Below are 51,540 nucleotides of genomic sequence, written 5' to 3'. Positions count from 1 at the left end.
TTTAACATGCCACAGTGAAATAAATATGGTAGCTGTTATATAGTCACCCCACTTTCCTAGATTCCTGAGAGGCAAATCTGCTTAGCCATGCAGTGATACTCCGCTCACTCCCATAACCATGCCTGCTCCCATACACAGGAAAGCTGGGTCACAGTTATAATGGCAGCCATATTGTTTTCCATTCACCTCTCCCATGAATGAATGGGGCTATCCAGAGATAGAGAAACAGGGCTGCTTCCTTTTTCCAAACACAGCGCCATCCTTGTCCGTGGATTGTTTCTGGCATTGCAGCTTAGCTTCTATTCACTGCATTACCACACACAACCCTATGTACAAAGATGGCGCTGTGTTTCAAGGAAAGCAGCCATGTTTTTCTAACCAAGGACAACCCCTTTAATACAGAATAGGACAATTTAAGGACCGTTGAAGACTTTAGGATTTTACGGTAAAGTGTTCTTGACTTATCTCAGTACGGCTGCTTTCCCATCGGCGTCGGGGCTCCGTTTTTCTGGGGAACCCCCGGCCGAACCGATCAGTTATATTTAGAGATGAGCGAATATACTCGTTTCGAGTCATTACTCGATCGAGCGCCGCGATTTTTCAGTACTTCCGTACTCGGGTGAAAAGATTCGGGGGACGCCGGGGGGGGGGGGGGGCGTGGCGGAGCAGGGGGTAGCAGCAGGGAACAGGGGAGAGCCCTCTCTCCCCCCCACTCCCCGCTGCAACCCCCCACTCACCCACGGCGCCCCCCGAATCTTTTCACCTGAGTACGGAGGTACTCGAAAATCGCGGCGCTCGGGTGAAAAAGGGGCGTGGCCGAGTAGGTTCGCTCATCTCTAGTTATATTACAGCGCTGAACGGACCTCATTGACTATAAAAGGGTCCAATCAATTTCTGCTCTACCAGACAAAAGAGCCCTGCACGCAGGATTTTGTCTTACGGTATTCTGCGTCGGATCTGCGCCGAAGGCTCCGCAGCGCAAATGTGAAAGCAGCAAACAGCCTCAGTGTCTTCAGTCATTCACACCCCTGTAAGACGTACGCACGCCCTGCAGCTTAGTAGCAGAGGGGTGTGAATACTTATGCATAGAGAGGCCGCAGCGATATAATTGACATGCCGCAGCTTTAAATTCTGCGCAGCATGTTTGTTTCATTGCGGCTTTTTGCAAATCGCATCCACTTTACTGCTTTAGCCCGGGATAAAAATTGCCATCGGAATTTCCGCGGTACTTCCACCCCGTGTGAACCGAGCCTTAGGGTACGTGCAGGCGGCAAAAATGACGGTGGAATTTCACACGTAAATTCCACCTCTAAAAACTGCGTTAAAATCTCTCGATTTCTGCCGCAGATCCGCATGCAGATTTAGCCGTGTCAGTGGGCGAAATCCACGGGCGGAATTCTGATGAGGAAATGAGCGTTTCCGTGTTAAGAAGCGACGTTACTTCTTGACGCAGAAACTCGCGGAAAACGCAATTTTCCACATCAGAATTCTGCCCACACGGATTTTGCCCACTGACACGGCTTAATCCATCGTGCCAAGTACCAAGCCAGAGAGACGCAAATTTTTTAATGTTTTTTTTTTTGGAAGCAGAATTAATGCGGAAAACGCCGCCATCTGAACGCACAACTAAGCGTCGGTTCACACCGAAGTGGATTTTTCCGCCCGGATTCTGGCTTTAAAAGTGGCAACTGAAATCAGCAGCTATGACGATCTATAGTCGCGGATCCGCCCGCAGACATGGCGCTTGTGAATGGGCAAATCTGCATCCGGAATTCCAAACGCAGATTCTGCGTCACAAGGTGCCGCGTCGCTTCTCTCACACGTAGATATGAAATCCACGCTGCACACACTACGGCACGCATTCCCATAGAAAGTGGCGGGATGTGGAGTTACTGCGGAATTGGCGCCGATTCCATGGCAAATTCACTCCACCCTGTGAACAATCCCTAAGGGGGGGGGGGAATACGTTTTATCTACAGAGGAGCTTGTATCCGACATCTTGCTCTCCCACCGGCAGCCATTTTGTGCATCGCGGGGAGCTGAGGGGATTCGCCAATAAGCAGCTACTTGCGCCGCACGGAGATGAGGGGATTCGTGTTGTGCATCCATTTTGGGAGTACAACTTTGTCACGGCCTACATTATCAACAAGATGCTAACTAATTAATGCTCATTAAGTAAATGACCCCTACATTTGAGCACTTACTGAGTGGCCAGTTGACCGTTCAGGTGCCATCTTACTCTTAAAGGGTTTTTTCCCTCCAAATCACTTCACCTGGGGAATCCATCTAATGGGACCCTCAGTGATCCTGAGAATGGCGCCCCCAAATGCCCCATGTGAATGGAGTGGCGGTTCACATGCTCAACTGACACGCCATTCACTTCTATGGGATGGCAGGAGATTGCCAAGCACATTGATCTTCACATGACCCATAGAAGTGAATGGAGTGGTCGTCGAACATGCGCACCATCACTCTAGTCACAGGGGCATTGGGGGGCACCAGTCATGGGATTGCTGGGGATCCCAGTGGTCGGACCACCAGAGATCAGACTTTTATCCCCTATTTTGTGGAAAGGGAGCTAAAAATCTGGTGGTAAAAGCCCTTTAAGGGAACCCCGTCACGTGACGAAATTTGTCCAGGGACTGGAGGTGGGGAGTTACATTACCAGGTACCGTCCACTTCCCAATTTGGATGCCAATCCACCTGTTCCCGGGACCCTTTTTAATCTGTTCAAGATGTCTGCTGCCATTCTTAGACTACTAAATACACTCTACATAGTATAAGACATCATACGCTGCTCTGATTGGCCAGTGCTGTTCACATAAGCAGCATTGGCCAATCAGGAAGCAGAATGCATTGTGTGACTACCAAGGAACAGTGCGCATGGAGTACTAACAGGAGAGTCACGGCCATGTTGGAAAAATAAAGAGTGGCCCCAAGTACCCAGGAGAAGGACTGTACCAGATAATATAAATCCCCCACTCCGATCTCTGGAGAAATTGTGTCCCGGTCTCTTTAAATGAGCTAACAAAATGGCCGCTTCCATGGTGACAACTACAATTTAAAGGGGAACTCCACCATAAAATGATCATCAACAATATTACAGATGCATGTGAAGACGTTATTGCCGGGATCGGTGAACTTGGATCACTGCTCAACTCCTTATTTTCTGACACACCTCTCATGATACCACCACACTGAAATTTAAAGCTACAGTAACACAAGAATTGTCCATGGAATCGGTGGATGTCCAACACCAATACCCCCAACTGTAAAAATGGAGAAGCCTTATATGAAGAAAAGTTCTGCGACTTTCTAATATACTTTGTGTTTCGATTTCTCACCACTTTGTCAAAATCCCTGCTTGCTGTCAGTGAATGAAAACCAAAGCCACTTGCTAAAATCCTTAAACCGTGTAAGTCACGCGTGCGTTTTTAGGTTCAGGGTGTAATAAATAATATTCCAATTCACTGACAGCAAGCGGAGGTCTTGAAAGCGATGCCAAATTAAAACCGCAGGTAACCCCTTTAAGCATAGGAGTCGGAGGCGCTGTTGTAGTTAGTGTGATGGCTGCTCATGTCGCTTATGCTCTCGTAGAGGTTTTCTTCAGAGCGACCGACCGACAGCTCAGGGTTAACAGCGTCATTACACGTTTGCATTAACCCCTCGGTGCTCTCCGCTCCTGCTGGCTTCTTTTTCTTCTGTACTTTGGAATACATGTCTTCAAGCTGAAAGGGAAAGAAAAAAGTTACAAGAGTTGGCAGAAACTTTTCTCAGTCAATTTTCTAGAGAGTAATCGTGAGATTGCCACCTGCTGGACACATGTGGTACTGCACGTGGCTAACAAAATACAGTCAGGATCCTTTAAGTGGTCAGTGGCGGAGCAGCAGAAGCTGATTCAGCAGAGTCTCTCTTTCACACGGGCGAGAAAATCGTGTGATTTTCGCCTGCTGCGAGAGTCCGTAAAAAAGCAGATTATGAAACCAACGATTTACAAGGTTTCCTTCCCTTCTGCGATGTTTTCACTCAAGTGGTGTTGAGAGAACAAAAAATCGCGGCATGCCATATCTTTCTGCAATGTGCGATTTTTTTCTTTTATCGCGGGCGGCAGCGATGAGATGCAATATTATTCTAAAAAAAAACCGCATCGCTGACGCTCAGAAATCACAGGGACAAAGATGCAAATTTTCTCGCGGCAAAATCGTGATTTCACATTAATTGAACTGAGCTGCAATGCCAGGCCCAATCCATTCACAGCGGTGGCGCTGTTTCTGGAAGGCAGTGCTGTGTTTTTCTACCCCTGGGCCTCCCCCTTAGGCTGCGTTCACACGTTGCGGTTCCACTGCTGAACTTTCACAGCAAAAGCGTAAGTCACAGTACAGTTACTGCAGAGAATCCGCAGCGCTGTCTTTCCTCTACATGTGAGCAGGATTTGCTTTAATCCCATTCACTCTAATAGTAAACATTTGCGCCGCGGTTTTTCCGCTACGCGTTAACGCACCTTAAAGGGTTTTCCAAAAAACGTACAGCGTCCTGGAGAGAGATTACAATAACAAACTAACGGTTTACTCACACGGAGGTTTGCGGATTTGGACCGTATTAATCAGTGCAACTTACAAACGATTTTCGTGCGCACTTGTGGTTTTTTAGCGCAATTTTTTCTATCTCGCATGCGTTTTTCACACAGATATGAAAAAAAAATTACATCTCTTTCTATTTATGGTTTTCACGGTCACCTATGTTAAAATCGTAATCGTATCGCGCGAGCGCAATCCGTTTTTTGTTTTTTTTAAAGATTTGAATGAACGATTTTCATCCAAAAATCGCACCAAAGTCGTACAGTTGGCGATTTTTATTCGGAACATTTGTGTGTTAACAAAGTTGCGCGCGCGAATATCAGCGTCTAAAATAATGTGCTGTAACCTTTTTGGTCCACGACTCTTTCCTTAGTCGTACCCGTCGCTCCGCCCCGGCACCGACGCAGCGCCTCCGCTCCTATCCTCACCACCCTCCCATGTTTTCATACACACACATGACCAGCAGCAGTCACGTGCGCATACAGTATGTCACCGCTGCGGCCAATGTAAACACAGAGCAGACGGGAGCGGCTCAACAGGTGCTGGATGGGAGCATAGGACGGTTGTTATTTTTAACCCTTTCTTGCCATCTCCCTATTTTTATAGAACCTGGAAAACCCCTTTAACCCTTTAGTGACTAAGCGCCCTAAATGTACGGTGCTTGGTCCTGCGCTGTCGTAAATTTACAGCGCGGGTTTAAAGCTCCTGCAATCTAGCAAGAGCAGGTTGGGCGTCAGCTGTCTACTGACAGTCGAGAGCGGAGAAACTACCATGCCCGACTGTTTAACCCCTTCCATGCCATAATCAATAGGGATCGCAGCATGTAAGTTGTTGATAGGGAGGGAAGCCTATAGGCAAACCCGTGGTGCCAATGGATTTGGTCATAAGGGCTGCCAATTCCTCCATGTCTGACAGGTATCTCAGCCTCCCACAGAGTCTGATTGGTTGATGACACGTGTAGTATACTGCATTGCAGAAGTAATTCAGTGTACTATGCTAGCGATCAAATGATCTCATCTTCAGGTTCACTTGACGGATTAAAAAAAAGGTGATGAAAAAGTTAAAAAACTAAGTCCTTATAAAGCTGTCAATGAAAAAAATAAAATATTCTGGGGCTGTAATGCGGCGACAGAGAAAGGAGTTTATTTTTTAAGTGTTTTTAGTGAGCAAAACGAGTAACTTAAAAACTTCATAAACTTGGCATCGCTGATCCAGATAATAACGTCGTCACAGTGAAGGCCGATAAAACTAAATAAAAACTATCACGGCATTTCTGACTTTTTGTGTTTTTGGTTTTTTTTTACATTAGCCCAAAGTGGTGCAATTAAAAAATTCAGCCTGTTCCGCAAAAAAAAACAACAAGCGCTCACATTGCTATATCGACAAAAATAATTAATTCTGCCATTTTACAATGAGATTATGAAAAACTTGGAAAACAGGATGGTCTTTATGGTGCAAAATAGGCCGAGTCACTAAAGGGTTAAGTCCCTGGATAGGGATGATCAAATCTGCCGGATTACCGGACACTCATAGAAGAGAAGGTGACATCATTTGTCCTTCACAGTTGTGATGTTGCGGTTCTGTGCCAAATCATCAACATTTCTGGACTATCAGATGCCGGATTAAAGGTGTTACACTTCTACAGAAGCTGTATTGGTAGCGCGGCTGAGACATGAGGTAGCCGTGAGGAGAGAGGAAAGTACAAGCCGGGAGACCTGCTTCTTCTCAGGCTAAGGGCGGCTTCAGACGACCGTATATCGGCTGGGTTTTCACGCCCGACCGATATACAGCGTCCCTCTCTGCAGGGGGAGGAGGCTGGAAAAGGCGGGAGCAGTGCTCTGAGCTCCCGCCCACTGTTTGCCCCTCGCTACTATTTGCAATGGGAGGGGCAGGGACGGAGCTAAGTTTCAAAACCCGACCGATAAACGGTCGTCTACATGAGCCCTAAGGGTGGTTTCAAACGGGTGAGAGAATTGTGCGATTTTCGCCTGCTGCGATAGTCAGTAAAGGAGCAGATTATGAACCCAATGATTTACAAGGTTTCCTTCTAGAGATGAGCGAACGTACTCGGTAAGGCCGATTTCGCAATCGAGCACCGCGATTTTCGAGTACTTCACTACTCGGGTGAAAAGTACTCGGGTGCGCTGTGGGGCGGGGGGTTGCAGAGGGGAGTGGGGGGTAGCAGCGGGGAACAGGGGGGGGCCCTCTCTCTCTCCCTCTCCCCCCCCCCCCCCGGCTCACCCACAGCGCACCCGAGTACTTTTCACCCGAGTACTTTTCACCCGAGTACGTTGGCTCATCTCTATTTCCTTCCCATCTGCCATGTTTTCACTGATGCGATGTCGGCTGCTCTATCTTTCCGCGATGTGCGATTTTTTATCTTCCATGTTTCCCTATGGAGCCTCCTTTTTATCGCAACGCCTGTAATTTTAACATTAGGAGGCCCTATTGACTTTTGCTATTAAAAAATTGTGCGTTTTTATTGCGGATAGCAGCAACACGATGCAAGATTATTAAAAACCATTGGTTAGGCCCAAAAATTGTGTGAACAAAGACGCATTTTCTCACGGCGATATCACAATTTTATGTCGTTACAGAGTCATGCGTGGCAAGACTTTGCAGCGCTCTTTTACTGGGATTTTCGGGGGTGGGGTGGCTTAAGATAAAAGCCCTACCCCCAAAATAAGGCCTATCTGCCTTTAAAAAAAAAAAAAAAAAGAATGCATCACGTAAGAGGCGCTGTCCGGCTCCACCACATGTCCCCACTGCTACTGTGATTGGCTTTCGAGCGCCGCGGCTCAGCCAATCTCTGCAGTGCTCGATGAACCACTCACAGCCATTCAATGCGATGCAGCCCAGCCAATCACAGACAGCATTTGCTGGAGATAGAGATTTTAAACCTCCAAACCAGGAAGCGCTTGCTGAAAACTGTAAGCAAGTCTGCCGGAGATGTAGAGGAGACATTCGGCGGAGCTGACAGCGCCTCTTAGGCGATGCATTCTTGTTTTTTGAAAGCAGCCAGGGCTTATTTTAGGGACAAACAGTAGGACTTTCTATTGTAAAAGTTTCATCGCAACGCACAAAAACCGCATTTTCGTGCGACACAGAGCATTCCGTGGTTTTGTATTCTTGCAATGTAGAATCCTACAAAACATCGCTAATGCGAAGGAACTCATTGGAAAGCACGGGCTTCACATACATGTGATTTGTAGCGCTGCCGCATTGCGAGAAAATTGTGCGATTTTGTCGCCTGCGTGAAACCGGCTTTAACGTTTAAATGATACAAAATGTACACCTTGCAAGAACCCCGGGCTGAGGGTCAATCCATTCTTGAGGGTATCAAACATGGCCATAAATTTGTACTCCCAAATTCTTCAGTGACGCTGCGACTTGAAGTTGCCCTTCAGTATGATAACTCTCATCTGCTCTGTGCTGTCCCTGACCACAAAAGTGTTTTGCCACAGGTAGTTCAGTCTTTCCGACTCTAATTGAGTGGCGATGAGATCTCATCCTGGCTCTATTTTTGTCCACTTTCCCCTATATAAAGCCCCCCAACAGGACATTTACTATACAGGATCAGGTACACAACATTGGACATGGAACATGTGAATGTCTCAGGGATCTTATAGTCCTGCTGCGTGTTGGGGATTTGTATCCGGTCCACGGAGGAATGAAGGATTTATAGACAATCCAAAAGCTTGCTGTAACATCATGTATTTTTGTTGGCCATTAAAAGGTATCATATCTACAAGATTACTTGGTTTCTCTCACTGAGAACAATCACACTTGGCTCCACTGGCCAACACGGTACCAAACCTTTTTTTTGTTTTAATCACTATGAGAGGTACAGTGGGCGCATTAATACTTTGTGGAGCCACAAAGGGGCATGTAGTATTATGGTGGCTTAATAAGAGGTTCTTTGGGGGTAATAGCAGGATGGGAATAGTGTGCAAAGACAAATAATGACTAATAGAAGTCGTCATGGTGGTCTGGGCCACATAGAAAAGAAAAGGGAAAGGGGACGATTACACTCAGACAAGAGGTCACCTGGGATCACTGGAGGTAACTGCACTGTAGTCACTATTGATGTGTAGAACTGGTATCTGTTATGCGGTGATTGCATTATTTAGATGTATATAGCTGAGCCACTGTATCTAAGCCCACTGTGTTATAAAATTTGCCCTGCAGACAATTGCATTCAGCTCTCTGGAAAAGCTGGGTGACAACCCTTGTGGGAGCTGCGATAGTGGCTTCCTTGCTTACAGCCCGGCTCTACTAAAATTGCAATAACAGGGTACACTGACAACACCTACGGTCAGGTCGGCCAGTCGACTTGGAAGACAGGGTTCTTGAGAAGATGCCGGTGATGGGCTTGTATCCTCCTCTGTGGTGTCTTGGGTCCTCTGGTTTACAGCCTTCTTCATCTTCCGCACACAGGCGTACTCAGCAGTCACGATGTTGACTTTAGATTCACTTAGTGAAGGCTCCTCGTCTGCCCGAGACCCCACACACTCATACAGGGAGTTCTTAGGGTTGTAGTTTAGGTTGGAGTAGGTGGCATCCTCAGTGGAGGGTGTATTTGGCAGCGGCCAATGTGGGGGGTGGTAGAGCGGATCCATACTAGCAGGTCGAAGTTCTGGAGGGAAGAAAAACATGTAGAAAAAGTCTCTGCTTGTTCAGTGTCTGCAGAGAGATTGCTCTGGTGATTTTCACTGTGGGAAGTGTCAGATTCTATACAGGCATCTGCATACAGGATAAGTAATGTATGTATACAGTGACTCCACCAGCAGAATAGTGAGTGCAGCTCTGGGGTATAATACAGCATGTAACTCAGGATCAGTACAGGATAAGTAATGTATGTACACAGTGACTCCACCATCAGAATAGTGAGTGCAGCTCTAAGGTATAATACAGGATGTAACTCAGGATCAGCACAGGATAAGTAATGTAAGTACAAAGTATCTCCATCAGCAGAACAGTGAGTGCAGCTCTGGAGTATAATACAGGATGTAACTCAGGAGCAGTACAGGATAAGTAATGTATGTACAGTGACTCCACCAACAGAATAGTGAGTACAGCTCTGGAGTATAATACAGGATGTAACTCAGGATCAATACAGGATAAGTAATGTATGTACACAGTGACTCCACCAGCAGAATAGTGAGTGCAGCTCTGGGGTATAATACAGGATGGAACTCAGGATCAGTACAGGATAAGTAATGTATGTACACAGTGACTCCAGCAGCAGAATAGTGAGTGCAGCTCTGGGGTATAATACAGGATGTAACTCAGGATCAGTACAGGATAAGTAATGGATGTATACAGTGACTCCACCAGCAGAATAGTGAGTGCAGCTCTGGGGTATAATACAGCATGTAACTCAGGATCAGCACAGGATAAGTAATGTAAGTACAAAGTATCTCCATCAGCAGGACAGTGAGTGCAGCTCTGGAGTATAATACAGGATGTAACCCGGGATCAGTACAGGATAAGTAATGTATGTACACAGAGACTCCACCAGAGGAATAGTGAGTGCAGCTCTGGAGTATAATACAGGATGTAACTCAGGATCAGTACAGGATAAGTAATGTATGTACACAGTGACTCTACAAGCAGAATAGTGAGTGCAGCTCTGGAGTATAATACAGGATGTAACTCAGGGTCAGTACAGGATAAGTAATGTATGTACACAATGACTCCACCAGCAGAATAGTGAGTACAGCTCTGGAGTATAATACAGGATGTAACTCCGGATCAGTACAGGATAAGTAATGTATGTACACAGTGACTCCACCAGCAGAATAGTGAGCGCAGCTCTGGAGTATAATACAGGATGTAACTCAGGATCAGTACAGGATAAGTAATGTATGTACACAGTGACTCCACCAGCAGAATAGTGAGTGCAGCTCTGGAGTATAATACAGGATGTAACTCAGGATCAGTACAGGATAAGTAATGTATGTACACAGTGACTCCACCAGCAGAATAGTGAGTACAGCTCTGGAGTATAATACAGGATGTAACTCAGGATCAGTACAGGATAAGTAATGTATGTACACAGTGACTCCACCAGCAGAATAGTGAGTACAGCTCTGGAGTATAATACAGGATGTAACTCAGGATCAATACAGGATAAGTAATGTATGTACACAGTGACTCCACCAGCAGAATAGTGAGTGCAGCTCTGGGGTATAATACAGGATGGAACTCAGGATCAGTACAGGATAAGTAATGTATGTACACAGTGACTCCAGCAGCAGAATAGTGAGTGCAGCTCTGGGGTATAATACAGGATGTAACTCAGGATCAGTACAGGATAAGTAATGTATGTACACAGTTACTCCACCAGCAGAATAGTGAGTACAGCTCTGGAGTATAATACAGGATGTAACTCAGGAGCAGTACAGGATAAGTAATGTATGTACACAGTTACTCCACCAGCAGAATAGTGAGTACAGCTCTGGAGTATAATACAGGATGTGTGCTCGAGTGAAGACAGACTATGGAAAGTTAAACTGGAAAATGCTAACACATAAATAGTGCGTATTGAAGTCCGCTGCGAACGTAAAATAAAAAGACTGCCACTCACGGGAGTTCCTTGGTCGCGGCCTCTTGATTTCATGCAGTTTGGTGTCAGACTTGCTGAGTGATCGTAGCTGAGTCTGACGGAGCAATGTCTGTAAAATAGAATGAATCCAATATGCACTTTTTATAACCATTTCAGTTCTGCCCATGGACTACAGACATCCAGACATTATCCATCTCTGCAGGGACATTTCAAAACATCCTTGCAGAGAATCCCCCCCCCCCCCCCCCCCTCCCGATGCAGGAGCTCCGCGATCTGTGACTCCATTGACAGCTCAGATCATAGAGCTTTGCGAGGAGAGCAATCAGCACGGTCTGAAGACTGTGACATCCAGGTGATGACAATATTTGAAAAATGCTAATTTTTGAAAATTTTCTCTAAGTTTTGGATTAAAAAAAATAAAAAACAAACAAAAAAACAAACAAAACAAAACATATGTAATAACATCCCAAAGTTATAACCACGTAAAGTGCAACATGGCAGATCTTAAAAATTGGCCCTGGTCACACAGACCAAAACTGGCTGGGGGGCAGGAGGGTTAAAAAAAGATATCACTATAGATGACTGTAGACAGCAGGGCTCCAATAAACTCTATTAACCCCTTATGGACCGCCCTTTTATATAATTTTCTTCTCCCCACTTTCAAAAAATGTTAACTCTTATTTATCCAGCAGCGCAGCTGCCTGAGGGCTTGTCATTGTTTTGCAACATGAGTTGTATCTTTCAATGGTTCTATTTCATGTACGGAAAATCTTTCTAAAAGTGCTAAATAGAGTAAAAAAAAATAAAAAATTTTTTTAAAAAGGACAATTCCACCATCTTCTTTCTACGGCGTACACACTGCAGCAAGAATGATAACTTTATTCTGTGGGTCAGTACGAGTACCACAATACCACATTTATATGGTTGTTTGGGGGTTTTTTGCTTCACTATCTTTAAAATATTAAATATCTTGGGAAAAAAATTAATATGTTTTTTCTGCCGCCATCTTCTGGCAGCCATAACTTATTTTTCTGTCGACATAGTTGTGTGAGGAGTTCTTGTTGGACGCCCTGTAGTTTCTGTAACTTTTTGATCGCTTGTTATTACATTTTCTTGGAGACAGGGGGACCAAAAAAGGGCAATTCAGGGATTGTTTATTTTTTCCGACAACATTCACCATGCGGGACGAATAATGCGTTACTTTGATAGATCGGACTTTTATTGGTGCAGCAATACCAAATCTGTTTGGTTTTTTAATATTATTTTATTATAAATATGGCAAATGGTTTTTTTTTAAAACTTTTATTACTTTTAATTTTTTTTTAATAAGACTCTTTGAAACAGATTTTTACATATTTTTAGTTCCCATAGGAGACATGAACTTGCAATTGTTTGATCGCTCCTGTAGTATGATGTAATACCATAGTATTACATTATACCTCGATCTGACAGGCAATCTATCAAGCCACGCCATAGGCATGGCTTGATTGGCAATCTGCAATGGCAGCCCTGGAAGCTTTCAGGACTCCGGCTAGCATGGCATCCGAATGGCACCATGCAATGAGATCCGTACGGGACCCCCGAACATCAATCGGTGCATTTAAATGCCGCTGTGAGAATTGAATTAAAGGGTTAACAGCTCCGAGCAGCAGCGCTGCTGATCAGAGCTGTTGCAGGCGGGTAAAGCTGTAAGAAACAGCCGGCACTCATATTGTATCCATATTGAAACCCAGTCCCCCCTCCATACAAACCCGGAACATACAGGACTTAACTGTACATCGTGTGTCGTTAAAGGGTTAAAGAATTCTGAATAAACCAAGCAGGGTACCTTGTCTATTAGCCAGAGCAGAGAGGGGGTACAAGAGGCGCATGTTGCTCTGGAGGACCCAGCGCATCCATGCATTACACAGAGAGCCCATTGATTTAAAAAGAAGCTGTGTAATTCTTCATTTGCCCTGCAGAGGCACTGACGTGAGATCTAACACTTGTTGCCAGACTTATTCAAAGATCATAGCTAATCGTTACAGTTCCCAGCAGGGCATACTGTGACACTGCTGTATGTATTACCCCTGTACTGTGCCATCACTGTATTATCCCTGTACTGTGCCATCACTGTATTACCCCTGTACTGTGCCATCACTGTATGTATTACCCCTGTACTGTGCCATCACTGTGTGTATTATCCCTGTACTGTGCCATCACTGTATTATCCCTGTACTGTGCCATCACTGTATTATCCCTGTACTGTGCCATCACTGTATTATCCCTGTACTGTGCCATCACTGTATTATCCCTGTACTGTGCCATCACTGTATTATCCCTGTACTGTGCCATCACTGTGTGTATTATCCCTGCACTGCGACATCACTGTGACATCACTGTGTATTATCCCTGCACTTTGACATCACTGTGTGTATTATCCCTGTACTGTGACATCACTGTGTGAATTATCCCTGTACTGTGACATCACTGTGTGAATTATCCCTGTACTGTGACATCACTGTGTGTATTACCCCTGCACTGTGACATCACTGTGTATTACCCCTGTACTGTGACATTACTATATTACCCCTGTACTGTGACATCACTGTGTGTATTACCCCTGCACTGTGACATCACTGTGTGTATTACCCCTGCACTGTGACATCACTGTGTGTATTACCCCTGCACTGTGACATCACTGTGTATTAACCCTGTACTGTGACATCACTGTGTGTATTATCCCTATACTGTGACATCACTGTGAGTATTATCCCTATGCTGTGACATCACTGTGAGTATTATCCCTGTGCTGTGACATCACTGTGAGTATTATCCCTGTGCTGTGACATCACTGTGTGTATTACTCCTGTACAGTTACATCACTGTATTACCCCTGTACTGTGACATTACTGTGTGTATTACCCCTGTACTGTGACATCACTGTATTACCCCTGTACTGGGACATTACTATATTACCCCTGTACTGGGACATTACTATATTACCCCTGTACTGTGACATTACTATATTACCCCTGTACTGTGACATCACTGTGTGTATTACCCCTGCACTGTGACATCACTGTGTGTATTACCCCTGCACTGTGACATCACTGTGTATTACCCCTGTACTGTGACATCACTGTGTGTATTATCCCTATACTGTGACATCACTGTGAGTATTATCCCTGTGCTGTGACATCACTGTGAGTATTATCCCTGTGCTGTGACATCTCTGTGAGTATTATCCCTGTGCTGTGACATCACTGTGAGTATTATCCCTGTGCTGTGACATCACTGTGAGTATTATCCCTGTGCTGTGACATCACTGTGAGTATTATCCCTGTGCTGTGACATCACTGTGAGTATTATCCCTGTGCTGTGACATCACTGTGAGTATTATCCCTGTGCTGTGACATCACTGTGAGTATTATCCCTGTGCTGTGACATCACTGTGAGTATTATCCCTGTGCTGTGACATCACTGTGAGTATTATCCCTGTGCTGTGACATCACTGTGAGTATTATCCCTGTGCTGTGACATCACTGTGAGTATTATCCCTGTGCTGCGACATCACTGTGTATTATCCCTGTCCTGTGACATCACTGTGCGTATTACTCCTGTACTGGGACATCACTGTATTACCCATGTACTGTGACATCACTGTGTGTATTACCCCTGTACTGTGACATTACTGTGTGTATTACCCCTGTACTGTGACATCACTGTATTACCCCTGTACTGGGACATTACTATATTACCCCTGTACTGTGACATTACTATATTACCCCTGTACTGTGACATCACTGTGTGTATTACCCCTGCACTGTGACATCACTGTGTGTATTACCCCTGCACTGTGACATCACTGTGTATTACCCCTGTACTGTGACATTACTATATTACCCCTGTACTGTGACATCACTGTGTGTATTACCCCTGCACTGTGACATCACTGTGTGTATTACCCCTGCACTGTGACATCACTGTGTATTACCCCTGTACTGTGACATCACTGTGTGTATTATCCCTATACTGTGACATCACTGTGAGTATTATCCCTGTGCTGTGACATCACTGTGAGTATTATCCCTGTGCTGTGACATCACTGTGAGTATTATCCCTGTGCTGTGACATCACTGTGAGTATTATCCCTGTGCTGTGACATCACTGTGAGTATTATCCCTGTGCTGTGACATCACTGTGAGTATTATCCCTGTGCTGTGACATCACTGTGAGTATTATCCCTGTGCTGTGACATCACTGTGAGTATTATCCCTGCGCTGTGACATCACTGTGAGTATTATCCCTGTGCTGCGACATCACTGTGTATTATCCCTGTCCTGTGACATCACTGTGCGTATTACTCCTGTACTGGGACATCACTGTATTACCCATGTACTGTGACATCACTGTGTGTATTACCCCTGTACTGTGACATCACTGTATGTATTACCCCTGTACTGTGACATTACTGTATTACCCCTGTACTGTGACATTACTGTATTACCCCTGTACTGTGACATTACTGTATTACCCCTGTACTGTCACATCACTGTATTACCCCTGTACTGTCACATCACTGTATTACCCCTGTACTGTGACATCACTGTGTGTATTACCCCTGTACTGTGACATCACTGTGTGTATTATCCCTATAGTGTAACATCACTGTGTGTATTACCCCTGTACTGTGACATCACTGTGTATTACCCCTGTACTGTGACATCACTGTGTGTATTATCCCTATATTGTAACATACCTGTGTGTATTATCCCTATACTGTGACATCACTGTGAGTATTACCGCTGTACTGTGACATCACTGTGTATTACCCCTGTACTGTGACATACCTGTGTATTATCCCTATACTGTGACATCACTGTGAGTATTATCCCTGTGCTGTGACATCACTGTGAGTATTATCCCTGTGCTGTGACATCACTGTGAGTATTAGCCCTGTGCTGTGACATCACCGTGTGTATTAAAAATTAATGACATCCGTCAAGAAATAACTTCCCAATCCCAGACTAGCCCTGACCCTAGTCTTGTCAGCACTGCATCTAGCTCCTGCTCACTGTCTGTACTCAGACCAACGACAGAGGAAAAAGTCTCCAAATTACTCTTCTCTGCTCACCCCACCACCTGCGCTAGCGACCCTCTCCCCTCACACCTCCTCCGATCCCTCTCCCCAGGTGTCATCTCCCATCTCACCACTATATTCAACCCTCTCTGACCTCTGGCATCTTTCCCTCTTCTTTCAAACACGCCATCATATCCCCACTGCTAAGGAAGCCGACTCTTGATGCGACTGATGTTGCCAACTACCGACCGATCTCAAACCTCCTCCATCTCCAAACTACTAGAATGGCTGGTTTACTCCGCCTTGTAAGCTATCTATCAGAGAACTCTCTCCTCGACCCCCTACAGTCTGGCTTCCGACCCCAACACTCGACAGAAACTGCCCTTACAAGGGTATCAAATGACCTACTGACAGCCAAATTGAGGGGCGATTACTCCCTACTGATCCTCCTCGACCTTTCCGCAGCATTTGACACTGTCGACCACAAACTCCTCCTCAGTATGCTTCTCTCCATTGGCCTAAAGGACACTGCCCTCTCCTGGTTCTCCTCCTACCTATCTGACTGCTCTTTCAGCGTCTCCTTTGCTGGCTCGACCTCCCCTCCTCCTCCCCTTGCTGTTGGGGTCCCCCAGGACTCGTCCTCGGCCCGCTCCTTTTCTCTATCTACACAGCCCCTATTGGACAAACCATCAGGAGATTTGGCCTCCAATACCACCTGTACGCCGATGACACCCAGCTATACACCTCTTCCCGTGACATCTCTGCACCTTTACTCCAAAACATCACTAACTGTCTGTCCGCTGTCTCTAACACCATGTCCTCTCTCTACCTAAAACTAAACCTCTCTAAAACGGACTTACTGGTGTTACCTCCTTCCACTAACCGACCTCCTCCTGACATCTCCATCTCAGTGTGTGGCACCATAATTCCTAAACAACATGCCTGCTGCCTTGGGGTCATATTCGACTCCGATCTCTCATTTACCCCCTACATCCATTGTTGCCCTCATCCACTCACGGCTCGATTATTGCAACTCGTTGCTGATCGGCCTCCCCAGCACCAGACTCTACCCCCTCCAATCCATCCTGAATGCGGCAGCCAGGCTCATATTCCTGTCCAGTCGCTACTCGGACGCCTCTGCCCTGTGCCGGTCACTGCACTGGCTACCCGTTAAATACAGAATTCAATTTAAACTTACTACCTTCATCCACAAAGCGCTCCACAGCGCAGCGCCCCGCTATATTGTATTCCTCATCCACAGCGCAGCGCCCCGCTATATTGCCTCCCTCATCTCAATCCACCACCCAGCCCGGGCTCTCCGCTCGGCTAACAAAACTAGACTGTGCACCCCTCTAATTCGAACTTCTCATTCCCGCCTCCAAGACTTCTCCAGAGCAGCACCGGTCCTCTGGAACGCACTACCAAAGGCTACCCGAGCAATCCAGGACTCGCAGAACTTCAGGTGCGCTCTAATAACGCACCTCTTAAGGGAGGCATACCACATTCCCTAAACAAACCCCTCTGTACTCTGCCTGATAACATGCTCCCTGACCTACTGACTGCAATCCCTGCTAGCAATCCTAAACCGCTCCTGCAGTTATACTGATCCTGCCGTCACATGGCTAAATATCTGACCATTGTCTGTATATAGCATCCCTCACTCTCCACCTCACCATACCTGCACATCTCCAGCCCTTTACCTTCTGTATCACCCCATTACTTGTAGTATGTAAGCTCGTTGGAGCAGGACCCGCACCCCTATTGTTTCCATCAACTGATTACTATGTAACCGTGGTTCTGTAATGTTTGTACTTTTGTCTTTCTGTATCCCCCCTGTCTATGTAAGCGCTGCGGAATATGTTGGCGCTATACAAATAAAGATTATTATTATTATTATCCCTATACTGTGACATCACTGTGTATTACCCCTGTGCTGTGACATCACTGTGTGTATTACCCCTGTGCTGTGACATCACTGTCTTTATTACCGTTATCATCTACCCTGAGATTATGAACATTTTGGGGATATCAATAGAAACACCCTTTTAGTAGTCATTATCTTACCACATCAACAACAGCGACTCCACCGGGACAGACATTCCTCATCCTCCTCTTCTTCCTAATCAATCGCACAAAAAAAAGGAAATTAATGAAATCTCCCTTAAAAGGGAAGTCCCATCACCTGCTGAATTACAGGGAGCCCATTGAGGGAATGTGTCATCAGAAAAAGACCTACTATAGAAAATGTATTTTTTGAAGAATTCTTGCTGATTCTTTTTTTAATTTCGGTCATGATGTGTATTTTTATTTAAATCCTGTATTTTTCACAGTGATCGCAGGGCCTAATAATAGGCTAAAAGCCCCTGATCTGTAGAGAAAGGTTTGCAACAGTCATCTCACTAAGAACACAGGCAGGATTACACTGAGAGGTACCACCTAGATGACACAGGATCTACCATTCATGATAGATGATGTCACAGCTCACCTCCTCCCCCTTCCCGCACACTGACCACAGAGCCCCATACTAGTCTGTCACTTCCTGATCTGTAGAGAAAACTGGGCAGCAGTCATCTCACTGACATCACATGCGGGATTACACTGAGAGGTGACACCTATATGTAGACAACATAGGATTCACCATTAACAATAGGTGATGTCACAGCACCCCTCCTCCCCCGCCCTGCAGGTCACAGAGCATGCCTAGACCAGTCTCACATGCAAGTCAATGGGACAATGGGTGTGAATGGCCCATGAAGCTGCTGTAAAGCGTATCTCTAAATGCTGTTTAATGCAGCTCAGGAAGTATAGTCGCCCCCATAATCATCTACATACAAGATGGCCGCCCCCATAGTAATCTGCATAAAAGATGGCTGCCCCATAGTTAGGTACAGACAATATGGCCGCCCTTATAGTTAGGTACAGACAATATGGCCGCCCCCACACATGTACAGACAACAGAAAAAAAATTCTACCATCAAAAAATTAAAACAGAACAACCCAATGCAAATCAATACTATCCATATTACATGCGTAAAAATAATGTGTGCAGTACGGAACGAAAATATGCCCATGTGAATGAGGCCTTATAGCACATTTGATGGGCCAAGGCCACTCGCTTTCTGCAAAAGTGGCGAGGGTGGCATAAAAAGCTGAAAAGTTGCAAATTTTTGGACAAGTGCAACTTGCACAATATTTGGGAAGATTTTGGGCGACATCGACTGTCTCTATAGCTCTCAGACTGAAAACTGTTTCAGGAAGTTTTTTTTAGAGGTGTGGCCAGTGTTAAGGGGTGTGGCCACCGTAATAAGCATGTGGCCAGCATAAGGGCGCTATTACAGGAGTGCTATTGCCATCTGCTAACGCTTGTATTTCTGGGCGGCACCTGCAGGCGCAAGTGCAACCCGGCAATTAGTGCTACTGACAAGCTGTAACGTCACTAATTGCCTAGCGGCACCTGCGCTTGTGGGTGTTGCTCAGCAACTGTTGAGAAAATATGATCGCTAGCGCTCGTGTAATAGCGCCTATGAGTTGTGAGGAGTATGGGAGGCCTGGTTGGTACAGAGGCGTGGCCAGTAAAATATTTTTGTGCCATCTTCTATCAAGTTGTGCAAAAACTCTATTCAGCCCTTTCTCCGGGGTCACTTTCAGTAAAACCTGGGTGACACATGACTCTTATCAGAGCTGCTCGCTGATTTTCTCATCAAGCGGCGCTGATAATATTCTTTCAGCTGGTATCCCTGGGACTTCTCAGCGGGACACCAGCTGAAAGCTCTGAGAATAAAGCAGCTGTTTGCATATACAAAGCCGCTGCTGTTCTCAGAGCTATCACGGTGGTATCCCGCTCTGCCTGCATTAACTCTTTAAGTAGCTAATTAGCTACTTAACTGTTTAGCAAAGATGATCGCTCAAAACGGTCAAACGGTCGTTTGAGCGATCGTCTTTAAGTGTAAACGCACCCTAATACACCTCTCATAAATGTTATTATCCAGCTTTCCCAGGCTCCTGAATGGCAGATCTAAGGCTATGTTCACACTGTGGGATTCTGCCGCGTATCCACACGCGGATTTAACCCCGTCAACAGGCAAAATGTGTGCGTGGAATTCTGCTGCGTTTCCGTGTGACAGGACACTTCTTTCCACGTTTTACCCATTGACAGAATGTGCTTGCTGATTTGCGGCAGAATAGCCACAGATTGCTGACGCCGATTCCGCCGTATGAACATGACCTAACAGCGCTTCTGTCCTGTGCCGTAATTAGGTAGATGCACCATTTGGCCAGGCTGGGTAATAACACTATAGGAGCTGGAATGGCCATATTGGTCATCACCCAGCTTTCCCAAAACCCTCATCGTCACCCTATATGCGGCCAGCGGTGGACGTACCTCTTCTTGCAGAGCGTGCAGAGGCTGCAGAGCAGCAGAAGTAGCCCCATTGCAGAGCAGAGAGGAGTAAGGACCTGTCCTCGAGACGCTGAGGTGACAAGACTTGGAGCCATAGGGGTGACTCAATAACTGTACGGGAAGAAGAAGAACATTTAAAGGGACAGAATCGCCGTTTTACGAGAAGCAGATATTGGTGACGAGGACCAAGAGGCAGATGAATCTGTAGAAATCATTTCCAGTTTGTGTGCCATCAGCTGTAGGCGCGGATGTAGCAGAGTCAGCGGCGCTGTGCTGTTATACCACTTCCTGTGCAGATGCAGGTGCGCCGGGGTTTGCTGCACATGTGGTTTGGTAGAGCAGATTTTACCAAATGAAGGAGAGGGCTATATTAGTGCAGGCACAATTAACTGGTAACGAGGCGCTGCCACTGTGGGGTCAAATGTACACTAGGGGGCTAGATTACAGTATATTTGGCTACACCCCCCCCCCCCCCCCTTTAAAGGAATCAGTCATCAAGTTCTTAGAATACAATCCCACCTCTGATGAGCTGCTAATGGGATTTCATTATCACTAATTACTTTTGCCCTTTACAATCTGCTTTTATTGAGAACTGTGCTGCAATTACCAGCGCCGGCCACTACAGAGGGCTCGGAGCATCAGCTTGCACTCCAGCTTCGGTGTATCCCGGCACTGACAGCCGCCGCTGCCTGGAAAGCCCCTTTAAGGACAGCAATTTTTTTTTTAGAATTTTTCATCTCCACATGTCAAAAGCCGTAACATCTTAATATTTCCGTTGACACAGCCATAACAAGGCTTGTTTGTTGCCTTTTTATTTGTACCACTTTGGGGGACACAAACGGGGAGATTTATGTAACAAGTTTAAAATAAAAACTTTTTCTTTGTTGTCTCTAGCAACCAATCACAGCGCAGCTTTCATTCCTCACATTGCTGCGATTGGTTGCTATTGGTTTTCATAAATTTGCTTCACAATGTATTATACATCTTCTGAAAATTTTTTTTGCGGGTAACAGTGAAAAAAAAAAAGCCCAAAACCGCAATTCTTTCGTTGTGTTATTTTTTTATTCTTTACGGCGCTCCCCACACATAAGTGTGCGCAAAAAAAGTTTGCCTTAAACTGATTTCTTCTTTTACTTTATTTTTTACGTTTTTTCTATGCCCCTGTAGGGATCTGAACCTGCGATCCTGTGATCGCTGATATAATACCCTGCAATACTTCTGTACTGCATTGTACTCTCTCTAATCTTTTACACCGACAGCCCTGGCAGGCCCGAAGGTCATTGTTAGTTAGGCCTCTAGTTGTCATAGCAACCAACTGACCCACTGCAATTGCAACAAGGATGGTCACTGGGCTGACGGAGGAAGCTCCGCCTATTAACCCCTTAGATGTTCCAGTCATCACTGACCGCAGCATCTAAAAGGTTAAACGATCGCAAAGCAATTCATCTCCAAACCCGCCATTTATGTGGGGCGCCGGCTGTGTAATTCAGCTGTCACTCACAAGTCTTGTTGCTTTCAATGGGGTTAAAAAAATAATAAAAACTAAATAAAAAACGTAACGCAGATGGAAATATTTCCGTTTGCTTCCATTTCATCCGCTTTCGTTTTTTTATTAATGGAAGAATAACGCTGCGCTAATAGAAAACTGCGCCATTTTCCTGTCCGGAAAAAAAGGAAACCTAACGAAGTGGAAGTAAATTGAAGCCTTTCCATTTTTTTGAAACCCTTTTGCAATCAATGGGGGAAAAAGGGATTATTTTTTTTCCATTTTACTTCAGTTTCTCTCCTTTAAAAACGACGCAGAGAGATGGAAACCTTGAACCGAACCCAACGCCCAAGAGGCTGCGGTGCAGCGCTCTTCACCATCCAGATTTCCCGGTCATTCAAGGTCTAAGAAAATCTGCAGAGTGATCCATATGGGTATTGTAATGGCTGCTATTACGTCTGTAGGTGACCACAACATACATATATACTCCCCCGATGATGTACATAGAGTTGGGGCCTCCTATATTCACCTCAATCCATCGCCTTCAACAAGAGGGTCTTCCAACGGCCACCAAGGACACAACCAGCCCCTTCTACACTAACCCCACTTCAACAAACCAATACTAAACATGAGCAACAAGAACAAGGAGGTGGTCAGCAGAACCGTCCGAAGCTTTTAGCTCATCCTTTCTTTAAGGGGCTATCCAATGACGACATCTACAGACACATGAGAAGATCGCATCAGTGGGAGGTTGGAAGCCAAGACACTCACCAATGTCCCAATATTGCCACCATCTGGAATCAATGGGAGGCATGAAAATCCATCAGTGATCGCTCTACTGAAAATGGGGAACCGAGGCCTATTTGTTTGGGCCATTAATGGAGTCTCAAAGTTTAGCATACCATCGATGGTCATGTATGACCCAATACCATGATGATCCTGTAGAACAGGGGTATAGAGTTTTTTCCGTGATCATACGGCCTTTGGATCTTCCAAAAACCTTGAGAAGCATCACTGCAGAGAGGGTCCAAGCATGGGGATCTATGTGGGTCCAAGCATGGGGATCTATGTGGGTCCAAGCATGGGGATCTACAACCTCATCGTGGTCCCATCACACTCACACAACCGACTTATGCTGCACCACAGTCTTCTATCCCCTCCTAAAACCCATAAGTACCGCTCCTCTTAACCTACTTACCTTCACAGAGGACCTCCCGCCATTTGTTTCTTATCTCATCGTCTAGAGATGAAGCACTAGACAAGGTAAGGAGCAAGATGGTGCAGACTGCAACCGAAGATGTAGAAGCTATGAAGATATTGCAACGGCTAGAAGATGAGATGGCCAGACGGACTGGAGAAAGAAACAACAGAAGGAGCAAGAGGAGAACAACGATGAAAAGATGAGGAGAAGAGTCAGCAGTGGAATGCAGGCTCCTTCACAGGAAGCTGATGTGGTGTGGCACTCCCTTAAACTTGCACATCATGACATCGAAAGGAAAGGGGAGGTGGGGGTATAAGACATACACAGGTGGAGGCATCCGGTGGCCGACGGACGAAAATCTCATGGAATGTTGTATATATAAAAAAAAAAATTTATTTTTTTGGGCACAAATATAACAGTTTGAGGGGGGGGAGGGGGGAATATATATGATACATAGGTGACACAGGGGGTATGGACACAGACTCAGAACTGTGTCATCTTCTTGTGCGTGTCCGCCTTCTTCTGCTCTTTCTGCAGACTCCTCTCTTGCTGCTGCAGGTCTGCGAGCTCAGAGCGAGCGTTGGAGAGACGGGACTCCAGCTGCACGATCATGACGCTTTCTCTGCAAGAGGAGCAAAAGGAGAAAAGTGAAATGACGCCTCGGCTCTGACGCTGAAGCCATTTTTTTGGCTCATCCACATTGTGTTTTAAGAAGTTTTACGACTTTCGACTGTAGTTCTGCTTGCTCTCAGTGACTGAGAACATTAAAGGGCAAGCGTCAGCACGGTTTTCGCTACTACGTTGCGGCCATGGCTGGATCATCTTGCGAGTAGTACACAAGTCTTTGTCCCCAAATAAAGGGTAAGGCCTCATGTCCACAGGGAAATTCGGGCCCGTGCAAATTTTCCATGCAGAATCCCGAAGCGGGTCCCACCTTTTCCGCAGACATGAGGCCAAAAAATAGATAATACTCACCTGTCCGGACGCTGCGGGTTCCCATCTGTCGCGGACCGATGATCATTTTTTTTGCCCGGCACGCCAGCAGCGCATGCACCCCGCACACTTTTTTTTTAAACTCCTGCTTTCCCGCCGTACACCACAAATACAGCTGCGGGTGTGTGCGGGCCCAGACGGCTTCCATAGGCTTCAATAGAAGCCGTGGGAGCTATCCGTGCGGGAAACACGCAGAAAATGGAGCATGCTGCGGGTGATTTCCCACACGTGCGATCCCCGTGGCAGGGAAAATGACATCCGCAGGTATTTAATTACCTGCGGGTGTCCAATGATTCCCTATGGGCGCGGATCACATGTGCAGGACATCCGCGCGGATTTGTTAAATCCGTTTTGCCAGTGGACATTGGGCCTAAGCGTGAGCCCAAATATTTTGGCGCTCTGTAAGTAAACACCTGGTCTCGAGTCATCCAGGTGGTGCCACCAGCTGCTTGATTCACTGTGCCATGCCAAGACCCATGCCCCTTCCACTAATCGGCACCTCCTACAGCATCGGACATCAGTGCTTGTCGCACTAAAATCAGGAGCCGGCGGAGGTGGCGATCCAGAGGGTGGAGCATAGATCCTGGCATTACGCAGCGACTCTGGAGTTGGCAGCACTACCTGAATAACTCGAGCCATTTACATATAGAGCCCGTTTGGGCTGACACTCTCCGTTTTTGGACAAAGACGCGTGTTGTGTGTGTAGCATGACAGAGAGCGCTATGGCGGCGGCTTATTAGCGAAAATACTCTTGACAGGTTCACTTTAACCCCTTACTGATCTGTCTTTCCCCCTCCCCTCATTTTAATTTCACTTATTTTTCTATTACGGTCGCAGTCTGAGGGATTATATTGTCGGACGAGTTCGGTTTTTCAATGGTTCTATTTAATGTACTGAAAAACCTCTAAAGTGGAAAAAAGCCCGCAATTGTGCCATTATTGAGGGGGTCTTGTTTTCCCGGCGTACACATTGTGGCAAAAATGACATCACTTTATGCTGGCAGTCGGTACAAATTACTAAAATACCAAATTTCTATAGTTTTAAAAAAATTTAATATTTTGGGGGGAAAAAAAAATTATTTTCTCCCGCCATCTTCTGACCGCCATAACTTGTTTGCGTCCACATAGTTGTGGGAGGGCTCATTTTTTGTGGGACGTCCTGTAGTCTCTATTGGAAATGTTTGGAGTTAATATGACTTTTTGGTCGCTTTTTATTATACTTTTTCTTGGAGACGGGATAACCCAAAAAAAAAACAAAACGCAGTGACTGAACGCAGTGTCCAGGGTGGCAGGGAGTTACAGAAACAGCCGTGCGTGCATCACATCACTGTGTCCGCGGCTCCCGAGTTAAGGAGGCAGTGTAACTCGCTGTTCCGCGCCTTTTCCGTTCCTATTCATACTATATACTGTACCTCCCCACGTTGCGCGCCAGCGCCTCAGCCATCCGTCCAATCTCCCTCTGCTTCTGCTGGATCTTCTCTGTCGTCTGAGCTAGTGCAATGTTCAGCGCCCGCTTGCTGTCCTTGCTGGCGTTGTACACTTCCTTGCCTTTTCTCTCAATGGCGCTCTCTGCCGTCTGCCTAGGAGACGACTTCTGTTCCAGTTTCTCATTTAAAAAGTCAAAGATATTGCGGGGAGCGCTGGCGCTCTGCCCGGCTCTCGGTGGCTTGGACTGGCGCTTCTTCTTGGCTTTAGGAATGGGCTTCCCCCCTTTTAGCTTCCTCTGCTTGAATTCTAAGCATTGATCCAGGGATTTGCCTTTCGGTAATACGACTGCCTGAACCGGCTCCACTCGCCCCTCCGAATTCTTCCCAAGACCTGAAAAGTGCAGTTAGAAGACATGATCAGGTGACTGGGGCAAATATGGTAAAGAACTATATATATTCTGGTGTAGGCTTCATGACTGTCATGGTCGGGGGTCCCAGCACATAGACTTCTTGCCCCACTTAAGGGTGGCTTTACATTGGACAACTATTGTCTGAACAGTTGCTCGAAGTAGTCACTAAAAGGTACGAGCGTCTGCTGTTTGGGGGCTTTAACACAGAGCGATTGGGGTTCAATTTCGCAATTACAAAACTGTTGGAAGTTTTTACACGGGTCAAAATATTGTTTGCCGATTAGTTGGGGGGGGGGGGGGGTGAGTTTTTTTTTGTCCAAAGTGTACTTGAAATTTCAAACCCTCCCCAATACACGCTCATTGGTTGCAGAGTCCACCGAATGCATGAATATGTGCAAGCGGTCTTTGAGGGAACACTCGCTTCTGCAGTCTCTCGCCGGTTCGACTCTTCTTGCCTGCAAAGCCTTGTTTCAGTCAAGACCGCAGCAGCGAGTGTTCTTTTGAAGACCAGCAGGGGCGACTCAGTTAAGGATCACTTGCACATATTTGTGTTTCAGGGGACCGGGTGTTAAATGGGGGTACAAAATGTTCAAAAAAGGCAGGAACCAATCAGAGTTCATGTGATTTAGACTCTAGTTAGACATCCCAGAATCTTCCATTCGCTCTATCGAGTAACTATTCAGATGGTAGTTGTCCTGTGTAAAGCCACCCTAATGTCTAGAATGAAGGGACCACAACCTCTTAAAGGGGTTGTCTCGTGAAATCAAGTGGGGTTCAGCACTTCTGTATGGCCATATTAATGCACTTTGTAATATACATCGTGCATTAAATATGAGCCATACAGAAGTTATTCACTTACCTGCTCCGTTGCTAGCGTCCCCGTCGCCATGGATCCGTCTAAATTCGCTGTCTTCTGGAGTTTTTAGACGCGCTTGCACAGTCCGGTCTTCTCCCTGGTGAATGGGGCCGCTCGTGCCGGAGAGCTGGTCCTCGTAGCTCCGCCCCGTCACGTGTGCCGATTCCAGCCAATCAGGAGGCTGGAATCGGCAATGGACCGCACAGAGCCCACGGTGCACCATGGGAGAAGACCCGCGGTGCATCGTGGGTGAAGATCCCGGCGGCCATCTTGGTAAGGGAAGAAAGAAGTCGCCGCAGCGCGGGGATTCGGGTAAGTAATAAACTTTTTTTTTTTTAACCCATCCCTTGGGTTTGTCTCGCGCCGAACGGGGGGCCAATTGAATTTTTAAAAAAAAACCTTTCGGCGTGAGACAACCCCCTTTAAACCAATTTCCAAGTTTGCTAGTTATGCTGCTGCAATTCAAATGTGGCAGTACTATAGCCTTGAGGACGATAATGAAGCTCTTGCATGTGCTGGAACTGTAGAGCCGACATGTTAGCCTCGGTCGGCAGTGATGAGAATGTTGACACGACCGTATGGAGATGAAGCCGGAGAGCACAGGAGCATGCAGGAGGGCAATGCTTCTGTCAAGAGCTTCCAAAGAGGCCCCTTGTGTGTAGTGACCTCTTCTTCCGCTTGTAGAGCTTGTTGGCCACTAGACGCCTCTACGACGCAGAGAAGAGATTTCACCCCGTTACCAGAGGGGGCGCATTATTGGGATGGGAGAAGCTGGATGGTCGTATCAATGAATTGTCCCCCACCAGACCGCTCTGACCAGCCTGTTAGGAGGTGTTGGGACCAGTGGATGTGTGAGGGCACACAAGGTGACCAGGCTCAGGACGCCCCCTACAGACCACCAGTAGAGAGGAGGGTCTGACCAGACTGTTAGGAGGTGTTGGGACCAGTGGATGTGTGAGGGCACACAAGGTGACTGGGCTCAGGACCCCCTACAGACCACCAGTAGAGAGGCGCGTCTGACCAGACTGTTAGGAGGTGTTGGGACCAGTGGATGTGTGAGGGCACACAAGATGACAGGACTCAGGACGCCCCCTACAGTAGAGAGGATCGTCTGACAAGCACCAGCAGTTCCAACTTTTTTATTGTCCACCATCCAGAGACCATTTCCAGGCACTTGAATGAAGGACATTTGGTCTCATGGCCCCCATTACATGTACGGCCTCCAACACCCACCATCACCTCCGTTAACTGGTAGAGGAACCGGGTTGTCTTCAGTGATGAATCCAGGTTTAGTTTGGGCGCTGACAACGGCCGCGTTCGTGTCAGGAGACCTCGGGGTGAGCGCCTCAAACCTGCCTTTGCTGTGAAGCAACACACTGCCCCCTGCTGGTGTGATGGTCCGGGGGGCCATCGCATTCGACAGTCAGTCCTCTCTAGTAGTAGTCATGGTCAAGAGGCTTAGTTACAGCAAAAGTGGAGTGAAATGCAACAGGATACCAACCTACATGCCTCCATGCCCACCCGTATCACATCTTGCATCCAAGCTGAAGGTGGTACAGCAGGGTACTAGAGCCTCCATGCCCACCCATATCACATCTTGCATCCAAGCTAGAGGTGGTACAGCAGGGTACTAGAGCCTCCATGCCCATCCGTATCACATCTTCTATCCAAGCTAGAGGCGGTACAACAGGGTACTAGAGCCTCCATGCCCTCCTGTATCACATCTTGTATCTAAGCTAGAGGTAGCACAACAGGGTATTAGAGCCTCCCTACAAGGGGTCAGTTCTGTACAATAAATGGTCATTTTGCTCTGATATGTAATCACTTATAACAGCGTTACAATCACAGAGGAAGTGTCATCCACCCGACAACTTCTAGGGGAGGGAGGTTGCTGACAATGGGTGTACTAACCACATAAAAATGCAAGGCTCTTAGCACATATTTTTTCTTTATAAGATTGCGGACGGGTCCTAGCAATATAACCGGTCTGTAAACACGTCACCTGGGTGTGATGGACGTATTATTATATAATTCAGAAATTAGATGTGCATGAGCGCGAAGGTGGAGATTTTGTGGATAGAAACAACTCATCACTGGAAGGGGTCGGAGGAGGATGTCAGGAATCGTCCTGACCAACAGGCTGCACAGTCAGCTGAACACAACGCTGGAGCTGCAACTAACATGTCCGAACGCACAACTCGCCATCCCTCCGCACGGATGGTATAACAGCAGACTGTCAATTCCTGCGCCATTGTGTCTAAGAGAAACAGAAAGACTCCAGCCGGCAAAAGAGCGCAAAACTTCTATCACTGAGCAGCAGGAAAACATCTCCTGTCATATGGATCCAGATTTCTGTTGCTGATGGGAGGTCAGAATTTGGCACAAGCAGCATGAATTGCTGACCCCTTCCTGTCAGCTGATCAGAACATGTCAGCACCGCCGTCTAATCTGCGGCAACGACAAGAAGGTTCCTGTCCGCAGGGGCCAATATTCCCGCAGAATGATTTCATCACCTGGTGGGATCTACATCATGATGAACTGCTGCAGTTCAAAGGCTAAAGGAGTCCAACGCACCACTAGATGGGGGGGTCTGATAAAGGGGCCGGTCAGTGTAGGTGTCTGATGGTTCAGACTACCCAATACTCCAGCAGTCCTTACGATGCTACATTATAATATCAGGACTATACAAAATCATTTGGTTTTCCTCAGTAAATTACAATAAAGAACAGACAATTCCTTTAATTCTGCATCAACCTGACGGGTCAAACATCATTCTAAATAGATGAGAGAAACCATAGATATGGAGGAGGGCTTCAACCATTAGAAATAATAACCTTATTGATTAAGCCGCATACGTCTTACAGGTGAGCGCTGAACGCGTTTCGGCCAGACAGCGGCCTTTGTCAACAGCTGAAAAATGTAGTTAACACATAACTCTTATAGCCAGATACAAATCTGTGCCCCCGATTACCTGTATTAGTCAGCCCAGTGGGGGGAATGAGTCGCTGATGGGTGTGTTCAGAGTATAATATTGACTCACGAGAGCTGGGGGTGAATTTCAGGGGGTTAGTATAAAACAAAACAAAATGTAAGGAAGAAAGCCAGGCATAGGAAAAAATAAAGATAGCAGTAATCCTGTATATAAGGGCTTATTCAGACGACTGTATATCGGCCGCGTATTCATGCCAACCGATATACGGCGTCCCTCTCTGCAGGGTGAGGAGGCTGAAAGAGCCGAGAGCAGTGCTCTGAGCTCCCGCCCCCTCTCTACCTCCTCTTCACCCCCTCTCTGCCTGTCTGCACTATTTGCAATGAGGGGAGGCGGGATGGGGCAGAGCTAATTCCCGAAACTTAGCCCCACCACCTCTCATTGCAAATAGTGCAGAGGGGCGGAGAGGGGGTGAAGAGGAGGTAGAGAGGGGGCAGGAGCTCAGAGCACTGCTCCCGGCTCTTCCAGCCTCCTCCCCCTGCAGAGAGAGACGCCGTATATCGGCTGGCGTGAATACCCGGCCGATATATGGTCATCTGAATAAGCCCTAAGGATGTAAAGAAACCACAGAGATAATATACATGGGCATATATAATATATGTAATATACATCCCCTCCGATGTCCGATAACAAACATGATCCTATACACAGAGTATCACTGGATCAGATCTAGAACATAGATATAAGGGTCAATATGGGGTTTGTAAATCTATATTGCAAATTGAAAAATTAATGCCTTTTAGGTCATAAGAGCTGAACACAGAATTAGCCGGAAAAACATTCTTATTAGCAGACATGAGCGGGGGGGGGGGGGGGGGAAATGGAATGGCAAAGAAAATTAATACAAATAAAACGAATAAATACAAAGTAAACCAGACCTCTAGTTCATCCCATGTGGATCTCTAGTGTCCAATTCCAGAATGCCTCCCTACGGAAGATATCTCGCATTTCTACCTTCTGCTTTCTATTTCTACACACCCTTTCAATGCCAAAGCATGCAAATCCTTCCACCTTTTGCCCACATATCCCCTCTGAATATCCCTGAGATGCTTCGCCTTTCTGATCTGGACGCGCGCCCTATGTAAAGTAGGTTGCAGTGTGCACATAGAATAATGTACATAATATTAGTGGACTTCCAGTTAATGAAGCTTTTTATCTCATACTTCTCATTTCCGTCGGAGCTATTAAATATCTTGGTTTTGTTCAGTGTGTAGCAGCAGCATCCACAGCGGGGGTCCGCATCCACAGCGGGGGTCCGCACACTTACAACAACCATTGGTTCTTATCCAGTTGGTATTTGGTTTGTTAGATACATTATTCTTTGACCGTCTATTACCAACAGTCTTATTTCTGTGGGGCACACTGAACAAAACCAAGATATTTAATAGCTCAGATGGAAATGAGAAGTATGAGATAAAAAGCTTCATTAACTGGAAGTCCACTAATATTATGTACATTATTCTATGTGCACACTGCAACCTACTTTACATAGGGCGCGCGTCCAGATCAGAATGGCGGAGCATCTCAGGGATATTCAGAGGGGATATGTGGGCAAAAGGTGGAAGGATTTGCATGCTTTGGCATTGAAAGGGTGTGTAGAAATAGAAAGCAGAAGGTAGAATGCGAGATATCTTCTGTAGGGAGGCTTTTTGGATTCTGGAATTGGACACTAGAGATCCACATGGGATGAACTAGAGGTCTGGTTTACTTTGTATTTATTCGTTTTATTTGTATTATTTTTCTTTGCTGTTCCATTCCTCCCCCCCCTGCTTATGTCTGCTAATAAGCCTAAAAGGCATTAATTTCTCGATTTGCAATATAGATTTACAAACCCCATATTGAACCTTATATCTATGTTCTAGATCTGATCCAGTGATACTCTGTGTATAGGATCATGTTTGCCATCAGACATCGGAGGGTATGTATATTGCATATATTATATATGCCCATGTATATTCTCTCTGTGGTTTTTTTACATCCTTATATACATGATTACTGCCATCTTTATTTTTTCCTATGCCTGGCTTTCTTCCCTACCTTTGGTTTTGTTTTATACTAACCCCCTGAAATTCACCCCCAGCTCTCATGACTTAACCCTTTCCAATCCAATTTGTATCCTGGTTTTCCTAGGGGGCTTACTCTTTTTCTGCAGTTATACAATGGCGCTATCTGCTGGCTACAGCCAGTACTGCATGAGGTGACACGTTGGATAGGCTCCGACAGCAGAGAGGCTGGCAATATACAGTAAGAGAACCCCGATGGATGCCTTCCAACATCGGAGCTGTACAGCCTTAAATCATAATGTCTTCAGAGGTCAGACAGTGGATTGGAAAGGGTTAACAGGTGTCAGTATTGTACTCTGAACGCACCCACTCAGCGACTCATTCCCTCCACTGGGCTGACCAATACAGGTAATCGGGGGCACAGATTTGTATCTGGCTATAAGAGTTATGTGTAAACTACATTTTTCAGCTGTTGACAAAGGCCGCTGTCTGCCGAAACGCGTTCAGCGCTCACCGGTAAGACGTATGCGGTTTAATCAATAAAGTTATTATTTTTAATGGTTGAAGCCCTCCTCCATATCTACAGTTTCTCTCATAAAGTTTAGCCGATTGCCAACGGCCATCTGAGGACGAAGCTCCCGCTGGGAAACAGACATTGTTTTTTCCCCTGTACCGGAGGCACTGCGGGGGAGGGGAGCCCCTGTCATTCTAAATTATCAGAAGAATTGAAAACAAATACAAACTGCAGAGATCTTCCTGGAGGATGGAGACAAAAGTCCGACTTCTCAACACTCACCTTTTCCTAACTCGTACCCCATGCGAGCCATGAGCTTGGACCCTATCCCACGGGTATGAGCCTCCCACCCTGCAAATTCAGAACTGCAAGGTGTAACCCCGACTTCTCCGCTGTCCATGAGTACTGCAATAGAGAGAGAAGTCCATAAGGTGTGTATAGAAGGATGGACTACAACAGTTAAAGGACTTGAGCCATAATTACAAGTTATCCCGAATCTAGAGGATAGGGGTTAACTTGCTGATCGGTGGGGGTCTTACTGCAGAAACCCCCGCTGATCTTGAGAATGGAATGGGGGTCCTGTGTCCCATTCTTACTGTACCTGAAGGGTCGCTTCTTTCCCCACAGTGCGGTCAATGTGAATGCAGCGCTGTCCGAGGATGTGCTGTCAGCACTCCAGTCATTTCAGTGGGGCTGACAGGAATACTTGAGTAGGTGCCACATGGCTATCTCTGCAGTCCCACTGACACTGAATGGGGCAAGAGTGTGTTTGCATGACCAGCGCTCCATTCAGTCTCCTCCTCACTGCAGGGAGTGCAATAACCCGGCAGTGAGGAAGATGGGGGAAACTGAACCCCTCTTCTTAGGATAGGCAGGGGTCTCAGCGGTGAGACCCCCAGCAATCAGCAAGTTATTCCCTATCCACAGGCTACAAGATAACTTGTGATCGCGGTAAATCCCTTTAAAGGGGTCCTCCAGTTTATGTAACTAAACGTAATCATTGCATGATAAAAAGTTCTAAACTTCCTAATATACATCACCATTTTCAAGATCTCTGCTAGCCATCAGTGATTTGGAGCACTTGTACACATTTAGATGCTGAAAATCTAAAAAGCCATCACTGAATGGAGGCGGAGGGGACTGGGGATCTTTGCGACCTGCCTGCTTCCAGTCACAATAAGCAGGCAGTCGTTCAAAAATGGACAACTGCCTGTTTAAACGGGCCGATCCGTCGTTCAGTTTTCTGCATGTGCATTAGAGCCCAAAATCTTAGCTGTGAGACATATAAGGCCAGAACAAGTTTTCTGCCTTTTGATAGAATTGTTACATACACTGACAGCAAGCAGAGATTTTGTAAATGGTAAGGAATTAAAACACAAAACATTAGAAAGTCCCAGAACTTCTTAGCAAGCAATGATTAGTAACTAAACAAGCCATTTTCAGCAAGAGATGCGTTACATTTACCTCTAGCGTACGCAGAATCCTCCAGCTCTTCGTCATCCGAGGATGAACTGTCGTCCCCCCGCAGAGGCGGAATAATGGCGTCCGCCTCCAGAACCGCGTCTTTCAGCAGCAGAGAGTCAAATTTCACCGTATAGAAGTTGTCATCTATATCTGAGGAGTGAAGCGGGGTGAAGAGTCAGTGGTGACCTACAAGACAGACAACAGGGCACCTTGCCTCACATTCTACCTGTAATCCTCGCTGGGTACCAGATGCCATCTTCACGCCTGGCAAGGCAGGGAGTATCAATCCTAATATTGCTGAGATCTGGTTCTTCAAAGACTTGGAGTTCACCAACGGGCACAACCTGTCCATGGGAAAACCTGAGCACAACGGGAGAAGAGTGTTAAGACCACCATATAGACAACTGTTGTCCCAACACAACTGGATGACTCGTGTGTCTATGGGGACCTCCGAATTCTCCCTAACAGATGATGACCCCCTAGAGATAAGCCACTGCCAGAGTTGTCTAGGAACATCTTTCCATAAGGGAATCTGAATGACTAAGGCCGGTCTCAAACGGACGGGTCGGATTCCACATGTTGGAGCCCGCAGGGGAACTGGCTCCGACCGCGGCTGGTGACTATGCAAAAATGTTTAAATCTGTATTGTGGATGGTCTGGACGGCTCGTTATCGGATATGCGGATATGCGCAGTACAGATTTTTTTTCCCCCGCAGTCCCTAGGCGATGACTCGGAATCTGCAACCTTTTTGCAATATCAATTGCAAATGGACTGCAGGTTGGACAGCTTCCATTGACTTCAATGGAAGCCGTCCGTCCGGAATCTGAATAGAGCATGCTGCGATTTTATTTCCGCAAGCGTATTTCTGCAATCCAAATCTGGTTATGCGAGACCGGCCTAACGAGAATTTGTTCACCTGTTTGGCATACAGTTTCTGTATGCAGATAACTGAACGACGGATCGGGCCGTGTAAACAGGCAGGTGTCCACTTATAAAGGACTCCCTGCTTACTGTGAATGGAGCTGGGTTGGCTGGACCGATCCCCGTCCCTCTCCACCTCCATTCACTGAGTGATTATGGCTGGATGACCCATCTGCGACCAACAGATCGTCCCGTGTAAAAGGGTCATAAAGCCCATGAACGCCCAGCTGACCAAGCCTGTGTTTGGGGGGAGTCGGAAGAAATAGCAGCCTGTTGATCAGACAGCTATTGAAAGTGTATGGGAACCTGTTGTGTCCTGCAGGCCTTATCTAGTTATGGCTCATAGAAGAGGGGCTGCTAAGTCCAGGGGTGTGATGTTCAGAATCACTCACCTCCCCATTCCCTCGTTGTTTGGCCGAAAAGATGCCATTCATGGCATTGAGCGATGCCTTCTCTTCATTGTGTGTATAAGGCCAGCGTGGGCTTCACACCCAAGAGAGGAGTCCGCTCGATATACTGAGCAGCAGATAGGGAACAGTGAGGTATAAAGAAAAACCAAAACACCCGGACTTAGCAGCCCTACGATAACATGGGCTCTTAAAGCGACCCTCCGGTTTTGGGACAATATTCTGTGCAGTCTCTACCGCCCCTCCAATTTTCCAGTTCCCTTTTTTTTCTGTGGATGATGGCCACAGCAATTTTTTTCGAACTAGCTAAATGCACAATGGTGATTGGTCAGAGCTGCTCATGTGATGTGAGAGCAGGCATAGTACACTGATAGTCGGCCATCTTGGATGGCTGAAATGGGACCTGGAATTGGCTGATCAGATGGACAGCAGAGAAGAACCACGGTTAACCCCTTAAGGACGCAGACTTTTTTTTCCAGTTTTGTTTTTTCCTCCTCACTTTCAAAAAATCATAACTTTTATTTATCCATCGCCGTCGGGGGGGTTTGTTGTTTTTTTGTGGGGCGAGTTGTATTTTTCAACAGAACTATTTAATGTACTGAAGAATTCTAAGTGGACTGAAATGGAGGGGAAAAAAAAGCAATTCTGCCAACTTTAGGAATCTCAAAACGTATTCCGTGGATCAGTATGAGTGAGACGATACCAAATTTATACTAGTTTTTTTTGCAGCATAACTTATCATATAAGCATAGAATGGTAGAGTTGGCGGGACCTCCGGGGTCATAGGGTCCTCCGGGGTCATTAGGTCCGACCCCCCGCTCAGTGCAGGATCACTAAATCATCCCAAAATAAAATATCTTTTAAAAAAATTAAAATTATTTTCTGACGGCCGCAACATTTTTTATTTTTCCGCCTACATGATTGTGGGGGCTCATTTTTTGCGGGACCTCCTGTAGCGTCTATTGGTACCATTCTGGAGTACATCGGACTTTTTGGTCATTTTTTTATTACATTTTTTCTTGGAGATGGGGTAACAAAAAGAAAAAAAAAGTGCAGTTCTGATGTTGTGTTCTTTTTCTTACGACGTTCACCGTGCGCAATAAATAATGCTTGACTGATTGGACCTTTATGGGCCCAGAAATATCAAATCTGTTTAATTTGGATTTTATTATTATAAATATAGGAAAAAGTTTCTTTTTAATCTTCACCCACATTTTAATTTTTTCAAAATTAATAAGAGTTTTTTTTGTTTTGTTTTTTTACTGATTTTTGCATTTTTTAGCCTCTATAGGAGACTTGAAATTGCGATATTACATTATACCGCAATCAGACAGGCATTCTATCAAGATGTAATCTGCAGTGGCAGCTCTGGGAGCCTTCAGAAGGTACAAGGCTGCCATGGCAACTGAATGGCACCCTGTGATCTCATCCCGGGGGAAGGCCATTTGGGACCCCCGAACTCTGATCGGGGCATTTAAATGCTCGTTGTCAGAATTGACTGCGGGATATAAAGGGTTAACAGCTGCAATCTATGTGAGCACTGATAGCGTCTGTTGCAGGTTGGTGTCGGCTGTCAAACACAGCTCCCACTCCATACTAACCCCGAATCTCCATGACATACCTGTACGTCATGGAGCACTAAGGGGTTAATATATTACTGGTATCCGCTCCCGGGACAGAACTCTATACCGGTACCGGAGGCATCCTCCTTTTTTGTCCCTATTCCCCTCCTCGGCTCATGAAGCCGCAGAATTTTTTTCTATGCATTTCCTGCACTGTCGCAGGTCCCCGCAGGCCATACGCAAGGTTAATTACTAGGGATGAGCGAACGTGTCCGTTACGGACACATCCGCACCCGGACACCGGCTTTGCCGAACACTGCAGTGTTCGCGCGTAAGTGTCCGGGTGCCGCCGGGGGGCGGGGAGATGCGCGGCGGCGCGGGCGGCAGTAGCGGGGAACAGGGGGGAGCCCTCTCTCTCTCCCTCTCCCCCCCACTCCCCGCCGCACCCCCCCGCGCTGCCACGGCGGCCCCCGAACTTTTTCGCCCGAACACTGAAGTGTTCGCAAAGTTCGGTGTTCGGGCGAAAAAGGGGCGGAGCCGAACGTGTTCGCTCATCTCTATTAATTACGTATGGGCTGGAGTCGCACGCCTCCATTGACATTAACGCGGAATCCGCCTTTAAAATAGAGCATGCTGCGATTTTTCTTCCGCTCGCAGAATCCGCAATACGTGCCCGCGATTTTGAAGGAAAATTCTAGCATGCACGCCTTACAATGCCAGCGCTTTACTGCGAACCGTCCACGCAGAATCCGCAATTCAAATCCGTCCGTGTGCGGCCGGCCTAACTCCGCCCCTGCGACACCCTGCGCTGCACGTCTTCAGTCACCTGCAGGTCTCGTTAAAGCGACATTTTCCGTCCAGGAAGTACGGGCACGGCTTCATAGCCTTGTGTGTGGGGTAGAGGTAGAGGACGCGAACGCCAGCACCGCCATCTTCCATCTGCTCCGAGCCCACGACCATCGCGTTGTGGTATTCTAACGTCCCCCAGGTGCTGTAATAAGGGGCTTTCACTTTCATCCCGCTGATCTCTTCTTCTTCTTCCTCCTCTTCTTCATCCTCCTCCTCGGAATCAGGATCCGCCTTCTCCAGAGATTCGCCCTCGTTGCTCGCCCTCTTGAAGGCCTCGTCGCCCGGAGAGGATGATGACGGTTCTCCGAGGGCGGCCAGCAGGTTGGACTTCTGCACGGACAGCAGGCTGGACTCCGTCAGTTCTACCAGCTGCTGCAAGTCGCCCTCCAGCTGGAGCAGGTCCGCCCTCTGCGACGGGTCGGCGCCCCCACGGAGGGCGAGCTGCACCTGCTCCAGCTGCGCCCTGTAGGTCTGCAGCGCAGCGGCGAGGCTCTCTTCATCCATGGCGTCCGGTCGCACAGCGATCTGCGGGAGGAAGCGGCAAAATTAACAAGTAAGATCCGATGTTCATGAAGTAATCGTTCGCCTGGTAGCCCCTCCCACAGCGACCGCCGTACATTATATACAATGGCTATAGACGTTAGAGGAGGAGCTAAGGAGAAACGCTGCGGCGGCCATTGTGTGCAGCAAAGCATTATGGGCCTGAATGTCAGAAACATTAAAAAAACACATTTGTGAGGTAAATATTATGCTGTAATAACATTTGTGAACTATTAATAGGGCCACACATCAGGGGCCCCAGCCACTCCTACAGGAGGCCTCCAGAGCAACTTTCTGGGACCTGTAGTTCCACAAGACGTCCTGCCTGGAGCACCTGCACATTCTGCATGTTGTTACATATATACAATCCCCTATATATCTTACCAGCTTCCTACAAGGCCGCCATGACACCGGCAGGTGACGTTACAGACCATAGAGCTCCGCACGGCTCGCCGCCGCCATTTTGTTGTGGACCCGTCGGCGTTTCCTTCGGGCGGCTCGTTTTTCGGCCGTTATCATCGGACTGTGATGGTGTTTTAGGGGAACGTTTGATTATGACCCGATGAATCGAAAATCCTTTCTTCGGAAGCCGCAGGAGTTGTGAGGATTCTGTTGCCACACACAAGATGGCCGCCGCGGTGGGACAGTCGCGCTCCGTGTCCCGGCATACCTTGCGCGCGGAAGTTGTTGTTGTCTGAGGCCCGAGGGGTTGATGGGGAGGAGGTGAGTTTGGGGGTTCTGGGGTGATGGTTGCTATGTGATGATATAACGGACGCCCTGTCACCTTGTTATTAGATCATGGAGGCCGTCTGGGGGGCAGCAGTTCATGGGAGGGGGGAGTCAGAATTCTTTGGAATGGTCCATGCAGGGGTGTCAGTGGTTTGGTATGGCCCTTAAAGTCTGGTCGCTTTGGTGTGGTCCGGGGCGGGGTGCAATCTTTTGCTAAGGCCCGTACAGTGCGGAGTTAATGCTTTGCTATAGCCCATTTGGGGGGAGGGCTCGGTGCTGAGACGCTCCATGGGGGAAGGCCTTTCGGTACTGCCCTTTGGGGGTGGGTCATTGATGGGAGGGGTCAGTGCTTTGGTATGGCCCATGGAGGGGGCAATACTTTGTATGATCGATGGAGTGGGTGGTATGGCCCATAGGAGGGGTCAGTGCTTTGGTACAGCCATTGGGTACTTCAAGGCTTTGGTATGGCCCATTGAGCGGGGGGAGTCAGTGCTTTGGGACATTCCATTGGTAAAGGACAAATCCTTGGATTGGCCCTCTGACCCGTTCAGGGTTTCCCAGCAGGTCATGTTTTCAGGATCTCCTCTAGTAAGAACACCTGTAATGTCTGAGGACATCCTGAAAACCTGCCCTGTTGGGGTCCCTGAGGACCGGAGTTGGGAAACCCTGTTGTAGTCTGTGCCATTGAAGGAGTCACTGCTCGGTCCGCGGGGGTGTCAGTGCTTTGGTACGGTCCATGAGGGGCCGATGGGATTGATTCTGTTGGATATCCTGGGTCCTTGGGGAGGGGCGCTGGGATTTTGTCCAGCTTGGTGTCCATTGGAAGTTGTTTCGGGGCGGCTACCTGGGTATAATAAGATGGAAGAGCCGGATGTGGCATCAGTGGGCATCTGGGTACAGTCTAGAGGGATCAGATGGGCTGGGGAGGGGTTGCCAACGGATTCTTGACCGACCCGGGCTTCTTTGTAGGGAACTTCTTGAATGTACAAGGCAGTCCAGGAGCCGGCTGGGGCCACATATGGTCCAGTGTGGGGGGCTGGTTTGGTATGGGCAGCATATACTGGGAGAGCAGTGCATCATGGGGCAGGAGGAGGACGGTTGTCTTCTGTCTACACGCCGTCCTGCGGAGCTTCTACATAATGGGCAGCAGCCTGAGCATCTGAGGACCGTGGGGGTGGAGTTCAGACTACCCTGTACTCACCAGACAATGTAGCACAGCTGAGGACTAATAGAGTGGAGTTGCAGTGTAAAGCATGGGTGGACAGCTGCCACCTGTGATGACAACCAGTGGGTGATTCCCCTTAGTCACGTTGCTACATACAGCTGTATACACGTGGGCATCTTTAGCTGAATTTTGAGGTTACAGAACTTTTCCTCTTTTGTTCCATCATCAGGCAGTTGGCGGTTGCCAAATCACCCGGGTGCGCTGCCCCCTACAGGTTGCCGTCATGTACACACTACTCTCCGGCCTCTATAAGTACATGTTCCAGAAGGACGAGTACTGCATCCTGATCCTCGGGCTGGACAATGCCGGCAAGACGGTGAGTGCCAGGGAAGGTGGCAGGAGTGTTGTACTAAACCAAGATCACTAGATGGCATCATGGTGCCAGTTTGAGTTAGTGGGTGTATAATATGGCAGTGCCAGCTGTGGCTGACATTGCTGGACTAGATCTGCAGATGTAAATTGGGGTTGGTGGTGTCAGGCGGGATTGAGAGCTGTATCAAGAATGCCAGAACCAATTATCTAGTTAGTGATGGCAGTGCCAGGCTTGTTCGGCAGATGTGTATAGGGTGGTGACACCAGCCATCTCTTTGAGTGTGTTAGAGCTGGCACTGCCATACTGTGTCAGTAAATATTTTTCCAGTGGTAGTACCACTGTGTCTTTGGGCATGATAGCACTGGCATTGCCACAGGGTGGGTCCGCAGGTATGACAACAGCTGTATTGCCAGCAGTCTCTTTGGGTATGTTAGTAGTGGCAGTGCCAAACCTATATATCCAGGGTGGCAGCTCTGTCTCTTTGGGTATATTCCTGTAGGTGTGACGCTGCTAGGTTTGGGTAGCATATGTGCCCAGTCTGGTAGCTCTGTCTCATTGGGTATATGTTAGCGCTATATAAATAAAGATTATTATTAGGCATGGCACTACCAGGTCTGATCAGTGTATGTATCCATGGTGGCACCTCTATGTTTGGGACTATTGAGGAAGCAGTGCCAGGTGGGTCAATGGGTGCATCCAATGTGATTTTACCAGCTGGTAATTTGGTTATAGAAGGGTTGGCAGTGCTAGTTATTTTCTAGTATATCAGGTGTATCTTAGGTGGTGGTGCCAGCTGTCTCTTTGGGTATATCGGCAGTGACAGTACCAGGCTGGGTGAGCAGGTGTATCTTTAGTGGTAGTGCCAGCTGTGTCTTTGGGTATATCAACAGTGACAGTACCAGGCTGGGTGACCAGGTGTATCTTTAGTGGTAATGCCAGCTGTCTTTCGGTATATCGGCAGTGACAGTACCAGGCTGAGTCAGTAGGAAAATCATGGCTGGTACTACCCACTTTGCGAGTATATAGGAGGTGGCAGCGCCATTGTTACGGGCATATAAGATTTTGCCATCTTCACGTTTGCTATCTTTTCTTTTAGACGTTCTTAGAACAGACCAAAATCCGATTCTGCCGCAACTACAAGGGGATGAACCTGAGTAAGATCACGACGACGGTCGGCCTGAACAGTAAGAATGAACATGTTGGGGGGGCCATATATAAGCGTGCCATGCTACCACCTTGTGCCCACACGTCTGTCTTCTCCCTTGCAGTTGGCACCATTGATGTGGGAAAAGTCCGCCTGATGTTCTGGGATCTCGGGGGACAAGAGGAGCTTCAGGCTCTATGGGATAAGGTGAGGGGCACCATTGCCGGCCTGTGAAGTACTGAACTACCACAGGGGGCGCTGCTGCAGAGCTTTCCCAATACTGACTATCCTTTTTTCTGGTCTTTAGTATTATGCAGAGTCCCACGGAGTGATATATGTCATCGATTCCACTGATGAAACGCGCCTGTCAGAGTCCAAACGAGCTTTTGGTAAGTTGTAACTGCATTGTGATATACCTATAATAGTCGGTAGTAGAGAGCGCTGCGGGCGGGAAAATAGTCCACCTAACCCCTTAGAGGGGGACAACACGCCTTCTTACTGACCTCACTAATGGGCTGTAAACCTGCACATACATCTATTGAAGGCAGTGGGTCGGCTGCCTACTGACAGCCAGGAGAGCAGAAACCTCAGATCCAGGGAGTTTAACCCCTTATATGCTGACATCAATAGCAACTGCAGCATGTTAGCAGATAACAGTTGAAGGGGCCTCTCTGTCACCTGTTGGCACCCCACAGTGCGATTGCAAGGTACAAATGGGTTAACCATAGCAGCTGGAAGCCTGACAAAGGCCTTCCTGTCTGCCATGTAATTCAGCCTATTAGGCCCCGCCTCCCACAGAGTCTAATAGGTTGCTGTCATAAGCTTAGTAGAATGCACTACATACGTAATGCAGTGTACTATCCTAGCCATCGAACAATCACTTCTTCAGGTCCCCTCCAGGGACTTAAAAATATTGTCAAAAAAGTTGAATAAAGTTTTTAAATAACAAAAAAAACATTTAAAAAAGTCAGTTTTTAAAAAATTTCTTTTCTCATTAATCAAATAAAAATGATAAAAACCAGCACATAATGGATATTACCGCATTCGTAATGACCCGGGCAATATTTATTTATCTTGCTTGCTGAACGCCAAAAATTAATTTTAACCCTTTGCAATCCAATTTTGGATTCAGGGTTTCCTAGGGGTCTTTCTCTTTCTGCCATTATACAATGGTGCCATCTGCTGGCTAGTACTGCGGTATTGGACATGCTGGAGTGGCTCCTGACAACAGAGCGACCAGTAATATACAGTAAGAATACCCTGCCGGACGTCTTCCGACATCAGAGCTGTACAGCCTTCAATTAGAATGTCTTCAGACGTCAGACAGTGGATTGGAAAGGGTTAAAAAACTAGTGCCAGAATTGCTATTTTTCTTCTGTCTGTCTCCCAAAAGTTCAATAAAAAGCTAATCCAGATGTCCAAATACCTCAAACTGGTAGCAATAAAACTACAACTCTTCCTACAAAAAACAAGCCCTCACAGCTCCGAGCCGGAAACGTACGGATGTCCTGGGCCCCAGGATGCGGCGATGCAGAGTCCGTTTGTTTTTCTTTAAAAACCGGTTTCTATTGTGCAAAACGTGATTTAAAAGCCTCTCTATAAACTTGTTATCGCAGGGATCGTGGCGATCGGATCAGAAAGCGATCAGGTTATTACTGCATGGTGAGCGCTGTCAGAGCAAATCCCAAAAACAATGGCGGAATCCCTCCCAAAGAAACACGTAATAAAGTTCTACACCCCATTATATGGCCCCCGGAGCGCGGACATTATAATATACAACTCGTCCCACAAACCACAACCCCCATACGGCTGTCAGCGAGTTATGGCTCTTGTGATACGACAATAAAAAGCACTTGGTCCTTGAGGCAGAAGGCAGGCTCGTCACTAAGGGGTTAAAGGGTCTGTCCAGGAGAATACTAGTGATGACCTATTCTTGATAGGCTGAGCTCCGCTGGGACCCTGGCTGATCAGTGGGTGCCGACTGTGAGCACTGCAACCCACAGGGATCGGAGTGGGAGCTGCTGCAGTGTAGTGGCCGGCGCTTGTAACTGCAGGTCCCCATTTTGATTTTCCTGGAAGCCCCCCTTTAACCTTGTCCATTCCTTTGTGTTGCAGAGAAGATGATCAGCAGCGAGGCGCTGGAAGGTGTGCCCATCCTCGTCCTGGCCAATAAGCAAGATGTGGAGGTAATCTAGTGAGGGGGAACCTGCTGACTGGAGGACCGTTTACACAGAACATCATTGCATCATGTGAATTGTAACACTAGTCGTTCCGTGTGAGCGCGGCCGGGGGGGGGGGGCGATGGATGGGAATTCATTCGCTTCTTGTTCGTCGTTCATTTTATGCAGGTTTAAAAGTAACCGTTCGCACGGCGTTGCCGCAGTTGTTTAGTCGTTCGCACTGGAATGACTGAATGAAATGCCAATACATCTGCGAACAATTCTTCTGCATGTATAAACAGGCTGCGCTGGCGAACGCGGTCATCAGGCGCTCGTGCGAACGATTTATCGCTCCATGTAAGGAGCAGCCTCAGGCTAATCGGAAGGCAACAAACAAGGCGTGCGGGTCCAAATGTTTCCTATAGCTTTTAATGACCATTTGCGCCATATTCTATTCCCTCGCCAACTACCCAGAGAGCCGCCATGCGGGGCATTGAACAGACTCTGATTCTAGACAGCGTACGCACGCAGTGAAGGAGTCGGCTCTATGCCCCGCGCTGCAGCTTTGTGTGCGGACAACGAGGGAGCAGGGAGGCAGGCGAGTATAGTAATCGTACCCCTGGACGCAGCGCCCCCCTCCTCTCAGCCCGGAGCGGCAGTTTCTGGGGTTCATAAGATGTGGCGGGTTCCCTTAAACTTATTTGAAATCTCCAATCTTAGGGGACAAACAATTGGAACTAGCAGAAGGGTATCATCTGGTGGGTGACTATTAACACATTAACTGCCATGTGAATTGCATGGAGGGTCCGGAGGGTCTTCAGACGCTTTCACTTTTTTACATTTATTTTTTTTTTTAAATGTTTTAGCCGAGGAAAACTTTTTTTTTTTTGCTAATGTGGCAATCAATGTGCTAATAATGTACAAGCCTTGGGCGCCTTCCTGATGCCAGCAGTGTGATATCTTCTGGCAGCCAGTAGAGGGTGCTGTAACCCAACCTAAAACTTTGCCTGTAATAATTAGTATTCGTTTGCACAGCTGACATGGGGGAATTGTTTTCGTAATAGTGATAGTCTAATCCTGTCGCTCCGTCCGTCCGTTCCAGGGTTGTCTCTCCATTCCTGACATCAAGACGGCCTTCAGTGACTGCATTAATAAGATTGGCAAGAGGGACTGTCTGACCCAGGCCTGCTCCGCCCTCTCCGGGTAAGGATCTACCCAGGAATTCGCACTGATGCTCGCTTTCCACTTTCGTTTTTTTTTTTCTTATTCTTTGTGGTTTATATCTTTTTGTTTAGTCCATAAATGAGCATCCTCTATACTCCAGTCACCTCCAAAGCTGCTTTCACAACATTGCTGGGTTTGTATTGACCCTTGGTCTGCATTATATTCTACTGCTGGTTCAGTATCTGAAAAGAACATAATCCGCTGTGGTAGAGGTAATGGGGGGAAATGAACATCTCCCACAATGCACTGCAGAGGAGTAAAGGGCATTATAGGATCTCTGCTAACTCCCAAGGAATATGTTCCAGCTCAGCACTGACAGCCAGCAGGTTTGTAAATCCCGCTCTGGATAGGCTGGCCCATCAGTGAATTTTGTGACGGTCTCTGAGCCAAGAGTCGTCCCCAGCCCTCCGCATCCTGCAAGCACAGTGCAGTCCATACAGGTCGTCAGCTGTACATCCATATAGCAGACCGGCTAGATTATTTATATAGACCCAGATGACATCTAGGGGTACTGCAAGGCATCCGGTATCCTTCCTGTCTGGACCCCATCTGGCTTTGGGGGTCCCCATCACCAATCATCTATATAGCCTGCTGCTGCCTACCCTGCAGCCTGGCATGTAAAAACGTATGCCCCCTCCCAAATCAAAGGGCTCTGCAGTCGTAGCCAAAAGTTTTGAAAGTGACACAAATTTTGGTTTTCATAGTTTGCTGCTTCAGCATTTTTAGATGGTCGGATGTTTCTATGGTTACTGAAGTACAATTATCAGCATTTCATACGTTTTTACACTTTATTGCCAAATGCATCAAGTTTAGGCAAAGACTCGATATTTACAGAGTTGACACTTCTGTTTCCAGACTTCTGCACTTCACCATGACAGGCTGATATCCGCTTCTGGGCCAAATCCTGACTGATGACGACCCGTTCTTCCTCATCAGTGATTGGAGTTTATCACAATGTCTGCGTTTGTTCGCCCGCTTTTTGAGGATTGACCGCAGGCTCTCAATGGGCCCGAGACCTGGGGAGTTTCCTGGCCCTGGACCCAAAATGTCAATATGTTGTTCACCGAGCCACTTAGTTGTTACTTTTGCCTTCTGACACGGAGCTCCATCATGCTGGAAGAAGTATTGGTCATCACCCGATTGCTCCTCGGTGGTTGGGAGAAGTCGCTCCTGGATGAGGTTTAGGTCCCATTCTTTATTCATGGCGGTGGTCTTAGGCCCAATATCCACTTGCGGCTTTGATTTGCGGAACCCATGTGGGTGATCCGCAAATCAAAGCTGCCCATAGGGATTAGCATCCGCAAACGATTTAACCCTTTCCAATCCCATTTGTATTCTTGTTTTCCTAGGGGGCTTACTCTTTTTCTGCCGTTATACAACGGCGCTATCTGCTGGCTAAAGCCAGTACTGCATGAGGTGACACATTGGATAGCTTCCGACAGCAGAGAGGCTGGCAATATACAGTAAGAGAACCCCGACGGACGTCTTCCAACATCGGAGCTGTACAGCCTTAAATCGTAATGTCTTCAGAGGTCAGACAGTGGATTGGAAAGGGTTAAAAGCATGCGTATGCCATTTTAGGCTGTGAATGAGCCCGCTCTCTGGGATGAGGGGTAACCCCACACATAAATGGTGTCAGGATGCTTTACTGTCGGCATGGCACAGGGCTCATGGTAGCACTCACCTTCTCTTCTCCCGACAATCATTCTCCAGATACCCCAAACAGTCTGAAGGGGCTTCATCAGAGAAAATACTGTACAGGGATTAGACCGCAGAGGACTGGGGGAAGTGAAAGGGCTTCATCGGACAGTTTGGGACATCTGCAAGAATGATTGTACAGAGAAGAAGAGATGAGCGCCACCATGAGTCCTGTGCCATGCCGGCAGTAGAGCATCCTGACCGTTCACGTGTGGGATTACTTCTCATCCCAGCGAGTGGGCTCCCAGCCTAAGACCACCGCCATGAATAAAGAATGGGATCTAAGCCTCCTCCAGGAGTGACTTCTCCCGACCGTCCAGGGGCAATCTGAAAAGCTATTCCCAGCATGATAAACCAAACCGTGACATATTGGGTCTATGGCCAGGAAGCTCCCCAGATCTCGGGGCCATTAAGAACCTGCGGTCAATCATCAAAAAGCGGGCGGGCAAACTAAAACACAGAAATTGTGATAAACTCCAAGCACTGATCAGGAAGAACGGGTCGTCATCAGTCAGGATTTGGCCCAGAAGTGGATATCCAGCATGCCGAGGCGAACTGCAGAAGTAGGGAAATCTAAGGCTGGGTTCACACTGGGCATAAATCCCGCGGAAATCTCATGTAATGACCGCACGGAAATACCACAAGATTTTCGTGGCAGAAATGCAGCTTCAAAATTCGGGTTTGGAAGCGGCTTCGCCGGCTGCATTCCGCTGCAGCCATCTCTCCACATAGAAAGGAGAGATGGCCGCAGCGGAGACCGCGATAAAATTGACATGCCGCGGCTTTAAAATCCGCATGGCATGTCAGTTTCAGCTAAACTTGGCCGCAACGGCTTCCTCGCAGCGTGCAGACCGGATCTTTGGAAATCTCATCCACTTTACTGCTTTATCCCGGGATAAAAACTACCGGCGCAATTTCCGTGCAGAAAGTCTGCACAGAAATTCTACGGCAACTCGGCCCCGTGTGACCCGGCCTAGGGGTCAACACTGTAAATATTGAGGCTTTGTCGAAACTTCATGATTTGTCAAAAGGTTAAAAAGTTCTGAAATGCTTCTAATTGTACTTCAGTAACTGTAGAAACCTCTGACTGAACACACGGATGGATGCAGCAAACTTTTTAAAAACAAAATTTGTGTCCGTCTCAAAACTTTTGGCCATTACTATTCTAGGCCATTACTATTCTAGTCCAAGGTAAGAGCCCGGCAGCAGGATGCTGAGGGCCCCCGGGCCGGAGATGGCCTGAACCAAAAGGCCAAGCAGCAGGATGCTGAGGGGCCCTGGGCCGGAGATGGCCTGAACCAAAAGGCCAAGCAGCAGGATGCTGAGGGGCCCTGGGCCGGAGATGGCCTGAACCAAAAGGCCAAGCAGCAGGATGCTGAGGGCCCCCGGGCCGGAGATGGCCTGAACCAAAAGGCCAAGCAGCAGGATGCTGAGGGCCCCCGGGCCGGAGATGGCCTGAACCAAAAGGCCAAGCAGCAGGATGCTGAGGGGCCCCGGGACGGAGATGGCCTGAACCAAAAGGCCAAGCAGCAGGATGCTGAGGGGCCCTGGGCCGGAGATGGCCTGAACCAAAAGGCCAAGCAGCAGGATGCTGAGGGCCCCCGGGCCTGAGATGGCCTGAACCAAAAGGCCAAGCAGCAGGATGCTGAGGGGCCCCGGGACGGAGATGGCCTGAACCAAAAGGCCAAGCAGCAGGATGCTGAGGGCCCCCGGGACGGAGATGGCCTGAACCAAAAGGCCAGGCAACAGGATGCTACTGAGGAAAAAGTATGTGCGCCCCTCGCCAAGTAGGGAAAAGAAATTACATTTTTAAATTACTTAATTTTTCAAAATTTTTTTTTTTTTGCCTCCTTTTGGAAAACTATAACTCCCAGCATGCCCTGACAGCTGCAGACCCTCAGAACCTGCTGGGAATTGTAGTTTTCTCCACGTATTGCATTCCAGAAGAAACCACCTTAACCCTTTCCAATCCACTGTCTGACCTCTGAAGACATAGTGATTTAAGGCTGTACAGCTCCGATGATGGAAGACATCCGTCGGGGTTCTCTTACTGTATATTGCCAGCCTCTCTGCTGTCGGAGGCTATCCAGCGTGTCACCTCATGCAGTACTGGCTTTAGCCAGCAGATAGTGCCGTTGTATAACGGCAGAAAAAGAGTAAGCCCCCTAGGAAAACCAGGATACAAATTGGATTGGAAAGGGTTAAGGGTCGCACGAAAACCGGGCTGACAGTCGGTGTTACCACAATTGCGCACGGTTTTAACGTTGCTTGTTAACGGTCACAGGGGTGCGACTGCAAAACAGCAAAGCATCTAAAATCAGTTTGGAAGTGGCGCCGTTTCACAATACATGGGGTCTCGCCCATCAGGGTCGGCTCACAGGATGGAATCCAATACAGATTTTTCCACGTAGATTTTGCCTCTAAAAAGTGTAGCAGAAATACACAACTAATCCACATATTTTACTCTGGATCCACATGCAGGTTTAACCCAGGGAATGAGGAAAATCCTGCCAATCGCCTGTTTGCTCGGCTAGTGCACTTGTACACAGAGCTGATTTCTGCAGGAAGCGAATAGCTGTGTTCCCACTGCAGTGGTCAGGCTTGGTATTGCAGACCAAGTTTCCATTCATTTGGCCTGTAATACCAAGTCTTGCCACTGCAGAGGTAATGGAGTTGTCTGCTTCCTGCAGAAATCATTTCACTGTAAAAGTGTAGCTGGCCAGAGAACAGCTAATCGGTGGGGGTCCTGAGTGGCAGACCCTTGCTGATGTATTATTGATGACCTATCCTGAGGATAGACCATCACTAGTTTTCAACTGGACAATCCCTTTAACAATTGATGACTTATCCTCCGGGACGCAGTGATGAGGTTGGAGACGTCCGCCTCCGGCTCCACATACAGCTGGCTCTATATCAGCTGATCACTAGGGGCCCCTTAAAGGGGTTGTCCCGCGCCGAAACGGTTTTTTTTTTTTTTTTTAAACAACCCCCCCCCCCCCCCCGTTCGGCGCGAGACAACCCCGATGCAGGGGTTAAAAAAACAACCCGCACAGCGCTTACCTGAATCCCGGCGGTCCGGCGTCTTCATACTCACCTGCTGAAGATGGCCGCCGGGATCCTCTGTCTCCATGGACCGCAGGGCTTCTGTGCGGTCCATTGCCGATTCCAGCCTCCTGATTGGCTGGAATCGGCACGTGACGGGGCGGAGCTACACGGAGCCCCATTCAGAAAAGAAGAAGACCCGGACTGCGCAAGCGCGGCTAATTTGGCCATCGGAGGGCGAAAATTAGTCGGCACCATGGAGACGAGGACGCCAGCAACGGAGCAGGTGAGTATAAAACTTTTTATAACTTCTGTATGGCTCATAATTAATGCACAATGTACATTACAAAGTGCATTATTATGGCCATGCAGAAGTGTATAGACCCACTTGCTGCCTCGGGACAACCCCTTTAAGGCTGACCCCTGAGGATAGGTCATAAGTAGTAAAGTCCCAGAAAACCCCTTTAAGGTCAAGATGGGTAAATGCAACTGTAACCCACTTTATGCCCATCTTTGGTCTTGCAGGAACGGCGTGAATGAAGGTGTGGAGTGGATGGTCAAATGCGTTGTGAGGAACATCCACCGCCCCCCCAGACAGAAGGACATCACATAGAGGAGCTCCTACTGGCAAGAAGTGACGGCAGCTGATGATGATGATGATGCAGCGCTGTGGCCGCCCGTCTGGCAGGCTGCACTGTACATACACTCCTCCAGAACGACGTCTAGATAATTTATAGAGCTCTATTTATGTCCTTCCTATGAACTCCTCTTCACTTCGGGTGATGTAATCAGTATGGTGGCCGTCTCTGTATAATTGCGCCTCCACTACGGCTGTCATGTGACCAAAGAGGAAGTTGCTTTGTACTACTGGCTGCCACTAGGGGGAGCTTCCATATACCGGTGGCTGGCACTGGAGAGATTCGTGTACTGCCTGCTGTCACTACAGGGACCATTTGTGTTACTGCTGATGGCCACTAGAGGGAGCGTTCATGTACTGGCAGCAGCAACTAGGAGGAGCATTTGTATTAAACATCACTATTAAGTATTTGCTAATCTGCATTTCCTGAGTGGATGCGCTTCCATGTGCTGCAACCGTTAGTAACCAACCTTCATATGTACCTATGATTTAATGAGGGGAGAAAAACATGTCTGCTTTCCTCCAGAAACAGCGCCACTCTTGTCCATAGGTTGTGTCCGGTATTGCAGCTTGGCCTCATCAACTTTGTATGAGTGGAGCTGTTTGTGCAGGAAAGCGTCCATGTTGTTCCCACCTCCGTAGACCCCCCTGTAGTAGGCGGGGGGCTCAGGGATGCTGGCTTACTGTGGGGATTTATTCATCACCTCTAATCACCGGAGAAATAAATGATTTCCTTCTTTTGGACAGTCTGATGAGTGATGGTGCCCCGATTTGTTGCCGTAGTTCTTTTCCTGCTGGACTTTATAATTAATAATGCAGCTAATTCATTCATTTATTGGATTTCTAGTAAATTGTCATTCATCTGGGTTCCTGTAGGGGGCAGCAACATCACATGCATTGAGTTTCTATTACCAATCTCAACTTGATTAAAGGGGTTCTCCTATCTGAGCCTTTTTTGTTATATCCACAGAATAGTCTGGTGCGTATCCAAGATGTGGGACATGCGCCAATCTCTAGTTTTGTCTTACGGCGGGGGCCAGGACTTACGACAACAGCGGCTGTTTTCACATGGATTCACGGCCCCATATTGCGCTCGCCTGAGAAATCCATGACACAAAGCCTAATGTGTCTATTTTGTTTT

At 47.4% G+C, this 51,540-nt stretch overlaps 3 protein-coding genes across 3 annotated transcripts; 1 reads left to right on the top strand and 2 right to left on the bottom strand.

Annotated features, from left to right (window-relative positions):
• Window positions 1-775: 775 nt before the first annotated feature.
• Window positions 776-23,520, bottom strand: LIME1 (Lck interacting transmembrane adaptor 1). Its single transcript, XM_066586872.1, has 6 exons — window positions 23,291-23,520; window positions 20,589-20,717; window positions 18,272-18,326; window positions 11,167-11,254; window positions 8,891-9,213; window positions 776-3,728 (listed from the first exon to the last, which is right to left on the bottom strand). Exons 2-6 carry the CDS (start codon window positions 20,699-20,701, stop codon window positions 3,528-3,530), a joined length of 780 nt encoding a protein of 259 aa, XP_066442969.1. The 5' UTR covers window positions 20,702-20,717; window positions 23,291-23,520; the 3' UTR covers window positions 776-3,527.
• A 153-nt stretch (window positions 23,521-23,673) lies between these two features.
• Window positions 23,674-38,752, bottom strand: ZGPAT (zinc finger CCCH-type and G-patch domain containing). Its single transcript, XM_066587559.1, has 7 exons — window positions 38,613-38,752; window positions 37,666-38,213; window positions 34,175-34,308; window positions 33,949-34,098; window positions 32,767-32,889; window positions 25,698-26,103; window positions 23,674-23,915 (listed from the first exon to the last, which is right to left on the bottom strand). Exons 2-7 carry the CDS (start codon window positions 38,190-38,192, stop codon window positions 23,777-23,779), a joined length of 1,479 nt encoding a protein of 492 aa, XP_066443656.1. The 5' UTR covers window positions 38,193-38,213; window positions 38,613-38,752; the 3' UTR covers window positions 23,674-23,776.
• A 74-nt stretch (window positions 38,753-38,826) lies between these two features.
• On the top strand, window positions 38,827-51,148 carry ARFRP1 (ADP ribosylation factor related protein 1). The gene is made up of 8 exons (XM_066587561.1): window positions 38,827-38,951; window positions 40,352-40,498; window positions 41,592-41,679; window positions 41,764-41,846; window positions 41,947-42,028; window positions 43,755-43,825; window positions 44,901-45,001; window positions 50,288-51,148. The coding sequence occupies exons 2-8, from the start codon at window positions 40,406-40,408 to the stop codon at window positions 50,373-50,375; spliced, it is 606 nt and encodes a 201-aa protein (XP_066443658.1). The 5' UTR covers window positions 38,827-38,951; window positions 40,352-40,405; the 3' UTR covers window positions 50,376-51,148.
• The last annotated feature ends 392 nt before the right edge of the window (window positions 51,149-51,540 follow it).

The sequence above is a fragment of the Eleutherodactylus coqui genome, chromosome 13 (genome assembly GCF_035609145.1).
Source record: "Eleutherodactylus coqui strain aEleCoq1 chromosome 13, aEleCoq1.hap1, whole genome shotgun sequence".
NCBI lineage: Eukaryota > Metazoa > Chordata > Amphibia > Anura > Eleutherodactylidae > Eleutherodactylus > Eleutherodactylus coqui.
This window is presented reverse-complemented; position numbering and strand designations above follow the sequence as displayed.

What these genes read in the sequence shown, in the direction of transcription:
- LIME1 (XM_066586872.1), bottom strand. Translation starts at nt 20,701, where the DNA reads ATGGCTCCAAGTCTTGTCACCTCAGCGTCTCGAGGACAGGTCCTTACT. An exon ending in TGCACGCTCTGCAAGAAGAG is followed by an intron (nt 18,327 to 20,588) that starts GTACGTCCACCG and finishes GCGATTGATTAG; the next exon opens with GAAGAAGAGGAGGATGAGGA. An exon ending in GAGTCGCTGTTGTTGATGTG is followed by an intron (nt 11,255 to 18,271) that starts GTAAGATAATGA and finishes TCTATTTTACAG; the next exon opens with ACATTGCTCCGTCAGACTCA.
- ZGPAT (XM_066587559.1), bottom strand. Translation starts at nt 38,192, where the DNA reads ATGGATGAAGAGAGCCTCGCCGCTGCGCTGCAGACCTACAGGGCGCAG. An exon ending in CGCTTTAACGAGACCTGCAG is followed by an intron (nt 34,309 to 37,665) that starts GTGACTGAAGAC and finishes CGTTGTGCTCAG; the next exon opens with GTTTTCCCATGGACAGGTTG. An exon ending in CTGGCGCGCAACGTGGGGAG is followed by an intron (nt 23,916 to 25,697) that starts GTACAGTATATA and finishes CTCCTCTTGCAG; the next exon opens with AGAAAGCGTCATGATCGTGC.
- ARFRP1 (XM_066587561.1), top strand. Translation starts at nt 40,406, where the DNA reads ATGTACACACTACTCTCCGGCCTCTATAAGTACATGTTCCAGAAGGAC. An exon ending in TTCAGGCTCTATGGGATAAG is followed by an intron (nt 41,847 to 41,946) that starts GTGAGGGGCACC and finishes TCTGGTCTTTAG; the next exon opens with TATTATGCAGAGTCCCACGG. An exon ending in GCCTGCTCCGCCCTCTCCGG is followed by an intron (nt 45,002 to 50,287) that starts GTAAGGATCTAC and finishes TTGGTCTTGCAG; the next exon opens with GAACGGCGTGAATGAAGGTG.